Source organism: Schistocerca nitens, chromosome 11 (genome assembly GCF_023898315.1).
Source record: "Schistocerca nitens isolate TAMUIC-IGC-003100 chromosome 11, iqSchNite1.1, whole genome shotgun sequence".
Lineage (NCBI taxonomy): Eukaryota > Metazoa > Arthropoda > Insecta > Orthoptera > Acrididae > Schistocerca > Schistocerca nitens.
In genome coordinates, this window is record NC_064624.1 from 172,368,274 (window position 1) to 172,440,362 (window position 72,089).

The following is a 72,089-nucleotide window of genomic DNA, read 5'->3' on the forward strand; positions in this document are numbered from 1 at the left end:
CGCAACGCGATTCTATCACACGGGTCTTACAAATGAAACGACATAGATTATTTAACAGGATATGTTTGAAGTATACGTTGATTACTGTACCTTTACTATATAACCACACGATGATTCCATTACACATGCATCTACAATGCTTTACTTTTTACACATTATATTATTACCTCTAGTTTAACTATAATATGTTCCAGCTTTTGACAGTTTGATTGCTGTTAAGCACCATACTACAAATTTGAGCAGTAATGTTGGCTGACTGTAAGAAAATGGCGACAAACCTCTTGGCCAATAGCGAACAATCACAGCAGCTGTCATTCGTTTAATCAATAAGCGGTAATTCTTGGTCGTTTTGAGATTTGCGGAAGCATGGAATCGTTCAGAAAGCTTCAAAATGATATTGCTTTTTGGTTAAATAATCGTATCCACGAAACTTGCCGCATCTTTTGTCAAATACAGCACACTGAAAACACTGACATCAAAACTGCGTAATAATTTCTTCATCTTTAAACGGCAGGCAATGGTTTGAGACACATGTATTAGAACTGTGTGGTAGACGAACATTTCATCAGAGCAAATTTTAAACAATAATTGTCTGACTTGAGAAATTATCATTCTATGACACTGAGATTACTTTATGTAGTTGACACCACCAGAGTGAAAGTTTAAAATTGCCGCTATTTTGATCAATAAAGTCCTTAATACAAGATGATCGCCATTGCAGGTTCTGTCTCTGTGGAGTGTGGAGTAGTTGACTGTTACTAGAAAAGGGCAAGGAATGATTCGTAGAACTAGGGCATTACTAATTTGTTTTTAATATATTGTTGTACAGCATTAAACCTGGAAACTGTTGCGAAACACTTGTACGCATGTGCGCAATCGCAGATATTGATTTGTTGGTGTATGTCACTGTTATATTCAGAATCGCGAAGGAAGTCCGCTGTTGAGCGAATTTTTTCTTAGGCCAAGAGTTGTGTGCAAAATAACAAACCAAGAGCATACATAAATTACCTGGTAAGTTGGATTTGTGTATATAAATGAAATTAAGATCTGTAGACTTCGTGCGGTTAGATGAAACTGGAAATTATTTTCTTTTTTCACACACGGAACATTTCAAAAGATTTTGTATCTAAATAATCTAGTTACATACACACACACACCAGTGTATTTACTCGCTAATGATATTTGCCGTTTAAATAAAAAACTGATGTCAGCATGGACTCAGCAGTTCACAAACACTATACTAGAGGTAGGGTCAAAGCCCCAGTTTTGGCCACTGCCTCACTTATAGCCACTTTGGTGTAATTAACGAATTTTTAAACTTCTTTTGAATATCAGCCAATCTTACAATAGCTTAGTATAAACACGAAATGTGCTATTCAATTTGATACAGAAGCATTTTTTGTTCTTGTTCTGAATCATTTTTGTGAAAGGATGTGTGTTGTTGCGTTTCCTAGAGGTTTTCTTTAAGCAATGTACAATAGGTGTTTCATATTCAACATGTATAAATAAAACATCAGAAGAAACTTAATGTGTTAGAGTTAAGATCATATATTATGGTTTCATTTTTACAATTTAAATATGATCTAGTCCAAAACACGCCGTTCAACTTCTGTGGCCATTAACAGGTACATATGTAGTCGTGGTTCCCTGTTATGACCATTAGTAGAGACATGTGTGTACTGTTTTGGCCACTTTTAAAAAATTATATAAACATCTATAATACCAATTTGGTCTAAGTTCTAACTAGGCTAATTTTATTTATGTAGGTTATTTAAAAGATTTCTGGTTTTATTTTTTTATATCAAGATGGACCTAATTAAGTCTTGCTTGATCTCATTATTTTCTGTCTCCTTGTAACATTCTAAAATATGCAGTATGTATCATGAAAATAGAACATATTTTTAACTCATGGTTTTTGAATCAACCATGAAATAGAGTAGTTCAGTACTCTCCCAACAAAGCTAAAAATGCACTGGACTCTATTGTGAGAGAATGAAGGTTGCTACTGCAAGTAAGTTTTACAGTGGTGGAATAATATTAAGAAATAAAATTTCTGGCCCATCTCCACTGTGACCCACATTCAATCTTAGTGGGAAAAAAAGTTGGTCTGAATTCTGGGCTGGTCCAACATAGGGTTTCCAGTTACTAAGGAAAACCTCTATGTATCCATGCAGAAATGTATTGAAAAGGCAGATCAGTGGAGTTCTAAGGCTGCATCGCTAATAACTAACCTGTAAAAGGTGGTGGGTAGGAGTTGCTAACTCAATCTGTATATCTTGTTTTCATTTCAGGAGGGGGGAGGTGGTGGTGGTGGTGGTGGTGGTGGTGGTGGTGGTGGTGGTGGTGGTGGTTACATGGTGATGTTTAGAGTACAAATAGATGTACAAATTAATTTGCAATATGAATGTAAAATGACTAGTTACACATCATGATGATTTATCATGCAAAATGATCCATGGAACATGAAAGTAACTAACCAACTAACATGGAAAAAAGAGATATTTGTGTTTTTTAAGATGCACAAAGTTTTGTCAAGATGCCGAGTATTATTAGAGTCGGGTCGACAGAAGCGTCCGATCCCACGCGTCGGCTTTGACCCGTGACGTAAGGGTGTTGTCATGTGTGACGTCATGATGGCGTGGAGTTTGGTTTGAGTCTGGCTGTCTCCAGTTCTGTTTTATATTATTTTATTTACTTTTCTGATCTGTTCGTTCTATCTCGTGAGATTTTTTTTTTTAATTTAAAAACGCTTATTACTTATTTTAATTATCTGTTTCCTCCAATTTCTGTTTTAGTTTATTATATTTATCTTTCTGATCTGTTCTTTCTATCCCGTGAGATTTTTTTTTTAAAAAGACAAAAAACACTAATCAGCTACTGAAGCATCTTTATCTTCTATGGGTTGCAGGGGTTACGACCCCTGGGGAGGTGGTTGGGTATTCATGCATGGCTGTCTTCACTTACACGTTGTAGCTACGCAAGACGTCAAAATTTGTTTATATTTAGTTTGCCACCCCCCCCCCCCCACCCAAAACACCCCATTTGCCGCGCTTGTCCCGTTAGTGTCATTAGGCTTCTTGTGGAAAGTGTGTGTGTTTGTTTTTGTTTCCGCCATATTTGTGATGTCGTGGGTCAAAGCAGACGGGCGGGATCGGACGCGTCCGTATTTCCTTAGAGTCAACACAGTTGAATAAGTAATAGTGAGTAAAATACATTGAGTGCCGATAACTGTATTTGCACTTGTAGGTAAAAAGGTAAAATACATCAAACACAGCAACCAAGGAACATTACATTATACACATAAAACTCTAACTCAGAGTGTCCAATAGTACCAGAGAAGTTTATTGTATTCCACATGATGCACTTTGCTGATGTCTCACATGAAATATATTGTTCACACAATTCCAACACCTCCTCCCCCCCCCCTCCCCCTTAACATATATTTTGTGGCGTGCCATCACAGAATAAACCAAGTAGCCTCACAATCTTTTCAAACTTATCTTTGTGTAAGGGTTTTGTCAGAAGGTCAGCCAACATGTCTTTTGTGCGCAGGTAGTCCACAGCGATGTTCTGTCGCTCTGTGTCGTCCCGAATAAAACGGCGCCTTATATCAATATGTATCATTGTAGCACTAGTGACATCATTTTTAGCTAGGTTAATGGCTCCTTTATTGTCACAGAAGATCATTAAAGCAGCAGCCAGTAGTGGAGTGCCTATCTCCCAATTCACTCCCCCAGTCCGCATCGCTGTAACCTTCTAGTTTTGCATTATTTTCTCTGTGGTATCTTAATTCATGGTTTACTTATATCTTAGATATTGGAATATCCTTTTCACAGCTTTCCAGTGCTTTTCCTTTGGGTCTTGGCAATATCTGCTCGCTGAGTTTGTGGCAAAAGCAATGTCAAGTCGTTACATTTGAGACAAATATAACAGGCTCCCTACTACTTCTAAATATGGAACATTCTTATCACATTCCACAGCTGTCTCATTTACATTTAACTTCACTCCTACTTCCATTGGAGTATTTATGTGTTTACAGTCACTCATGCCAAATTTCTTTTAAAATTTTTTCTATGTATGATGATTGATTTAGGCTCAATTCTTGTCTCTCTTCATCCTTGGTGATCTGCATATCTAAATAATGTTTAAATTCTCTCAAATCATGCACCTTAAACTTGGTTTGCAGCTATTTCTTAAAAATTCTGATTTGCCTTTAGTTTTCAGTCAGGATAAAGCAATCATCCACCCATATTGTCATTATTTTATCATCCCTTCTCTTCCCCTTTTATAGTGTATACTGGGATCTGCCTGAGATTGCTTCATACTTTTATTTGAGTTTTATATAGACATAGATTCCAACAATGTGCACTCTGTTTGGTCCATAAATACTTTTTTGCAAACACCAAATATTTTCCCTTTCAGATCTGGTTTTCAAGGCTTCTCTTGATGGAATGACATATGTCTCCTCCTCCAATTTCCTATTTAAATATGCTGTTTTTACATCCATATGATGAAGTGTTAAATTTCGTTTTGCGGCCAAGGCTAAAAAATACCTCAAATGAGGCATACTTGACTACAGGTGGAAAAAGTTTCTTTGGAATCTACCTCTTGTTTTTGCAAATATTCTTTTATTACAAGTTGTGCTTTATATGTTGGTGATGAATTTTCAGGGCTCTTCAATTCAAAAGTTTCGTTGTGAGATAGAGATTCCAATTCCCTCTCCATCGTTTCTTTTCATTCTTGAGAGTTCGGGCCACTCATTGCTGCTTCTGCTGTCGCTGGCTCATCATTAAAAGACTGACCTGCATACATCTCAAAATACAGATATTCTTTCAGTTTTGGTATGTGAGAAGAACGTCTTACATTGTTATCTTCCTTTTGTTTGTCCTCCGAGTCATTGTCGTCATAAATAGTCCCCACTTGCCTTTGACTATCCTCTTCCTGTTCTTCACTTTCTCTTTCTTCACATAAGGTTTCACTCTTGGAACTAGTTGCAGTTAACTTAGTAGTAGTTGTCCTCTTCAGAGTCCTTTCTATATTCAAAGAATACTACATCTCTCCTAGTAACTATCCTTTCATTCAATGGATCCATTAATCGGTAGCCCCTTGAATTCCCACAATAGCCTACAAAAATATGCTTTTTAGCCTTTGGGTCCCATTTTCGCTGTTTTGGAATGTGTGCCATTGCATCACATCCAAAAACCCTTAGATTGCTAGGATCAGTTTTCCTTCCTACCCATATCTCATAGGGGTTTTTATTCCTTAATGCTTTTTTAGTTGCTCTATTGATCAAATATGCAGCTGTTGATACTGCCTCTGCCCAATAATCTTTTGATAATCCAGCATCAGTTATCATCGACAATGGTCCTATTAGCCTTCTCAGCAACCCCATTTTGAGATTGGCTGTATCTTATGGTAGTTTGATACCCAATTCCCATTTTTGCCAGAAGTGTCTTTAATTTCTGGTTAATATAATCTCTCCCATTATCAGACCTGAAGATCTTAATCTTCTTTCCTGTCAACCTTTCAACCATGTTAAGATATTCCTCAAAAATGTCACTCACTTGGTCTTTGGAACTTAGAAAATAAACATGAGTATATCGTGAATAATCATCAATAAATGTAAGAAAATAACAACTCCCACCTGTACATTCGCACTCCGTCAGGCCACATATATCTGTATGGATTAACTGTAATACCTCTGTAGATTTGCTAGTCATAAAAGGTAGCTTCACTTGTTTTCCTTTTACGCATATCTCACAAGGGTCCTTGGATACACTACAATTCTGTTTTCCCTTTACCATATCTCTTATTAAAGACAGACTCTTTCTGTTTAGGCATTGAAGTGTGCAGTGCTATAAAAAACCTTCTGCTGAGTATACTGAAGGACTAACATTTTTATGTTTACTGTCAATGGTTGTTGTTGTTGTGGTCTTCAGTCCTGAGACTGGTTTGATGCAGCTCTCCATGCTACTCTATCCGGTGCAAGCTTCTTCATCTCCCAGTACTTACTGCAACCTACATCCTTCTGAATCTGCTTAGTGTATTCATCTCTTGGTCTCCCTCTACGATTTTTACCCTCCACGCTGCCCTCCAATGCTAAATTTGTGATTCCTTGATGCCTCAAAACATGTCCTACCTCCCCATTAGTTACGTGATCTACCCACCTTATCTTCAGCATTCTTCTGTAGCACCACATTTCGAAAGCTTCTATTCTCTTCTTGTCCAAACTAGTTATCGTCCATGTTTCACTTCCATACATGGCTACACTCCATACAAATACTTTCAGAAACGACTTCCTGACACTTAAATCTATACTCGATGTTAACAAATTTCTCTTCTTCAGAAACGATTTCCTTGCGATTGCCAGTCTACATTTTATATCCTCTCTACTTCGACCATCATCAGTTATTTTACTCCCTAAATAGCAAAACTCCTTTACTACTTTAAGTGTCTCATTTCCTAATCTAATTCCCTCAGCATCACCCGATTTAATTTGACTACATTCCATTATCCTCGTTTTGCTTTTGTTGATGTTCATCTTATACCCTCCTTTCAAGACACTGTCCATTCCGTTCAACTGCTCTTCCAAGTCCTTTGCTGTCTCTGACAGAATTACAATGTCATCGGCGAACCTCAAAGTTTTTACTTCTTCTCCATGAATTTTAAAACCTACTCCGAATTTTTCTTTTGTTTCCTTTACTGCTTGCTCAATATACAGATTGAATAACATCGGAGAGAGGCTACAACCCTGTCTCACTCCCTTCCCAACCACTGCTTCACTTTCATGCCCCTCGACTCTTATAACTGCCATCTGGTTTCTGTACAAATTGTAAATAGCCTTTCGCTCCATGTATTTTACCCCCTGCCACCTTCAGAATTTGAAAGGGAGTATTCCAGTTAACATTGTCAAAAGCTTTCTCTAAGTCTACAAATGCTAGAAACGTAGGTTTGCCTTTCCTTATTCTTTCTTCTAAGATAAGTCTTAAGGTCAGTATTGCCTCACGTGTTCCAATATTTCTACGGAATCCAAACTGATCTTCCCCAAGGTTGGCTTCTACTAGTTTTTCCATTCGTCTGTAAAGAATTCGCGTTAGTGTTTTGCAGCTGTGACTTATTAAACTGATAGTTCGGTAATTTTCACATCTGTCAACCTGTCAACACCTGCTTTCTTTGGGATTGGAATTATTATATTCTTCTTGAAGTCTGAGGGTATTTCGCCTGTCTGATACATCTTGCTCACCAGATGGTAGAGTTTTGTCATGACTGGCTCTCCCAAGGCCATCAGTAGTTCTAATGGAATGTTGTCTACTCCCGGGGCCTTGTTTCGACTCAGGTCTTTCAATGCTCTGTCAAACTCTTCACGCAGTATCTTATCTCCCATTTCGTCTTCATCTAAATCCTCTTCCATTTCCATAATATTGTCCTCAAGTACATCGCCCTTGTATAAACCCTCTATATACTCCTTCCACCTTTCTGCCTTCCCTTCTTTGCGTAGAACTGGGTTGCCATCTGAGCTCTTGATATTCATACAAGTGGTTGTCTTCTCTCCAAAGGTCTCTTTAATTTTCCTGTAGGCAGTCTCCATCTTACCCCTAGTGAGACAAGCCTCTACATCCTTACATTTGTCCTCTAGCCATCCCTCCTTAGCAATTTTGCACTTCCTGTCGATCTCATTTTTGAGACGTTTGTATTCCTTTTTGCCTGCTTCATTTACTGAATTTTTATATTTTCTCCTTTCATCAATTAAATTCAATATTTCTTCTGTTACCCAAGGATTTCTATTAGCCCTCGTCTTTTTACCTACTTGATCGTCTGCTGCCTTCACTACTTCATCCCTTAGAGCTACCCATTCTTCTTCTACTGTATTTCTTTCCCCCATTCCTGTCAATTGTTCCCTTATGCTCTCCCTGAAACTGTACAACCTCTGGCTTAGTCCGTTTATCCAGGTTCCATCTCCTTAAATTCCCACCTTTTTGCAGTTTCTTCTGTTCTAATCTACAGTTCATGACCAATAGATTGTGCTCAGAGTCCACATCTGCCCCTGGAAATGTCTTACAATTTAAAACCTGGTTCCTAAATCTCTGTCTTACCATTATATAATCTATCTGATACCTTTTAGTATCTCCAGGATTCTTCCAGGTATACAACCTTATTGTATGATTCTTGAACTAAGTGTTAGCTATGATTAAGTTATGCTCTGTGCAAAATTCTACAAGGCGGCTTCCTCTTTCATTTCTTCCCCCCAATCCATATTCACCTACTATGTTTCCTTCTCTCCCTTTTCCTACTGATTAATTCCAGTCACCCATGACTATTAAATTTTTGTCTCTCTTCACTACTTGAATAATTTCTTTTATCTCGTCATACATTTCATCAATTTCTTCATCATCTGCAGAGCTAGTTGGCATATAAACTTGTACTACTGTAGTAGGTGTGGGCTTCGTATCTATCTTGGCCACAATAATGCGTTCACTATGCTGTTTGTAGTAGCTAACCCGCATTCCTATTTTTTTATTCATTATTAAACCTACTCTTGCATTACCCCTATTTGATTTTGTATTTATAACCCTGTAATCACCTGACCAAAAGTCTTGTTCCTCCTGCCACCGAACTTCACTAATTCCCACTATATCTAACTTTAACCTATCCATTTCCCTTTTTAAATTTTCTAACCTACCTGCCCGATTAAGGGATCTGACATTCCACGCTCCGATCCGTAGAATACCAGTTTTCTTTCTCCTGATAACGACGTCCTCTTGAGTAGTCCCCGCCCGGAGATCTGAATGGGGGACTATTTTACCTCCGGAATGTTTTACCCAAGAGGACGCCATCATCATTTAATCATACAGTAAAGCTGCATGTCCTCTGGAAAAATTATGGCTGTAGTTTCCCCTTGCTTTCAGCCATTCGCAGTACCAGCACAGCAAGGCCGTTTTGGTTAATGTTACAAGGCCAGATCAGTCAATCATCCAGACTGTTGCCCCTGCAACTACTGAAAAGGCTGCTGCCCCTCTTCAGGAACCACACATTTGTCTGGCCTCTCAACAGATACCCCTCCGTTGTGGTTGCACCTACGGTACGGCCATCTGTATCGCTGAGGCACGCAAGCCTCCCCACCAACGGCAAGGTCCATGGTTCATGGGGGGGGTTCACTATTATATTATGTATATACTTATTCTAAATGCATCCCTGGGTCCGTAACCTATTAGAGTCAACACAGCTGAATAAGTAATAGTGAGTAAAATACATTTAGTGCCAGTAACGATATTTGCACTTCCAGGTAAAATACATCGAACACTACAACCGAGGAACATTACATTATATACATAAAACTCGGAGCATACAGTAGCACCAGAGAAGTTTATTATATTCCACATGATGCACTTTGCTGCTGTCTCACATGAAATATATTGTTCACACAATTCCAACAAGTATTAATGGGGCTACAGCTTGTATTGCTGAAGAGAAATAAGAAATTGGTTCCAGGAAGTATCTAAAACTCTGAAAGATAAGGATATATTAAATGACCCTAACAGAGTTTTTAATATGGATGAAACCTCTTTTTTTTCTGGCTCCAAAAGGAGAATTGGATCGTTTTTAGGCAAATTATCACAATATATTGTGTTAATTGTCTTTCTACCCATGGGTACATTGCGTAACTAACAAGGAGGTACTGAATAGAATTGGGGAGAAGAGAAATTTGTGGTACAACGTGACTATAATAAGGGACTGGTTAGCAGAACACATTCTGAGGCATCAAGGCATCACCGGTTTAATTCTGGGGGGAAGCATGGGGGGCGGGGGGGGGGGGTGTAAAAATCATAGAGGGGAGCAAGAGATGAATACATTAGCAGATTCAGAAGGGTGTTGGTTGTAGTAGTTACCCAGAGGTGGAGAGGCTTGCACATGATGGAGTAGTATGAAGAGCTGCATCAAACTAGAACTTGGACTGAAGATACAACAACAACAATTGTTCCACTAGTTGCTGCAAATTTTTAACTAATTTATGCATGTTTCTCTTATGTGCTTGTATAAAGAACAAAATAACTTACTGGGAAATTGATTCTAAATTATTTAGAACACCAGTTTTGTTATGATACTCAGTAGCCTAAACTGGGGAAATAACTGACAATAGCTAGAGTTAGTGTGGCCAAAACTGAGGAAATATGCTATCTTGTATTCAGTATTTCCTTGTTTCTGTTGCTATAAAACTTAGAACCCTTGTTCCTATATAGCTGTTATGTATAGATGTTGAAAAAGTGTTTATGATATTCTGAATTAGTTTGTAAACTTTTTTCCCATAGTAAACAGATAGCCTATCTCGAATTTCGATAAAAAGGCCATAAGTGGTGCCTCAACCCTGCAGATAATTTCTGTACGGACAATGCATTCCTGTCTCGGGTTGTGAGTGGAGTTTCTTATGCGCAAAGGTGTTTAGGCTGCCAGTGAACATAAGACATGAAAAGGAGAAGCTCCAAACGTTTGAAAACAAAGCCAAAGAATACTTCAGTAGCCACTCCTACAGTTTATCGGAATAACAGGAAACCAAAAGGTAAATTCTACTTAAGTCTAATATCTGTATTAGATAGAACCTTACTTTGCCAGTATGTTGAAAGCTGATAGTAGTCTCTGTGGAGTTACGTAAATGCTTTGTCTGAAGGATTTGTATGCTGCTAAGTTAGTTGCATATTCTATAGATCGTTTGAACAGTTGTTTTATCAAAATGATATGGAATAATATGGTTTACAGGATATGTATACATGGTTAATGTTAACATTAATGAACATTTTATTTTTTTAGTCCTACTTCTATAGCTGCATTGAAATCTGGGGACATTTTTTAGAGGCTACCAGTTTTTAAATATAAATTATTCCCTGGAATAGGAGTTGTCCAGGAGAGATGATTTTAGATTAGATTTACAACTTGCTTTGCTACCTGTCAGTCACGTTAGGCTGTTGGGTAAGTGCTAAATTTTTTTTATTTCTGCGTATTGAACTCCTTTCTGAGCTACTACCAGCTTCAACAACGAGCAATAAAGTCTTTTTCTTCTCTAGTGTTGTGTGTGTGTGCATGCTGTAAATCTTATCAGATGGTGATGGCTTATTTATTAGTAGTATCATTAGTGACTGTATGTATTGTGATGGTGCAGTTAAAATGCACAACTCTTTGAAGAGGTGCCTATGTGATGATTGTGGGTGAAGACTACATATTGTTCTTATGGTTCACTTTTTTGTGGTTAATACATTCTTTCTAATTCATGAGTTACTGCAGAAAATTATTCCACAAGAGTGGGTTTAATTTGATTTTTTTTAATTTGGTCCTGTTGATTACATATTGTACAAAGGGTGTACTAGTAGCATAGGGCAAGCCAAGTGAACTAATACAAAATTATGTGAACATTTTATATACCATACAAATACTTTTCTATTAATGATTGGTTGTGGACAATGTTACAACCTGCATTTTTAATGGTATCTGTTCAAGTGAATGCTTAAATAGTAAAACAAATGAAGTTCCCATTTTTATTCCAGTGCTACAAATAAATTAAGTTTACATTTTGTCATTATGATTTAAATTAAAATACAAAATTTTTATCTTCATTACATAAATAAGGTAGAGTGAAATACTTAATAGTGTAGAATAAGTGGTGGTGTACATTTTATTGTTATAATTTATGTTAGGAATACACATTTGTCTTCATGACATAATAAAAAAAATTCTTGTACGAAGTTTTTTCTTTTTTAATGTAAGTAGTTTCATCTATTTTTACTCAAAATGATGCCTTATTACTCTAGAAATTCATTCATTTTATAATAAGTTACTCTGAAGAGTGCTTTTAGTTTCCTTCTGAAAACCTTTATGTTACTAATTTCCTTTTTTAAATTTCTCAGTTACTCCACCGTGGACTTTTGTGAGAGTTGCAGGTCTTGGTGGAAATTTCCCCCCGTCTTTTGTTATGCTTGTGAATGTTAGTTTTTTTGTTTTATAATAATAATTCCTTGGTGCTGGGTACAAACATCGTCATTGCGTGTATGTATATTGATTGGTAATAGGAAATATCCTGAGAATCTTAAATATCTCTGCAGGATGTTCTGTTACAACCCCACACATTAATCTCACTGCTTGTTTTTGTAGTTTGAAAGACTTTTTCAACCCCTATAGCATTTCCCCAGAAGATACCATAAGAGAATACAGAATGGAAATTTGCAAAATAGGACAAAAGCAATATTTCTATCAACAAGGTGAGAAATAGTGCTCAGGGCAAAACACGCTGTGCTAAGTTTTTGAACAGCTGACTAATTTGCTCTTTCCAGCTTAGTTGATTGTATGTGTGGTTTCATAAATTTTTTGGTTGTTGATCTCCATTTCAGGAACTTGGAGTTTTTTTTATTATTATTATTATTATTATTTACTCTCCGAAACTGTATAACGTTGATTTTTGAAAAATTTAGAATTAGGCGATTTGCTGTGTATCGTTTGCGAACTTGGTTAGAGACTGTCAGGGCTGTATCCTGCAGTGTGGAACTGGCCCTTGATCAGAATAGTCGTATCATCCGCAAACGCCGGCCGAAGTGGCCGTGCGGTTAAAGGCGCTGCAGTCTGGAACTGCAAGACCGCTACGGTCGCAGGTTCGAATCCTGCCTCGGGCATGGATGTTTGTGATGTCCTTAGGTTAATTAGGTTTAACTAGTTCTAAGTTCTAGGGGACTAATAACCTCAGCAGTTGAGTCCCATAGTGCTCAGAGCCATTTGAACCATTTTGAATCATCCGCAAACATGACTATTTTTAGTCTGTCGTGAACTGTAACTGACAGATCATAAATGTAGATTAGGAAAACCAGTGGGCCAAGGTCGAGCCCTGGGGGACTCCAAGTCTGCTTCCATTAAGATGACTCTTTGCTTCCTGTTGAGTAAATAAGATTCTGCCATGTCAACGATTTACCCTTGATACCATAGTCTGGAAGCATTTTTAGCAATATGTTACGATCGACACAGTTGAAAGCTTTGGCAAAGTCACAAAAGATCTCCTCCTGAGATTTAATTCATCTAGAGTTTCACCTGTTAGACAAAATATGGGCTGTGCAGAGTGGCCATACAGTCTGAGGCGCCATGTCACGTATTGCGAGGCCAGTCCCGCTGGTGGTTCGAGTCCTCCCTCGAGCATGGGTGCGTGTGTTGTTCTTGGCATAAGTTAGTTTAAGTAGGCGGAAGTCTAGGGACCGATGACCTCAGCAGTTTGGTTCCTTAGGAATTAACACACATTTTCTAAATATAGCTCTCTGTGGAGAATCCCTTACAAAAGACAAACTGTGTAGGTATCAGTAGGCCATTTTGTGTCATATGGCCATAAATTGTACGATAAACTAATAGTACATTTCTTGCTCCACTTTTCTGGATGGGCATGCTTCAGCCTATAGACAAATTTATTATCTGGATAGATCAAAAGTTCTACTCACAAAGTGGGGGCAGAACACACACATAAGATTGTTGTAATTGACAATCTTATGGAGCCAGTGGCTCCTTTAGGCAGAATGGTTGCACTGGATGATATAGTGCTTTTGAAGTGAAGTGCTATATTTGTTGTGTTTTGCATGTGGTAGTAGTTCTATGGCTTCTGTGAGAAACTGTTTATTATGGTTCCCTGTTCTTTCAGCGACAGTGAGGAAAAAGTTATTAAAGTCAGAGGCAGCAACTTTCTGGTTATCCTTGACTGAACCACTACCAGAGGAGTGTGGAGCCCCTACTTGTTCGCATTTTATGTTCCTGTTTGTCTCACTTTGTACAATGTTCCATATAGTTTTTACTTCATTGTTGACCTGTTAATTTCTTCTGCATAATATATTTGTTTGGTCTTCCCATTTACACGTTAGAATTTTATAGTATTCTTTGTTATGTAGTTTCACTGCTAGGTTTGTACTAGCCCTTTGTTCTATATAAAAGTTTTTTTTTTTTTTTTTTTTAAGCACATGATATTTTGATGCCAGCTGTTATCCACTCTTCCTTCCACAGCAGGTTGATTTCATTTTAATCTCCAGAATGAGATTTTCACTCTGCAGCAGTGTGTGCGCTGATATGAAACTTCCTGGCAGATTAAAACTGTGTGCCCGACCGAGACTCGAACTCGGGCACACAGTTTTAATCTGCCAGGAAGTTTCATTTTAATCTGTCTTTGGGGGAAGCAGGTTTCAAAATGTTTGAGAAATAAGGTGAGAGATGAATTGAATTTTTCATTGTAACTGCCTGGTAAACTTCCTCTTCATTGTCCATGGTGTAAACTGTTCCTGTACAAGCTAGCGGATTCCAGATTTATTATTCTGACATGGTTACCAGGTTGTGATCTTTTACTGTTTTCCTACTGGAGAGTTTGAAGGTTGTCAGTTGACCATTGTGATCAGTCAGACCATTTATTATTTCTTGTGTTTTTTATGTAATTGTAATTTGTGGCATCCAGGAACACATTACCAAGCAAGGTCTTGCAGTGCCCGTATATTCTTGATACCAATGAGACCATCAGGAGTAGGTTGAAAGTTGACAAAAATGAATCCAGTTGTTCATTAGTTTTACTATTTGAAAGAAAATTAACATAGTGATCGCCACATACTACATAGTGTACTGTGACTGTTATTCCTATTAAATTTTTAAGAACTAACTCTAGCTGCGAGAGAAACTTTCTAATATTTCCCATAGGTGCCCTGTAAACTGCAATTATTTTGAGAAACTGAGTTTCCAGTCCTAATTTGACACCACAGTATTCAAAATGTTGTTCAGTAAAGTACTGAGCTACATGTATGGTTTGTGATGTACAAGTATTGTGTATATAAATTGCCACCACATCTTGGCTTAAGTTGATCCTACAGTGTATTGTGTGTATTTAACTGGGGACCTAGAAACGACGGAGAGGCTTTGTCCCGCCGTAGCCCTCAGTGGTTCACAACCCCACAACTGGCCACAGCAGTCCACCCACCCCACCGCCGCCCCACACCAAACCCGGGGTTATTGTGTGCGGTTCGGCCCCCAGTGGGCACCCCCACCCCCTGGAACGTCTCATACCAGATGAGTGTAGCCCCAAATGTTTGCGTAGTAGAGTAACTATGGTGTATGCGTACGTAGAGATAGTGTTGGTGCAGCAATCGACGACACAGTGTAACTGAAGTGGAATAAAGGGAACCGGCCCACATTCACCGAGGCAGATGGAAAACCACCTTAAAAATCATCCACAGGCTGGCTGCCACACCGGGCCTCGACACTAATCTTAGAAGCTAGATTAAGAAAAGGCAAACCTATGTTTCTAGCATTTGTAGACTTAGAGAAAGCTTTTGACAATGTTGACTGGAATACTCTTTCAAATTCTGAAGGTGGCAGGGGTAAAATACAGGGAGCGAAAGGCTATTTACAGTTTGTACAGAAACCGTATGGCAGTTATAAGAGTTGAGGGGCATGAAAGGGAAGCAGTGGTTGGGAGTGGAGTGAGACAGGGTTGTAGCCTCTCCCCGATGTTCTTCAATCTGTATATTGAGCAAGCAGTAAAAGGAAACAAAAGAAAAATTTGGAGTAGGTATTAAAATCTATGGAGAAGAAATAAAAACATTAAGGTTCACTGATGACATTGTAATTCTGTCGGAGACAGCAAAGGACTTGGAAGACCAGTTGAACAGAATGGACTGTCTTGAAAGGAGGATATAAGATGAACATCAACAAAAGCAAAACGAGGATAATGGAATGTAGTCGAATTAAGTCGGGTGATGCTGAGGGAATTAGATGCTTAAAGTAGTAAATGAGTTTTGCTATTTGGGGAGCAAAATAACTGACGATGGTCAAAGTAGAGAGGATATAAAATGTAGACTGGCAATGGCAAGGAAAGCGTTTCTGAAGAAGAGAAATTTGTTAACATTGAGTATAGATTTAAGTGTCAGGAGGTCGTTTCTGACAGTAGCCATGTCTGGAAGTGAAACATGGACAATAAATAGTTTGGACAAGAAGAGAATAGAAGCTTTCGAAATGTGGTGCTACAGAAGAATGCTGAAGATTAGATGGGTACATCACATAGCTAATGAGGAGGTATTGAATAGAATTGGGGAGAAGAGGAGTTTGTGGCACAACATAACTAGAAGAAGGGATCGATTGGTAGGACATGTTCTGAGGCATCGAGGGATCACCAATTTAGTATAGGAGGGCAGCGTGGAGGGTAAAAATCGTAGAGGGAGACCAAGAGATAAATACACTAAGCAGATTCAGAAGGATGTAGGCCGCAGTACGTACTGCGAGATGAAGAAGCTTGCACAGAATAGAGTAGCATCAAACCAAGTCTCAGGACTGAAGACCACAACAACAACAACAACAACAACAACAGGTAATATTCAGTTAGAGAGAACACATCAGCTAAAGTTTAATCTGTGTCAGCAGTTCCTTGAACAGAAAGCGGTAGTTCTTCTTTATTTAAAATGCTTCTTATATTTTGGTTAAATATTTTTAAGCTATACAGGTAATCTGTTGTCCATGTGACAGGTTTCGTAACTTTAGATTTCACCTGAGCTAAATTGTTATTAAAGGGTGCAAAATTTACTCTGTAACTTTCATCCTCTAGTCTAAAAAAAGGCTTTCTTGGAGGGTGTTAACTACCACAGGAATCTGTCGTAAAAGTATGGTGAAGGACATTTAATCCGTAGTTCGCAACCCCCATTTCTCTATGGTGTATTTTGTGGACCTCTTTTTCCAAGAGGAAGTTCTTGTTCTTGTTTTCCCCTATCGATTTGGCTGAACGTGTAGTAGTTTTTAACTGCTTTTTCATATTAGTGTTCCAAGGTTCTGATGTGGGCATGTATGTCCTAGTTGCTTTTGCACCCTAAAATAAAACAAAATAATAGTACAGGAATATGCTGCAGCAGCAAATAATCACTATATCCTTTTTTTTTCCCCAGTTGGGGATATAACATTTTTTATAACTTTTCTTGTATCTGACATGAGAGAATTAAATGTGATGGTTTAGACTATTTTTTGAGTTTTGAACTTTCCCAAAGCCATTCAAATGAAGACCATGTGTGGTGTGGAATCATAGGCCAATGCTATGGATTCCCAGAACATTCCCATTTGTAAACTGATTGCGTATGTTCGAGAGCTGTTCATTTTGCAGCTCTGATGTCTGGGTTCACACATGACCAGGGAGGTAAATCATACCAGTGCGGAATGTTTACATATACGAATATGCATACATTTAATAGAGGGAAACATTCCACGTGGGAAAAATATATCTAAAAACAAAGATGATGTAACTTACCAAACGAAAGCGTTGGCATGTTGATAGACACACAAACAAACACAATCTCACACACACAATCACACACACACACACACACACACACACACACACACACACACACACACACACAAAATTCAAGCTTTCGCAACCAATGGTTACTTCATCAGGAAAGAGGGAAGGAGAGGGAAAGACGAAAGGATGTGGGTTTTAAGGGAGACTGTAAGGAATCATTCCAATCCCGGAGCGGAAAGACTTACCTTAGGGAGAGAAAAGGACAGGTATACACTCGCGCGTGCACACACACACACATATCCATCCGCACATATACAGACACAAGCAGACATTTGTAAAGGCAAAGAGTTTGGGCAGAGATGTCAGTTGAGGCGGAAGAACAGAGGCAAAGATGATGTTGAATGACAGGTGAGGTATGAGCGGCGGCAACTTGAAATTAGCGGAGGTTGAGGCCTGGTGGGTAACGGGAAGAGAGGATATATTGAAGGGCAAGTTCCCATCTCTGGAGTTCTGAAAGGTTGGTGTTGGTGGGAAGTATCCAGATAACCCGGACGGTGTCACACTGTGCCAAGGTGTGCTGGCCGTCCACCAAGGATAAACCCTGTGGCTAAAAATGCCTTGGTGCATGGCTAGCACATCTTAGCACAGTGTTACACCGTCTGGGTTATCTGGATACCATATTTACTCGAATTTAAGCCACACTCGAATCTAAGCCGCACTCGAAAAATGAGACTTCAAATCAAGGAAAACAAATTTTCCCGAGTCTAAGCCGCACCTGAAACTTGAGACTCGAAATTCAAGGGGAGAGAGAAATTTTAGGCCGCACCTCCAAAGTGAAACAAAGTTGGTCCATTGTAATATGAGACACAAGTTAGGATGAATGAATGACGATACAGGTACAGTAGTTTGGTTCGAGTCTTAAGCTTACCAGTTAAGCTTTACCAGGTAGCCATTGCTACGCGTCAGGCATGCCTGTGTAGTGCTACATATATTCGACGAAAGAAGTTAGTTGTGGCGGCACCTACCAACAATTTTCAGAACTTCTGCTTACTTTGCACTCGATTCTAAGCCGCAGGCGGTTTTTTCACGTGCTTCGTCTGGTTTGAATTGATTGCTTATTTTTCTTTGATCTGATAGGTGTCGTCCTCTTTGTTATAAGTGTTTACGTCACTAAGCTGATAATGCGTTATTGTACTGTGTCGTGCATTGTTTGTCGCATTCTGATAATGAGTGTTTACGGCCTCTCGCCGCTCCCGGCATGGCTTGCTTTTCTGCACGCTACCGCCGCTTACAATTAAAAAAGAGAGAGAGAGAGAGGAATTGTCTCATAAGTGAAACAATGGCAAGAGAATGCTATTTGTTGTTACTTACACTGCTGCTTTCTTTGATAATGATCAACAAGAATCAAATAATAGACTGCTTATCATAGATGATGTTCTGAACGAGAGTTTAGCGAAAATTTTTCTCCATTTGAAAATCTTTGTAGACGCCTCTTTAGTACATTACATTCTGCACAGAAATTAGAGTCATCTTAGATTTAAAAATCTAGTCAGTTGCCATGCTTCATTTCTGACTATCACTATTAGGCATAAGAATAATACGAATATAAACATGACATGATATGTATATTCTTCCACGTTTGCTGTTGTCTCACTCTAGTTTTGTAGTTTATTAGGCAGACAGGATTTAAATGAGACAGCAGCAAACACGAAAGAATACATGGCAAAATGTTTATATTCGTATTATTTTTATGGTGAAGAGAATACTGCATGTGATTCACAATTCATAAAAGTTCCTATTAGCAACCATCTCTTCTCACAGGTAGGAAAAAAATCAGAACGTAGAGTTGACCATATTGACAAACATACAAACAGTCTTGGCAGTCAGATTTTCACAGTACATTGAAATGCTGCTACATTCGAAGATGAACAATACGGAATTTGTATTTACGTCGTTGGATAATTTATGAAAATGCAGTGGTCGAAACTCGGGGCGGCGAAAAAAAAAAGCTCGTCTTCCAACTTTTTTTAAATTTATTTACTGACGCATTGATTTTGGCGCCAGTATTTATCTTTGTGCCTGCAAAGCATGCCTGTGTAGGATGCAAGAAGTTAGTTGTGGCGGTACCTACCAACAATTTTCAGAACTTCTGCTTACTCTGCACTCGATTCTAAGCCACAGGCAGTTTTTTGGATTACAAAAACTGGAAAAAACTGCAGCTTAGATTTGAGTAAATATGGTACTTCCCACTAACACCAACCTGTCAGAACTCCGGAGATGGGAACTTGCCCTGCAGTATATACTCTCTTCCCGTTACCCACCAGGCCTCAACCTCCGTTAATTTCAAGTTGCCGCTGCTCATACCTCACCTGTCATTCAACAACGTCTTTGCCTCTGTACTTCCGTCTCGACTGACATCTCTGCCCAAACTCTTTGCCTTTACAAATGTCTGCTTGTGTCTATATATGTGCGGATGGATATGTGTGTGTGTGTGTGTGCGCAAGTGTGTACCTGTCCTTTTCTCCCCCTAAGGTAAGTCTTTCCGCTCCCAGGATTGGAATGACTCCTTACCCTCTCCCTTAAAACCCACATCCTTTCATCTTTCCCTCTCCTTCCCTCTTTCCTGGTGAAGCAACTGTTGGTTGTGAAAGCTTGAATTTTGTGTGTGTGTTTGTGTTTATTTGTGTGTCTATCAACATACCAACGCTTTCGTTTGGTAAGTCACATCATCTTTGTTTTTAGATATATGCATGTATTTATTTATTTATTTGTCCATATAAATCTCTTTTTCGGTACATATATTGTACAGAAAACCTTTTTAGGTATTGGTTTTTCAAATTCAGACATACATTTTATAACTTTTTATGACAAATTGAATCTATACAGTTAATAATTACAAATTTTTGAAATACTGTATATTTATAACTTATTTCTACAATTAAAGATACAAACTAAATTTTTTTCTTGCGTAAGATACTGTGAGATTGAATAGTAGCAGTTTTTCAGAAGGTAGGATGTCGCAGACTTTTTAAAGATTTTTAGTTCAGGAACAGATTTTATATGTCTTGGTAATCTGTTGTAAAGTTTTGTTCCAGCATGATATACACCTTTTTGGCATAATGTGGTGTTACAATGATTAACATGTATGTCACTGACCTGGTACTGTGATCATGGACACTTTTGTTTTGAGGAAAAACGTTTTCTTTTCTTAATGTTTTTTTTTTTTGACATGCGTGACTACTACCAGTATATAAATGCAGCGAAGGGGTAGGATCTTTAGATCTTTAAAGAAAGGTTTGCATGATTTTCTGCTGCTCACTTGTTTCATTATTCTTATAATTGCCTTTTGTTTCTTGAAAACTGTTATGGCCTGATGTACATTTCCCCAGAAAATGATACCGTACTTCAGTATTGAATGTACACGAGCAAAGTATACAGCCCTAACTGTTTCTGCACTAGTAATGTTGCAGAGAATTCTTACTGCATAGCTCATTTTTGCTAGTTTCGAATTTAGGGCTGTGATATGAGTGCTCCATTTAAGATTTTCCTGGATATGAATCCCAAGAAATTTAGTTTCATTGACAGCACTAATGTTTTGGTTATCTATACATATTACAGGTTGTGCCGGATTTTTATTTTGATCAGTGTGGTGGGGATTAACTATTAGCCTGTTTCTGGTAAACCATTCAGACACTGCTTTTGTAATATCTTTTGCAGATGCAGTAAAATTTTCTTCTTTATTCCCTTCAATCAATAGACTGGTATCATCTGCAAACAGTACAGGTTCAGAATCCCTAACGTGTGATGGGAAAATCATTAATGTAGACCAAAAAAAGAAAGGGACCTAAAATATAGCCCTGTGGAACACCATGACTTAGTCCACATGGTTCTGAAAGGTGTACCTGGAGTTCATTTCCTTCCATGTACTTAATTTCAGTTACCTGAGAGTGATATTCCAAATATGATTTGGCACACCTCTTACACCATACCATTCAAGTTTCCTCAGGAGTAAAGCTTTTGTTAGGTCCAAGAATAAACCTGAGATATTTCTGTGGTTGTCCACTGCATTTAAGACATGGTTTATCAGATAGAAAGTGGCAGTTTAAATTGATCTCTGTGGTCTGAAGCCATGTTGACATCCAGAAATAATATTATTCTTGTCGAAGAATGTAATTAGTTTTGAAAGGAACACTTTTTCAGTAATTTTCAAAAACCCTGACAATAGAGACACAGGCCTATAGTTACCCATACATTGATGATCTCCTTTTTCATCTAGGGGTATTACTTTTGCCATATTCAGTTGCTGAAGAAAGACACCACATGATAAGGATGAATTGCATATGTCCAATAAAGGTGAAAGTATTTATTTTTATAATATAACCTGGAATATCATCAGTACCAGTTGAATACTTACTCTTCAGTGAATGAATGGTATTTAGGACCTCTGTTGGGCTTACTGGACTGAGGAACATGGATATATTATTTATTTCAATAGCTGAAAGTTCTTTCCATGTTGTATTAGGTGGATTTCCAAATTTTTCCTTCACTAATTTTCCAGCAACAGTTGCATAGTAAGAATTGAAACTGTTTGCAACTGCCCTAGGTTTAGTGACATTCTTGCCATCATATGATATCACAATATTTTTGTGAGCTGTCTTCTTCCCCGTAAGATCCTGCACAGCTTTCCACATGGACTTAGTTTTATTGGATGACTTCATAATATATTTGTCATTTTCCTTAATTTTTGCCTCTTTTATGACATGTTCAAGACTAGCTTGTATTTTTTGAAATAATTAATAAATTCCTGACTGCTGTGAGTTTTTGACTGCAGAAAAAGTTCCCACTTCCTTTTACAAGATACTCTTATGCCTGGTGTAATCCAGTAATGGTCAATAACAACTGGACTGTAGCCATTGGCTGTGGCAATAAATTTTATTGTATCTAACTCTGTTTTAAAATCATCTCTGGACATTGGGATAGATACGAGACAGTGTACCATTGAGTGGAAAGCTGCACATTTGTGAGCTACGGGGTGTTGTGAGCAAGAAGGTATTACTGTGTCTGTAGTTATTGTTTTTCTACAGTTATTAAGAACAACGTTTTACATTCTGTTTGTGATGTATAATTCAAACGAGCTGTGTGAAGTCATCAGTTACATAAAACTAAAGTTTTTCTAAGGAGTAACACGATTTATGCAGTTGAACATCTGAGAAAGATCACAAAAATTCCAACTCGTGATATTTTATTGTTTAATACGGCATTATTTGATAAGTGAATGTATGAATAGCATTCGTAGTCGAGCAACCCTTCTGGAACCCAAACTGTGATGTGTCAATTAATTGTTTCCCCTGAAATGTGAGACCAACCTTGAGTGCATTACTTACAATAATATTTTGGAAAAAGACGTCAGTAATGAAACTAAATGATCGTTATTTAAGTCTTTTTTTGTCGCGTTTCTCACAAAGAGGTTTAAAAATTGTATATTTTAATGTGTCGAGGGAACATTCCCTTCAGCATTGATGCATTTCATGCAGGGTGATCAGAAACAGTCTGAGAAGATTGTAAAGTTGTTACGGAAGCATTGTGCTGAAGAATAATCGTTAAGAAAAAAATTTGATGAGTTGTGCCATTTTAGAGTTACTTAGCACTGACATTAGCCAGAGACAGTGTCTCCAAATGTGTTCTTCGTTCAGTTTCCTGAAACTGAACAAGAGAGTGATAAACAAAAATTGGACATGGGATTGTAGTAGTTAGCATCGAACCCGAGCCAAAGTCTGAGCGTGTGCTATTATCTACAATATAAGGACAACTGACACTAATTGTATATGGTGGACCACTTGAATTTGCGTGTGAAATGTCCTGTTTGGCTAACTTCAGTGCTAATTAACTCAGAACCAGTGCAGTGTAACAAATTTTTTTCTTAACAGATACTTTCCAGCACAGCCTCCTCTGAAACACCTTTGCTAGCTTTCCAGACTGTTTCTGATCACCCCACCTATAACTGAAGACATTATGTAGTAAGTAATTTTCCCACATTTTGTTTGAAATTCCAACATACGGAGTTTTGGTTTTTAGAGTTTTTTTTTATTCTGTTAATTTTAGTGAAGGCTGTTTGTGCCATTTGTAGCTAGTTAAAGTTTCCTGGAATGACACTTTTAATGTATTACAGAGGTCCAGGACTGCAGTCGTTACAGTCATCATGATGATGATGATGATGATGATGTGTGGAGTGTGGTCTGACGAACCCTAAAAGACACTAGTAAGATACAGTTATCAGAATAGACATTTACTGATTAGAGGTACACAGTTGTCCACACGCAACGATCTGTCTGCGCAGACATCAGAGCAGATGTCTGTACATGCAAAAGATCGCTGCAAATGTGGTGTGTTCACACGACACAAACCCCAATCTACTACTCGCCCGCCATCTGTCGGTGTAGAAAAGAAATATCAGTGGCAAGCGGCTACGCTCCCCGTAAACGTCAAAAATTTAATTAATATAATAGAGGGAAACATTCCACGTGGGACAAATATATCTCAAAACAAAGATGCTGTATATGTGTGGATGGATATGTGTGTGTGTGCGAGTGTATACCCGTCCTTTTTTCCCCCTAAGATAAGTCTTTCCGCTCCCGGGATTGGAATGACTCCTTACCCTCTCCCTTAAAACCCACATCCTTTCATCTTTCCCTCTCCTTCCCTCCTTCCTGATGAGGCAACAGTTTGTTGTGAAAGCTTGAATTTTGTGTGTATGTTTGTGTTTGTTTGTGTGTCTATCGACCTGCCAGCGCTTTCGTTTGGTAAGTCGCATCATCTTTGTTTTTAGATATAAAAATTTAATTCAGTTATTTTGAAATATAGAAATGGAGGAAGTTCTGTTGTGGTCTTTGTTCACAACTTGTGTTGCAAAAAACATTCAGACCAACCACAGGAAACAGAGAAAGCAGTCAAAATGTTGTAGACAGTGGCTGCTAAAGCGAAAGCAGTTTTCTCACGTAAATTTACTGCGAGAGTTGCAGGGCGAACCTAGCGACTGGCGAAATTATTTGCGGACGGATGTCGAAACTTATAATTATCTCTTAAAGCTTGTAACCCCTCATATTGTGAGAAAAAATACTTGTATGAGAAGGGTAATTTCTCCTCGTGAACAGCTGGCGGTAACATTACGATTCCTAGCAACAGGAAGGAGCTACAAGGACTTGGAATTTTCAACTGCAATATCGAAACAAGCATTGAGTGAAATAATACCCAACACATGTGAAGCTATTAACGATGTCCTGAAGGATGAGTTCTTTTTATAACAGCAGTTAATTGTCTATTATGTTTGCACACAAATATATTCTTTTGAATGAACTTTTGATAAATGTATTTGAAATATATTGTTTTACATTACCTCGTGTTCCATTTCCTCGCACATTGACACTCCAATTTCATTTTCAATTGTGCTCCTGCTCGGTCTTGGCGTTTCTTAATCACTAAGATAGCCAAGCAGATACCATAACGTTGGCTGGTATTCTTGATCTACTCCTACACCAGATCTTCTAGATTTCTGAACTTTGGATAACTCTTTTCGGTAAACAGTTCGCAACGAATTTATTTTTTTATTACTGTTTCTCTGTTTGCCGAGGCGTCAACTGCCCGCAGTTTTTTAATTAGAGCATTGTATGCTGCTGTCTTTTTGTCTCTGTCATTATATTCTTTACTTTCAATTTTCCACAAACATGGGTGGTTTCTATATATTTCAATGAATTGACTTACAAACTCTCGAGAACACTGACGAGTATCGGCCATTTTAATGCCCTGTGTGCACAAATACAAACACTAGACAGAGCAAATAGCTGTTTCGCGCCAGTTTTGCGACGATCTCCTGTCCACACGCTCCAACTCGTCTGCGCAGATGTGGTTTGAACCCACAGATTTGAGAGGTTTCGCTCAAACCTCCAACTCCAACTTCCAGGTTTGCACACACCTCAGGTCGGTGCAAATCTTCTGTCCACACGCAACGATCTGTCTGCGCAGACATTTGCGCAGACAGAGCATTGCGTGTGGACGGGCCTTTACTAAGTGACTGCCAGCAGTTTCGGTTAGTAGAAGGGTGCTGGCCTCACCGGTGTGCACCAATACAGACGCCTCTCAGTCTCATGAAAGAAGGCGCACATCTCGTGATGTTATGGCAAGCTACACGGGTAGTGTAGCCCGTGCTGCACAACAGCTAGTGGATTATGAGGGTGCTCTCATTGATGCTGTAGACTGCAGCCCCGAAAAGCAACCGACAGCTCTGCGTGATAGGGCTGTAGTCGTGAAGAGTTATGTGGCAGCCTCTCTGGGAGATATCTGCTTGTGTTGCTGTAGACTGCTCATAGTTAAGAGTTGAGTTGGGAGGGGGGGGGGGGGGGTCTGCAATTACTGAGTTAGTGCTCTGTCCCGGAATAATGATGGTAGAACAACTCACTGTGAGCCATTAATGAAGTCTGCAAAGGCCCGGTGTTGTGAGGCACTGCAGTGTTCCGATCAGTGAAAGCGAGGATAGGCAACGGCAGCAGCTCTCGGCAGCAGAGACTGCCGGATATACTTGGCGGTGGCATCTCAGATAGTTGTCATCACAGTAGACAGCGGATGGAATGTCACAGCTTTTGCCTCTGTACTGTTTAGCTGTCAAAACTGCTAAAACAGAGCTACAATTGAGAATTAAGCTGTGGAAGTTGGGTAATATGTACAGGGTGAGTAAAAAGGACTTCGGAATTATATAGAAATTTATTGAGAATTTATTTAGAGTCATCAGATGTCAAACAGTGGAAATCCGGCACAGAATGTGACAACATCACGAACAGAATAGGCGCTACTCACCACAAAGTGGAGATGCTGAGTCTCAGATAGGCATAACAAAAAGACTTTCAGAAAGGAAGCTTTCAGCAAACGTGACCTTCATTGGAAATGGGCAAAACACACACACACACACACACACACACACACACACACACACACACACAAGTGCAAAGCACACATCAAGACCACAGTCTCTGAGAGCTAAGGCCAGATTGCGCGAAGCGGCACGTGACAGGGCGAACAGCCAGGTGGTGGGGGTAAGGAGGAGGCTGGGCAGGGCCAGGGAGGGAAAGCGTGGTGGGGGGTGGGATAGTGACGTGCTGCTTCTGGGAGCATACAGGGATTGGGGCGGGGGGGGGGGGGGTTAGTGGTGAAGGAGATAAGTAAAAAGACTGTGAGCGCATTGGTGGAATAGAGGGCTGTGTAATGCCGGAATGGTAACATGGGAGGGTGGCATTGATGATACAGAGGGTTATGTGGCAGCTACACGGTGGTGCTCCAGCCCACTTTGCTGTCAACATCCGAACGCATCTCAGTCGTGTCTTCCCTGCTGAATTGATTGGACGACGGGGTCCAGTTACACGGCCTGCTTGTTCACCGGATCTCGACCCGTTGCAATTTCTGCTTATGGGGCCATCTCAAAAGTGTTATGTATGCAGAACCCATTCCCGATCTGGAGACTCTGAAGCAGCGTATTCGTACTGCCTTTGACACCGTTCGGATGCATCCTGGCCGATGCTAACATGTGCGACAGAACGTGCGTTGAGGCGTGTGGAAACCATTTTCAGCACATATTGTAACTGTGGCTGCATGGTACAGTGCGTATTAGACTGCAGTCTCTGTAAAAATGTATGATTGAATAAATGGTCTAGCATTGAAACCGTGCATTTCCGGACATAAGTTTGTTAGACCTTTTTTGCTCCGTATCCTCTCGTTGATCGGTCCCTAGAGTTTGTACGTGTACAGAAATGCTTGTTTTTGCCATTGTCCGCCTACATTTCATATCCCTCAATAACTTTTAAATGTCTCGACCGCACTTTTTTATTATTTCCAAAATAGCCTTGTGTGTCTTCACATTGCTTCATTTTCAAAGGCTATAAAATACAGTACTGATATCCAGAGATATGAAAATGTGTTTCTTTCCTCCACTGATTAGAGACATAGTGTAAAGAGTGGAATATGATTTTCTAGCTTGCCAATGTTATTGCAATAATATAAAAGTGTATCTTGTCAACATTCTGAATCATGAGGGAAGTGCAAACTGCTGTGAAGGAACAAATTGTAAACAAAGTGGACTAAATCACTAGGCAGTGAAGGGTACGTGGTATATGCTGCATTTGTCTGTTAACAACTATAACTTCTTCATTAAATCATATAAAAGAGTTTCACCAGCAAACAAATTGTGGAAATCACATCAGTTTTTTTCTGTTACAAAACAATGCATAACAGATCTTTTCAATCATCAAAAAATAATATATTGGACGAGGCCGTTGAGTGGTGCTAGGCTACCCGGGCAAATTGTCTGTTAAAAACAATTTTTGACAACTTACAGCATCTCAATTAATACCATCAGTAACAGTTCATACATACCATTTTATAATTATATATAAAGCATAGAAATACCAGTTCAGGCACATAGTGCTTACTTATGAAGAGTAGGAGGCACCCATACATTGCCATTTCCGCCAATGGGAGCAAATGCATAAGTGCCGTACAGGAAATTCAGGCAATTTGTGAGTGCTACCATGATAGGTTTATTGATGTAACAATGAAACTGTAGTTGTAACAAACAAATGCAGCATATATTGCGTGTCCAGCACCGCCTAGCAGTTTAGTCCATTTGGTTTCCAATTTGTTCCTTGGTAGCAGTTTGCACTAGTCTCATAATTGGGAATGTCAACGAGATACAATGTTTAATGAACAATTTTATTCGACTGACGTAACACTGGAGGCTAGAAAGCCATGTTCTACTCATTATACTATGTCTCTAATCAGTGGTGAAACGTAACATATTTTCATATCTTCCGATACCAGTTTTTTGTTGCCTATGAAAGTGATGGAATGTTCAAACGTGTAAGGCAATTCTGGGAATAAAGTGGTCAAGACATTTGAAAGTGCATCCAAATGGTCGCTTCGCCTCATTGCATTTTTGTGCGAATTGCAGCATTTCACATCCTCTCTACTCTAGCCATCAAATAACAAAACTTAGTTGGTACCATTAGTATATTGTTTCTTAATCTAATTCCTTCAGCATCATCTGATTTAATTAGACTACATTTCATTACCCTTGTTTTGTTTTAGTTGCTGTCCATCTTACATCCTCCCTTCAAGATGCTGTCTGATCTATTCAGCTGCTCTTTCAAGCCTTTTGCTATCTGTGACAGTTAAAATGTCATTGGAAAATCTCAAAGCTTTTATTTCTCCTCCCTGAACTTTAATTCCTTCACAAATTTTTTCTTTGGTTTCCTTCACTGCTTGCTCAGAGTACAGATTGAGTAACATCGGGGTAGGCTACCACCTGGCCTCGCCCCCTTCCCTTTTGTGCCCCTCAACTCTTACAAGTAAGTGTCGTCTGGTTCCTGCACAACTTGTAAATAGCCTTTTGCTTCCCCGTGTTTCAACATTTTTCTGGAACCCAAACTGATAGTTTCCAAGGTCAGCCTGCGCCAGTTTCTCCATTCTTCTTCTCTAAAGAATTTGTGTTAGTTTTTTGCAAGCATGACATATTAGTAATATTCACACCTCTCGGCACCCGATTTCTTTTCGATTGAAATTATAACGTTCTTCTTGAAATCGGAGAGTATTTTGCCTGCAAACAGCCCGCCCCCCCTTGATCTTGCACGCATTATTAGTGTACTATAAAGTGAATGCCTCTGCCCATGACGTGACGTATTCCACACCTCCAAAGGATTTTCTTACTGATCATATGTGCAGAACAGAATGTGTGTTTGAATGAACAAATGAGTCACTAAGAGGTAGTTCCAGATGTTGAAACTAGATGATTTATGGAAGGAGTAGCTAATGAGGTATGTTTTTAACTTTATTTCAGATTCTCAATTAGTTTGTTAGTTCCATGTTTCTTCGTGGGCCCCAGGTTCGATTCCCGGCCGGGAACGAGGACTTTCTCTGCCCTAGGACTGGGTGTTTGTGTTGTCCTCATAATAATTTGAGATGTGGCGAGACTGGAAATGGAAAGATTATGAACTTGTATGGACACTGATGACCACGATGTTGAGCATCGCATAAACCGTTGTCATCGTGATCCGTGTTTCGTGAATCATTTGCATGACAAATCATAATGATGTGGAAATTCATTTTGTATTCACATCACAAATTAATTAGTTAATATAACTACATGCTGAACATTCATAAGAATATAAGCAAGTTTGTAATTCCTACATTTTTCGCCTTACAACAATACAAAATTCATTGTCGGAATAGGAGTAGTTGTCTAGGAGAAACCTTTTCAGTTTGTTTTCAAATTTTACTTTGCTGTCTGTCATACATTTTATATCACTAGCCAAGTAATCAAAAATTTTTGCTGTAGCACTGTGCCCCCATTTTTCTGCTTAAAACAACATTAATTTGCCAGTATGACTCACTTCACCAGTTTTGGAGAAATCTGTTCTGTCCAGTGTCAAGAGGTGGCAAACGTAAAATGGTAGGGGCGTGTTAATCGTTGGCAGTTCAAATGCGCACTTAATGATGGTACCTCTTAGGGAAATGGCAGCAAGGGACAGGAGAAAACACCAGGTGCACTTGGCGTGTGCCGGGGCCTCGTTCGACACGTTGCAGCGGCTATTCCAGCAGCTGTTGGGGGAACGAGCTGCAACCTGCTGCAGATTGTGGCACACATTGGAACAAATTAATGCTTCTCGTCTGAGCTCAGAGATCGTACCAGAGACTGGCAGAGGACGTGGAGTTTCAATAAAGCTCACAATTTGCAGCATTGTCCCCAGAACTGTCAGTGGCCCTTCGGTTTAGAGTCGAGTGGAAGGACGAACCAGAGACTTCAAAGGTTCTGTGACAAGCTATAGTGCGATTAAAACTACTTTGTACTTGACAGTTCGCTGAGCGGCCGTGCAATGTTGCCAGCTGCCGCTGTAAAGAATGGAAGTCATGTTTTTTTATAATTTGGCAACTGTACATGGTAGAGTGATACGAGGACTACCTTCTGACACTTTTTTTAACTCAGTGAAAATTTTGTGCTACTGAAATAGAGAAATATTTAACTTTTTCCGAAAAGTTGAATTTTCACGCTACTCAATATTAATCATTCCCCATCTCCTAAACCGTGTGTCGTACAACATCAAAATTTTAATGTTGTCTTCAGTGGCATGTTTCGATAATGTTTGCAAACTTTCTGAGCAATACAGCCAGTAATAGTGAAAAAATTAATTAAAATCTCACGTCTGACGCGGAACTTTTTCCAAATCAACACCAGAAATGTAGTAAGCGACAAACTTTTTCCCTTTACATGTTTTGTGGGGGGGTCAAAGTGAGAAAAAGTTCCGGAAAGGTTTGAATTTATTTTTAGAGCTTGTTGGAAGTGGGTGGGTGCTACAGTTTCGCAAAGACGAGAAGCAGCACATATACCACCGTTAGTTACATTTTCGTCTTGTGCCATGAATTTCAGAACAAATCACAAAAACTCAAAATACCAAGACAACGAGACCAACACCACCAAAAGGTACAAATTTATTTATTTATTTATTTATTTTTTTTTTTTTTTTTGGCAACTTACCATCACTCGACGTGTGCTGTGTCCGACAGCTGGAAAACGCCGTTTATCTCTGTGTCGCTAGCACTTTCAGGTGACTCCCCGACAGCAATAATTAATTCAGAAACACTATCTTCCAATAAGGATTTGTTCTTCCATGCCTCCTGAATGACAGCTTTTGTATCTACTACAACATTACTCCCGTTTTCCACAGTTACTTTAGAAACAGCTTCATGTAAAAATATTTCCACTTCTGAAAGCCTGAATGTCTTGTTTTCACGTACTATGTACCCCTTGATGTGGGCCCATATTAGCTCTATATCATTAAAGTGACAATGATAGGGTGGTAATCTAATTACAGAATGTCCATGTTTGTTGGAAACTTCATCTATAACGTATGTCGGGTATCGTGGCTGATGTTGTGGTACAAGTTCCAATAGTTCCACTTTCTTCATTTCGTCATCGAATTGTATATTATTTGGTCATAACCACTGTATAATTTCGTCTTTTCTAGAAGATAGCGTTGGGGCTTTGTCCTTTACAACAGTGTGGTATGGCGCATTGTCAATAATGATGTACGACGGTTTCTCCAAATTCAGTAACAGTGAATTTTCAAACCATCATAAAAAGGTGGCGTGGTTCATTTCCTCGTGAAAATCTGAGGTTTTCTTTGACCTGAAAACATGTAAACAGCCAGGAACAAACCCACGTGTGGTACCTGCATGAACAACAATTATTCTGCTTCCTTTGCTAACAGGTATTGCCATTCCTTCTTGTGATCCGTCAGACCAACGTGTCTTCAGTGTATGACCAGAATTCACCCATGTTTCATCTAGCCACACTAAATCATGGAGTTCAATGTCGTTTACCTACCGCAAAAATCGGCATCGCCAAGCAGCAATATCTTGCCATTCCAAGAAAACTGTACTCTCGCTTAATTTTTCGTAATTAAATCCCAGGTTTAATAAAACCAGCCGAGGAGATGACTTACTGCCCACGGAAAGACCAGCTTCTTTAAGCGTTACATACAATTTTTGTAACGTTGGATGCTCTCTACGGTGATAATATGCATACAAATGTCTGCGAATCGCATCCTGTTTGAAAGAACCAACATTCGTCACACATTTCTTGACGTGTTGTTTTTTCCCCGGTGTTTCCAGACTTGGCGGTTCGGAGTTAAGAGTTGATGACCCGAAATGTGTATTCAGTTTTTCATTTTGCTCTTTGCCTATGTTTATAACGGTTGTTCTGCTTATTCTTAATGATGCCGCAGTCCTCTCGACTACCTTATTAACGGAAAGAAGAGGCCCTCCCTTCTCTCTTTCCATCTCAAAATATTGTCGTACGTTGCAGACGTATTCGCGCGATTGTCCTCTCAATGCTATTCCTTCCCCAACTTTCTTCAAAGATGATTTCGGACTACGAACTCTAGGATGACCACGCTTTTTATTTTCGGACATTTTGTACACAGAAGCCACTACAGTAATTCATCACATACTTGTAGTGGAATCAAAGGAGAAGCAGACACTGAGATAATGCAGTTCACACAACACAACGCGCACAAGACCAGGTGTTAGCAGGTACTGAACCGTGACGCATAAGCAGTGGCAACTATGCAGGGGAGGGGTGCTGAACGTCAGCTTGCTATTGGCCCACACTGTCTCACAGTCACGTGCTCGGCTAGCTGTCAAGTACAAAATAGTTTTAATCACACTATAGGCTGCGACTTTGTGGACGTGCGTCTTAGGTTTGAGAACTGTAGGGTCCTCCTAAATTGGTCAGGGATGCACTACTTGTCAGAGGCTGCTACTCGGGTAGCCGACTGTGTGTGGGGTGCACACGAGAGTTTTACAGATTGAGCGAGTCTCCGTCCAGTCCAGATAACGATAGTTGTATGAAACCCAGAAGTATCGGTGTAAGATAAAAAGAAATGCCTCCCACAGGTGATAGTCTTAAAATCCAAATAATTAACTGCCAAAGAATTTGCAACAAAGTGGCAGAGTTTAGAGTGCTCATGAAAAGCAATGAAGCTCACATAGTAGTAGGTACAGGAAGCTGGTTGAAACCTGAATTTGATAGCAGTGAGAGCTGTGGAGAGTTTAAGTGTAAATCGATAGGATAGGTCAGTGGTGAAATAAGGTGGTGTAGTTTTTTAATTAGAGGTCTGACAGTTACGCAAAACACCGTTTTTCTCAGTACCCAAACATGTTTCGGCATCACTGTGCCATCAGTGGGTTTTCGTTTTTATTTATTCTGCAATGTGAACATTTTTGTTACATGATTATAAAATTATATGCATTTTTAGTTCAAACAACAGATCGTTTCTTTTTGTAAACACCTTCACATTTGGTGAGCATGAATACGTTTACATTTTGTATTGTATTTACAAAAAGAAACAATCTGTTGTTTGAACTCAAAATGCACATAATTTTATAATCATGTAACGAAAATGTTCACATTGCAGAATAAATAAAAATGAAAATGGATAAGATGGTGTATGTGTTGCAGTAGACAAGAATCTCGGATCCAGAGAGATAGAAAGTGAAGCTGCATGTGAAATAGTTTGGGCGAGTCTCAGTATCAGAATGGGGAGTGTGCTAGTTCAGCGTTACGATCCTATCGCCATAGCAAGGGGATTCGAACGGGTAATGATGGCACAGTGGTGCCGAAACATGTTTGGGTACTGAGAAAAACGGTGTTTTGCATAACTGGCGGACCCCTAATCCCAAAAAATGTTAACTGCAAACACAGCCAATATGAGGAGCAGCAAATCAAAAGATGGATAAGATGGTGTATGTGTTGCAGTAGACAAGAATCTCGGATCCAGAGAGATAGAAATTGAAGCTGCATGTGAAATAGTTTGGGCGAGTCTCAGTATCAGAGGTGGGCATAAAATGATAAATGGATCCTTCTATTGCCCACTAGACTCCTCTCCTAATGTAACCAAAAACTTTAGAGAAGACCTTACTTTGCTGGAACACAAGTTCGCCATTTATAATGTAATCGTGAGTGAAGATTTTAATCATCCGACAATCAATTGGGAAAATTAGTTTCGTTAATGGTGGTCGTGATAAGACATCCCGTGAAACATTTCTAAATGCCTTCTCTGAAAACTATGTGGAACAGGTAGTTAGGGAACCCACTCATGATTGAAGTAATTGTCTCTAGTGGCAACAAATGGACCTGATGTCTTTGAGGATGTCCGCATCGAAACTAGTATCAGTGACCATGTCACGGTTGCAGAAACAACGGTCACAAAAGTAAAAAGGGCAATTAAAACAAGCGGATAGATATATACCTGGTGATCAAAAAGTCATTATAAATTTGAAAACTTAATAAACCACGGAATATTGTAGATAGAGAGGTAAAAATTGCCACACATGCTTGGAATGACATGGGGTTTTATTAGAAACAAAAAAAAAACAAAGTTCACAAAATGTCCGACAGATGGCGCTGGACAGCAAAACGTCAGTGACTGCGCATGATAATCGTGTACAAAAGGAGCTGTAATGAGAGAGAGAATAAGATGTGCCAGCAGTCGCAGCATGTTGACGTTACCTGAAAAGGCACTTTTAGTGAAGCTGTATTATCAGAATGGGGAATGTGCTAGTTCAGCGTTACGATCCTATCGCCATAGGAAGGGGATTAGAATGGGTAAAGGTCCGTTGACAAATGCAACTGTGGCGAGAATGATTTCGAAGTTCGAAGCCACTAGTGGCCAACCGAGCACAAGGCGTAATGCTGCTGAGACAGTTCAGAAAGAAATGGAGACTGTAGCGGGTTCGTCTGTGCATGGGGAAGTCAGCGATCGTGCAGTCGCACGTCGCACCGGCATTCCATACACTACTGTTTGGTTGGCAGAGAGGCATACCCTCTGATGCTATCCGTACAAAATCCATCGGCATTGTGAACTGTTACCTGGCAATTTAGTGAAGCGGAGGGCATTTGCGGTGTGGGCGTTTCAAAAGATGGCGGAAGATGACAATTGGTTGAGTAACGTGTTGTCGACCAACGAAGCTCATTTCACGCACCGAGGGTCTGTCAACGCCCACACCTGCACAATTTGGGTTACCGAAAATCCTAGAACTGCCGTGGAAACTCCATTGCACGATGAGAAAGTCACAGTATGGGTTGGATTTACCACATCTACCATTATCGGGCCTTTTTTCTTCGAGGAAATGTGTGATTCTGGTTTTGTAACTGCTACCGTGATGGGTGAGAGGTGCGCCGATATGTTACAGAATCGCATCATCCCCAGCCTGGCTGATAAACACCTGCTGGAACGTACGATGTTTATGCAGAATGGCGCTCCACCCCATCTTGTTAGACGCATGAAAGATCTCTGGCGCGCGTAATTTGGTGGTGATCGTGTGCTCAGCCGCCACTTTCGTCACGCTTGACCTTCCAGGTCCCCAGACCTCAGTCCGTGCGATTATTGGCTTTGGGGTTACCGGAAGTTGCAAGTTTATCGTGATCGACCAACATCTCTAGGGATGCTGAAAGACAACATCCGACGCCAATGCCTCACCGTAACTCCGGACATGCTTTACAGTGCTGTTCACAACATTATTCCTCGACTACAGCTATTGTTGAGGAATGATGGTGCACATATTGAGCATTTCCTGTAAAGAACATCATCTTTGCTTTGTCTTACTTTGTTATGCTAATTATTGCTATTCTGATCAGATGAAGTGCCATCTGTCAGACATTTTTTGAACCTGCATGTGTGTCAATTTGTACCTCTCTATCTGCATTATTCTGTGATTTATTCAGTTTTCAAATTTATACTGACTTTTTTATCACCCGGTATATGTTTGTTCAGTAAACAAGATAAAAATCAGTAGCGTCGTACCTCAGTGAGGAACTTGACACTTTCAGCAGAGGGCAGGAGCATGTAGAAGAACTATGACTCAAGTTTAAAAGAATAGTTGAGCATGCATTGGATAGATATGTGCACAGTAGAAAAGTTCGTAAGGGAAGGGACCCTTGAAGTTGTACAGCTACTGTAAAGTAACTTCTAAGAAACGGTGATTACTGCATAGGGCTATTGTGTTGTGCGTACTGTAAGACCTTTGGTACGCACACCATCAGATAATTTGACTTGTCGCTCTAACGAAGTAGGCGAGTGTCAGCAATATGTCTCGTGGTCTTATCGTGGCGTGTTTATCTTCTGCCACTTTTTTAAGGGTGAGGGTGAGGAGTCATTACAATCCCGGGAGCGGACAGACTTACCTTGGGGGTAAGAAGGGACAGGTATACACTCGCGTGCGCACACGCACACATATCCATCCACACATACGTCTGCTTGTATCTGTATATGTGCAGATGGATATATATCTGTGTGTGTGTGTGTGTGTGTGTGTGTGTGTGTGTGTGTGCGCGCGCGAGTGTATACCTGTCCCTTTTTCCCCCCGAGGTAAGTCTTTCTGCTCCCAGGATTGGAATGACTCCTTACCCTCTCCCTTAAAACCCACATCCTTTCGTCTTTCCCTCTCCTTCCCTCTTTCCTGATGAAGCCACCGTGGGTTGCGAAAGCTTGAAATTTGTGTGTGTGTTTGTGTTTGTTATTGTCTCTATCAATGTACCAACGCTTTCGTTTGGTAAGTTACAGAATCTTTGTTTTTAGATGTATTTATAAATTAGTCGTATATAAGTAACCTGTAATTGTGGAATGGATAAATAATTTAGAGAAATGTTTGATACAGCACTGAAAGCAGTATATCTTCAAGTTATATAATATAGAATTATAGAAATGGAAGAGAATGTAGATGAAGCTGAAGTAGGAGGTATGATACTGCGTGAAGAGTTTGACAGAGCACTGAAAGACCTAAGTCGAAGCAAGGCCCCAGGAGTAGACAACATCCCATTAGAACTACTGGTAGCCTTGGGAGAGCCAGGCCTAACAAAACTCTACCATCTACTGAGCAAGATGTATGAAACAGGCAAAATACCCTCAGACGTCAAGAAGAATATAATAATTCCAATCCCAAAGAAAGCAGGTGTTGCCAGATGTGAAAATTGCCGAACTATCAGTTTAATAAGCCACGGCTGCAAAATACTAACACGAATTCTTTACAGACGAATGGAAAAACTGGTAGAAGCCGACCTCGGGGAAGATCAGTTTGGATTCCGTAGAAATGTTGGAACACGTGAGGCAATACTGACCCTACGACTTATCGTAGAAAATAGATTAAGGAAAGACAAACCTACGTTTCTAGCATTTGTAGACTTAGAGAAAGCTTCTGACAATGTTGACTGGAATATTCTCTTTCAAATTCTGAGGGTGGCAGGGGTAAAATGTAGGGAGCGAAAGGCTACTTACAATTTGTACAGAAACCAGATGGCAGTTATAAGAGTAGAGGAACATGAAAGGGAAGCAGTGGTTGGGAAGGGAGTGAGACAGGGTTGTAGCCTGTTCCCGATGCTATTCAATCTTTATATTGAGCAAGCAGTAAAGGAAACAAAAGAAAAATTCGAAGTAGGTATTAAAATCCATGGAGAAGAAATAAAACTTTGAGGTTTGCTGACGACATTGTAATTCTGTCAGACACGGCAAAGGACTTGGAAGAGCAGTTGAACGGAATGGACAGTGTCTTGAGAGGGGGATATAACATGAACATCAACAAAAGCGGAAAGCATTTCTGAAGAAGAGAAATTTGTTAACATAGAGTATAGATGTGTCAGGAAGTCGTTTCTGAAAGCATTTGTATGGAGTGTGGCCATGTATGGAAGTAAAACATGGACGATAAATTGTTTGGACAAGAAGAGAATAGAAGCTTTCGAAATGTGGTGGTACAGAAGAATGCTGAAGCTTAGATGGGTAGATCACATAACTAATGAGGAGGTATTGAATAGGATTGGAGAGAAGAGAAATTTGTGGCACAACTTGACTAGAAGAAGTGATCGGTTGGTAGGACATGTTCTGAGACATCAAGGGCTCACAAATTTGGAGGGTAAAAATCGTAGAGGGAGACCAAGAGGTGAATACACTAAACAGATTCAGAAGGATGTAGGTTGCAGTAGGTACTGGGAGTTGAAGCAGCTTGCACAGGATAGAGTAGCATGGAGAGCTGCATCAAACCAGTCTCAGGACTGAAGACCGCAACAACATATTTCCACCTAACACTGCTAGTTCTTGACATTCCCAATGTCCCACTGGGTGACATGTGCGAATGAGTTATTCTGACAGCCATCACAGAGTCATATAAAGGTGTAGAGTGTGTGTGTGTGTGTGTGTGTGTGTGTGTGTGTGTGCGCGCGCTCGTGTGTGCGCATGTGGGAGGAGGGGGGGGGGGGTGTTGCACACGCGCGCAGCCTTTATGATTTCACGAATCCAGATCTTCTACAGGTGAGACAATTCAGAACAAAATATCACAATCCATGAACTCAAATACAAACTGTTATTCATTGCCACAATCTTTTCACCAAAACTGGCTGTTTATCACATTGGATGCCATGTCAGAGTCGACCAGCAGTCTGATGCAGCAATTGAACAAGTTTGGCAAGTCTTACATCCACACTGTAACAGAAGGCGTTTAAATTCCAATGCTGGCACTTGTCGTTCATTTACCCTGACTATGAAAGTGAGAGTGCCAAACTTGTTAAATTGCTGTGTTAGGCTGCTCGCCGACCCTGACCCGGCATCCTATGTGATGCACAGCCAGTTTCAGTGAAAGAATGGTACCGAGTAACAACAGTTTGTCTTTAAGGTGGCAGCTTGTGATATTTAATCCTAAATTGTCTCTAAACTATAGTAGTACATTTGGATTCACGAAACCAGTTGGAATAACTCATTCGCAGGTCCCGCTTAGGGGGACGTTGGGAACTATACAGTGTTGGCTGGGAGTAAAACTTGAAGGTATTCTGTATTCAGTGCCATATCAAACATTTCAACATTTTCACAATTAAAGTGTACTTTTGTAAATTTATGAACATCTTGTGTTCTGATTAAGGACATCACAGTTTAATTGAATGTGCTTTTTTAATGTTGTCATAAAAAACCATTAAACAAAAGATGTATTAGGAAGTTAGTGTGGGAATTCTAATAACCTAAAAAAGGTGACTGCAAGATATATGGTTAATTATGTTTAACAATACTGTTTATGCTCACTGCTGCTGAATTGACACTTCATTTACTTTAGGTGCACTGTCCCAGAAAAACAACAGTGAGTGAAAACTATGAAAATAAACCTACACTCATGTCTTTATGTAAACACAATAACATGTAAAAAGAGAGTTGTGTCTGTTGTTTAGTTCATATGTCTGTTGACTCCATTTTAACTTGTTATCCGACACACAATTTTAGACAGTTTTATTCACTCAGTGTATGACTGTTACTTTCCACTTCTGCCACTAACAGGGTCAGATTTGCTTGTTTTAACTCATGTAATGAGTCTGTTCCACTACAGACTCTGAATTAGTTGTAGTCTTGTTCATCTGAGCTGTGTCTGGTAAGGTTTTGTTTGAATCATAGATTAGTATAATTCTGTCATCAGCAGTCATTGCAATTTTGGAACCGAACTTTAAAATCGTCGAGATGGGGTAAGAACGAGAATAGGTCCAGTACCGAAGGCTCCGACACACTTCCGTGGGGCACACCTGAAGTGACTTACACATCCGTCGATACACTGTCTGAGATAAAATGCTGCATCCTCCCTACTGAGCAATCCTCTGTTAAGTCTCATATTTTTCAAACTTTTGAACATAAGAGATTTTTGTGCTCTATAAAAAGGCATTCCTAATGTGTGTACTGCAGTATATGACTAGTTTGTCATACAATAATACTTGTGAGAGAGACACTGCATTTGGAAATTGTGTCAACAAAACGTGACAGGCTGTGATTCACTGCTGCATGATGATGTCAGGTGACCCATTCACTAACATTGGTTTAAATTAAATAGTCCAGTTTCTTGATTTTCGTGTGAGTGAGTGAATGAATGAGTGAGTGAGAGAGAGAGAGAGAGAGAGAGAGAGAGAGAGAGAGAGAGAGAGAGAGTTATTTGTTGTCCGACTGTGGTGTTTTGTTATGTGCCCTTTTTCAAATGGTTTTCACTGGAGACGTATAACTCAAATGAGCAGCAGCAGCAGTATGTTCCCTTGTGGTTCCTCACATCCACAATGCAGCACATGTGTGTCACTGCCTGAAACAAAAGCAGGGTAGTTTTGGTCGGTGGGGCCTTGCCAAGGTAATTTCTAAATGAATTTCTTATCTCGGCCACTGTCTGCCGTTCTTGTGGACGTACCAGCACCCACCACGCACACACGACTGATCGCTTCTCAGCTCACATCGGCTGTGGCTTCACAACTAAAATAATGAGACAAAACAGTAAAAAACTGGCACAAGTGCTTTTTGTCAGCTTCGAAGCTGGGGTGCAGATCGAGGAACTATTTATTTCCTCAGTTGTACAAAGTGAAGTGGGTTTCAGGGTCATCTCAGGCACGCAGTAGAGATTCTAGGACTTGCACAGAATAGACTAGCACAGAGAGCTGCAGCAAACTATTCGTCTGATCGAAGACCACAAAATTGTCTTAATGCATTATTTATATTTGTATATATTATACGTGCAAGTAACGTAAGTGAAAAACCATCCTTATATTCTGTAGGGAAGCTTACTCTGATGAATAACTAATAAATTTATGTCTGTTCACAGAAATGGCGTCGACTCCTTCTGCCGGTATCCACAATCTGCCGTACGACGTAATGTTTTCCATCTTTTGCTACTTGCCGATCCCCGACTTGGCACACTGTGCTGCCGTGAGCAAGCAGTGGCACGAAATCGTGTCGGGCTTTACTCACCTGTGGAAGGGCAAGAGGTACGTCAGCAACAGAAGTCCAAAGGAATCCTTCGAGACATCCGCCATCTTGCGCGCCCTGCCGCTATTGCAGGAAGTCATCGTCAAGGCGGCAGCCGAGTTTGTTATCGACATTTTCTACCCCCGCCTGGTCCTGTTAGTGACGGACATTTCTGACATAGCATCTGCAGAGGACGGTCATAGACTGAGGTGCACGTATTTGTCGACTAAACTCGACATAGCAGAAAGCATCTTCTCTTCTCGTTCGATTATAGATTTTGCAGCTCTCCAGAAATTGCGGATCTTCAAAGCGATACCGACACTAGACGCTTTTGCCCGAAAACGTGACCGGGAAGTGTGTTGCTGCGCCTCGTCCAGCTCTAGTGCGGATTACGCAGTCGGCACGGCCCTCGAGCTGTGCCCGAATCTCACAGACCTGTGCGTCTATGCAGAGTTCTTGTCGGCAGACTATCTGGACGCGTCGGAGGGGATCGGCCGGTTGCGGACGCTGGAAATAGAGTGCCCCGGCCTAGAAGAACTGGCGTTTTTGAGGCACTGCTCGGATACGCTGGAGGAACTGGAATTGAAAGGTTGTGCCGACCTGCCGTCGGCCGCGTACGCGAATCTCCGGCACCTGGGGAACCTGCAGAGGCTGCGGTTGCGAGACTGTTGCGTGGCGGGAGGCGACGTGGAGGTGGCCGCGACGGGTCTGAAGTCCCTCGTGTCGTTGCAGCTGGAGTGCTGCGACCTCATCTCGGACGTGTCCTTCCTGCGGCACTGCGGCCGGTTGCGGGAGCTCCGCGTCGAGGCCTCGCCGCCGGACACGCTGCTGACGGGCCTGCGGCACCTGCCCGCCGGCGTCCGCTCGCTCTACCTGGCCGGCAGTGCCGCGAACGCGTACGAGCTGGCCGTAGTTCTGCCGCGTCTGCCGCTGCTCGAGGAGCTGGACCTCGTAGGTAGCGATCTGCCGCACCTGGGCTTCCTGCGCCACTGCCCGCAACTGCGTCGTCTCTGCCTGGAGTTCTCGCACTGGCCCGGCACGTCGGAGCTGTCGAATCTACGTCACCTGACGAGACTCGAGGCCCTGGACCTGACGAGGTGCCAGGTCGACGCGGACGTCCTCTCCGGTGTGATGCCGTCACTGTCGCGACTGGAGACGCTGTCGCTGTCCCACACGGAGGACGTCGCCCACTTGGCGTTCCTCCGGCACTGCACCCAGCTTCGCACTTTGTCACTGTTCTACACGTTCGGAATGGACTTGGATGCCTATTGTGAACTGTCCCATCTGGCTAACTTGCAGACTGTGCACATCAGTGAACACGTGGTTGACTTTGTCCGTGAGTTCGTCCAACCGCGTATGCCGCAAGTAAAAATTTATAGCGTACAACAGTTTAAATGAACTACTGTTCCACCAACTTTCCTGCCCTGTGATGCCAACGCGTGTGTGTATTAACATATATATGTGTATGGATTAATGTACATTCATTTGTGAAATGAATTTTTCAGCGTGTGTGTGTGTGTGTGTGTGTGTGTGTGTGTGTGTGTGTGTTGTTTGTTGTTTGTTTGTTTGTTATTTCCAGTCTTACTGGACAGTGATTGTAGCGACTTGGGTTATCTAGTCGTGACCCACAACTTTGTGTCAGAGCTTTACTTCAACCAGTACCTCCCCCTGTCATCTAAACTTCACACAAGATCTCCTGCATACCTTGCTGGTGTGGCACTCCTGAGTAAAAGTACGTCATGGAGAAGCCATTCTCTAAACGAATCTCGACTGCAGAGTGAAAGTTTAAGTCTGGAAACTACCCAGAGGCTGTGGCTAAAATTTTTCTCAGAAATATTCTTTCTTCTAGTAGTCCTAGGTATGCATGAGAGCTTTCTGTAAAAGAGACCTAATATTGCAATATAAATTCAAAAATTTGTAGATAATCATGTATTTTCTGTTTAATCAATAATTATATGGATTGGCAGCAGATAGAAAATAGTCATTGTTACCATAGGTAAAATCAAAATGGCAACTGAAAACAGTTTAAAGAGCTTAGAACATTATTACACTAAAGACGACTTACTGTGACTGCGTAAACAAATCTCCACAAGTATTCTAGAAAAAATGACTATTTAAACCTAGCAAAAAATGTTTTTCAGAGTCTAATATTCGTGCACTTAATTTGTCTACTGCCTTTAGGTTTATGGAGCCTTAGGTTACTATTAAGCTGAATGCTCGTTGTAAAGAAGTTTCCTTTACCGTGTGTCTGTGTTTCAACTTATTATATATACAAGTCCTTTGAAGAAGTATCCACCGTTGGAAAAGAATTTTTGTATTAAACCTTTCTTAAAATTCTCGTTAAGTTTCAGCCATCATTAGTGATATTTATTTTGTATCTCAGCAAGATGTCTTTCACTATTCTGCATGTAGTTTGTTGAAGTGCCATAAAGATGTAAATAATTGTAATAATGCATTTTTGTCTCCGAGGAAAAAAATTATTAAAGTTCCTTTATGGCACTCATTCTTATGGCATAATTATATAATAATTTCCTTTATTTTCCAAAAGATAGTAAGATTTGTTCAAAGAAGTAATGAACATGAAATTGTATGATGTAAATAGGTGCAGATAATAAAACTGTGTGCTGGACAGAGGTTGAAACCAGCAACCTTACCCTTCGCATGCAATGCTCTTGCCAGGTAAGCCGTGCATCTTTCTTTACCTTACTGAAGGTCTTTTGCTGTGCTCAAATACAATGACTTAAAACGTGAAGTAAATGTTGACGCAAAGCTTAACCATAATCAACACATCATTCAAATTACATATATTTGGCAAGGAATAAAAGTTATAAAACATGAACATATTATATCCACTAGAGTATTTTGTAAGGGGCAGTCAAATGAAAACGAGTTAGCTGGCTGGTCACCATAAATATTAATATGTTTATCCCACTGTGAAAATGTTTGTCGTTGCCTACAGAACGACGATTGTACCCCAGTGTGCATCTCTTCGACAAAGCAAATCGACAGCTAGGGATGTCTTTCCTCGAGGCTCCAAAAATAGTGACATCACATGGGAAGAGATCGGCACTGTACTGAGGGCATGTGAGGACTTCCCAGTGTAACTTTTGCAGCATAGTCAAAATGGGCATGCCAGCGCCAGGAAAGTCGTGATAATCTATTTCTGGAACTGCAAGGGCCTGTTGCCCATTAACTGTCTGGAACACAGTGCCACAACTAAAGCACAGCCTTTATGTGGACACGTTGCAAAAACTCGAGCACACCATAAGTCCAAACACACACGAATGTTGACAGACAGCATCATTCTGTTGCAGGATAACACCCGCCTACATGTTGCCGAGGTCATTTTGATGACATTGTATTGTTATGGTGATTACTTTTGAAATAATAAACAATTTACTTACCTTTTGTTTCCATCTCTCGTTTTCATTTGACTGCCCCTTGTATTCTTAAACATGGTTTTATTGCAAGTTGTTCTTGTGGAGTAATTATTTTGCTCTGTTTTGGTGTATTGTTTGAACTGGTTTTAGACGTAAATTAGAGAAATTAAACAGCACGATTGCAAGAAGTTCTACCGAATATAGCTTATCCTAAAACATGAATTTCAAATGTATTACCAGAAAATGGATATGGTATTTATGTTAATGGTATCATGTATCCATTTTTGTTTCAGATCAGAGTGATATGTCCACAGTTTTGTGAAATTAAAAAAGTCCAATTTCACACCAGACAGTAATATCCATTGCATTCTCATTTCAGAGCATGAACACATTTCATATTTATACCATTTCCCCTACAGCTCCCCCCCCCCCTCCAATGTTACTTGTGTGATGCAATCAGGACATTAATGACAGTATGGGTTAACTTGTCTGTTAGCATTCATAGTCTAAATGAGAGGGAGGATGTCTCCGAGGTTTTGGTGGGGGTCTGTTCGTTAGATATTGTGGAGTTGGCAGGACTGATCTGCTGCAGTAACGAGTAATTACTTTTAGTCAGTTCGTTTCTTTGTCTAACTGACACAGTTTTTTTATGGAGGAGTCAGCCCAAAACTCTGAGATGCTTTCAGTAATCACTAGGAAGAACCTTCATCAGACTAATGCTTTCACTGCCATTTGTTCTACTAGTTACTGGCCACTTGGCGTAAAATCGTAAACACTTTGAAAGAATTCACTATGTCGAGGACCACATGCCGTATAATACGAGAGATGAGTACCAATCAGTAACTTATTCCTGGTGTTCACTGGAATTTCTCTAACTTAATTCTTTAAGATATAGGCAGGCAGACTCTCTTCAGTGAATACTGAAAACAGTAACTTAGCTTGCAGTTGTTGTGTGTCCACTAGAGTCTGTCGCTATCTTCTCATAATTGAAATGTCTATTGCTCCTTTGTGTGCTGCGGAGGAGCATTATTGGATATGGAGTTTGTGTGACAATAAAGTACCACACTTCACCTTGATATGTATGAATTTCTTAAATATCAGTATTAATACTGGGATGAAATACATGAGCTCTTACTTTTCCTCTAGCAACAAAACACCTTGGACAAAAATGTTGATCAGTAGCTTGATTTCTGTGCACAAGTCTTGTATTGTAAACTACAGTACTCTGATTCTTATCATCACATTCAAAGACTATATCGGGCTTCTCTTGCCGTGACTGAAAACCTAATCCTTCTAATTTATATTACACTAGCATCAGAATATGTCAATTTAATAGTCTTATTATTCCATTTTGAAATGTTTATTGTAAAAGTTGTATGGCAGGCAAGGGCAATCTTTGGTGACCTATGGGTCTGATTCACATGCTTACTTAAGCTCATGAGCCAGGTTGTCACGTGATGTGACAGCTATGCTCTTAGCTCATAAACTCAAAAATATAGCGCCCATGATGTCAATCTTTACGGGGTAACGCACCAATATGAATGGCATATCTTTCCCAATATGCCAAGCAACAAATTATGACTCAAAACCCATGGTTTTTGAGAATACGTTCATTTCGTGTTCACTACATCGTCAGGTGTTTACATTTATTTACGTGTTGTGAACATTGTTTCTTTACTTACAATGTGTTACAATAGCTCTCTTAAAAAGTTCCATTGCAGAATTCTGCAACACCCGTGTGGCCGAGCAGTTCTAGGCGTTTCAGTCTGGAACAGCGCGACCGCCACGGTCACAGGTTCGAATCCTGCCTCAGGTGTGAATGTGTGTGCTGTTCTTAGGTTAGTTAGTTCTAAGTTCTAGGGGCTGATGACCTCAGATGTTAAGTCCCATAGTGCTCAGAGCCATTTTTGATCAGTTGTAGTGTTCTAAGACATCCTTAATGGACAAGAATTACTTATTAATGTTAACACAAGAAAGAATAGAAAAGCAAAATACAGCAGTGAGACAGGCATTCCCAGTCGACAAGCAGTTAGGAGTAACTTTGCAATTTTTGGCCACAGGAAGGTCATTAGAGTGTTTGAAATTTAGTGCGTTAATATCAACAAACACAATTAGCAAGCACTGTTTAAATATTTATCCAAAAATACTTTTTGTGAATGCTGGCGTAGGCATTAGTTGTTCCTGTAACACTAAATAAATTAAGCCATCATTTCTTTGTTCATTTTAAAACATTTAAACTCTAAATCACTTGAACCTAACATATATCAGCTATATTATATTGCAGTCCACCCAGAAGAAGCGAACAGAAGATTGTCGAATATCTAAGAATGTGTCATGGATGGAGCACAATGCAAATGCCTCACTCTCTCCCCCACAAATTTATTTGACGGACATACACGTCTTATCGCTTAGACACTAATTTTTCAATCAATGTACTTTTCCCTTTATTAGTGTACCTGAATGCTGTTTCCTTACCTTCTCCGCTCAAAAGGACACATTGTACCAATTGATAGCCTTCCACGCCCAGTCACTATATAACAGATTATACCTACTAGAGTCTACAACTTTCTTTTCAGTAGTCTGGAATATCCAAAATACTTCTCAGAAAACTTGACATGCTTCCAGCTAGCTACCAAGAAAGGATCCGTGTAATCACTCTTTTCTCCTCGTTGCCCACCTTCCCAACTTAACATTAAATGATAAGGCAATCTTGTGGCAAGTTGGACATGTTCACAATCATTTTTTTTAATAAATCAAAGCTGTTTTCCAACTCTTTACATGTTTGAGCATCAAACATACCCACTACATTAACAAACCACCACAATGTCTTATTCCTAACTTTCTTCTTCTGTAGTGGTCAATCAAAGGATTGGTTTGCAACAGCTACAATGGCAACTTGTCTCCATTCTGTGCGTCTTTCAGCTTTTCTCTTCATTTCTTTATAGGTGTTACATCCCACATCTTTCACGATTTGATCCATGTACCTTAGTCGTGGTCTTCCTCTTGGTCTTTTTCTCTCGACATATCCCTCTATGATTGTGTTCAGGAGTCCTTTATGTCTTAATAGGTGGCCTTGCACTCTTATTTTAACAATGAAACTCCAGAAGCTTCTCTTCTCACCTGCTCTTTCCAGAACCACTTCGTTTGTGTCCCGAGAGTCCATGTTTCACACCCATAGCATGCCACACTCCACACATATGATTTCAAAAATCTTTTCCTGATTTCAAGGCTGATGCTCTTAGATGTTTTTCTTCTTGTTAAAAGCAGCCTTTGCTTGAGCAATTCTACTTCTCACTTCTGCCTTGCTCCTTCCATCCCTGGTAATATTACTGCCCAGATAAGTAAATTTATCAATTGTTCAAGCAGTTCATTGCCTGCATGAACTTGGACTTTCACTTGATCTTTTTTGTCGCATGCCATTACTTTTGTTTTTGCTTTATTAATTCTCATATTATATTCTTCCCCCATAACTTTACCCATTCTATTCAGTAGGACTACAAGATCTTCTTCACTTTCAGCCAGGACAGCTATATCATCGGCATATCTTATCGTATCTATTCGTTGGCCATGAATTACTACACCTGTCTGTGAATTTTCCCTTACTTTTTTCAGCGCCTCTTCAATGTATACGTTAAAGATAACAGGGGATAGTGCGCAACCTTGTCGGACACCTTTCCGTATCTGCACCTCTTCTTGTTTTGTCCGTCCACGGATAACTGCTGTCTCGTTTTTGTACGGGTTCCATATCATTTTTCTATCTTTATGGTCTATTCCTACTTTTTTGAGTACCTCAAACATCTCATCCCATTTAACATTATCAAAGGCTTTCTCTACATCTACGAAAGCTATGTATGTTGTCAGGTTCTTATCTAGTCGTTTCTCTATTATTAGTTTTAGAGCAAATATTGCTTCTCTGGTTCCTCTATCTTTCCGGAATCCAAACTGTCTTCGGAGAGTGTAGCTTCGACTTTTTGTTCAATGCGTTTTAGGATAATTTTAGAGGCGTGAGTAACTAGGCTGAGCGTCCTATAATTTTCACATCTTGCAGCATTTGCCTTCTTTGGAATAGGGATAATAATGTTTTTCTTAAAGTCTGTAGGAATTTTACCCTGCTCGTACATGTTGAAAACAAGATAATACAACTCCTGATTCAGTTTTGCTCCTCCAGATTTCAGAAGTTTGGCTGGGATATTGTCTATATTCCTAACATCTTCAGTAAATATCGTGCATTCGTTTTAAAATATGCAAAATAATGTGAACACCTGTACTTACTTTGGAATGGTTTATTAATATGGGGTTGGACCCCCTTTGCCCATAATACAGCTGCAATTCTTCTCGGAATACTGGCATATAATCATTGTATACTCTCCAGTGGAACAATATGCCACTCTTCGATCAGAGCCTCTTCCTAACTCCTTTCGTGACGAGGGAGGCGGAAATCTGCTCCAGAGTCTGCGCCCTGCTACTGCCCACATCGGTTCGATAATGTTAAAATTTGGCGATGGTGACGGTCAGGAAAGACGATGCTGTTCAGCTGCGTGCTCCTCATACCACGATTGGACCATCCTGACTGTGTGAATGGGTGCCTTATTTTCCTGAAATATGGCATCATTGTTGGAACAACATTTGAATCGTGGGGTGCCCCTGATTACCTAAAATGTTTACATAATCATTGGCTGTAACAAGGCCTTTGAGAGTAATGATGAGACCAGCAGGATACCGTGATATTGCTGCCCATACCATCACACTTCCACTTCCGTGCTTATCTGTCGGAATCGAGCAATCGGGATTGTAGGTTTCTTTTAGCGTTCTTCAGATGTAAACCCGGCCCGATGTTGGAAATAACAAAAACGTTGACTCGTCAGACCATATTACTTGTTTCCACTGATCAGCCGTTCAGGATTTATGCTCCTCACACTGTTTTACGCTTCTTTGCATTGGTTGTTGTCACTAATGGTTTCGGCATGGAGCGTGTCCGTGAATATTTGCTTTACGGAGTTCTCAGCAGACAGTGTCGATAGATATGGGGTCTCGAAAATGGCTGTTGAGCTCTGCAGTCATTTTAGCCACCGTAGTTTTGTGTTGTTTTGACATAATTCGTGTTAGCGTATGACAATCTGTAATTTAGTTTTGATTTGCACCCACTATTACGTTTACACGATGTCTTTCCGTGTGTAGGCTGTCGTGACTGTTGAAACAGTTGCTTTTGAAACATTCAGTAAGTTGGCTGTCTCGGTTACTGATGCTTCAGCTAATCGGGCCCCCACAATCTGCCCTCCTTGTAACTCTGTTAGGTCTTGTGTAGCTCGTCAACCTTGTCCTCTGAATGCAGATACGAAGCGTCCACTACCTATAAACAGCCTGCTGTGATACCTAATCCGTACTGAACGTGAACAGTCCAGCATACCACATGTCTTACCTATGTTATTGACCATCAAACACAACCATCCCATTACTACCACTGTTTGCATTATTTTGCCTATCCTGTTTATATGAGAACGGTTACACGCAGCAGTTTTTCTTTACCCATACAATACTCAGATATGTCGAAATCTGTTGCATACTTCTTTATGAATAGTATTGAAGTGAACCAAGCAATGCTGATAAAATCTGCTCTAGAGAGACTCTACCATTGTGATGTTAAGGTTTGGTGTGTTACTTGTGATGGCTGTAAGGTAAATTAAAGCACTTTACATTCACTATGTTGCATGTTAAATTTTTCTAAAGGTGCACTTAAAAGCCATCTTCCTCATCGCCTGGAAAAATATTTTCATTGGATGTTAGATATGCATATGTGTCATATGATGAAGTTGGCTTGAAATTCACTCTAGCAGAAGAATCAGTTATTGAGCCTCCGAGTGGTGTTATTAAGAGTAGCATTTCATTGGGAGACTAAATAAATTGCATACTGCAGAATGCAAAACATTTTCCAATAAATTGTCTAGAAATCAAATATATAAACAGGAAAATGAATCAGAGATCAGCAGTCCAAACACGAGTTCTAGTGTGGCTGACAGCACAGATTTTTTGAGGAGAATAAATGATGTGCGCACTTTGATGGTAGTGAAACAGTTGTTGAATACTTTTATTATATCGATAGGATTTTTGATACAGTTAATTCAAGGAATCTATTTGCTAATGGGCATAAGAGCCCCTCCTCCCAAATCTTAACAATCAAATTTATTGGTTTGGTATTTTAAGAGAAGGTAAAAATTATATTCAAAACTTAAAAATAAATAGTGTTCCTTAGCTGCTGCGTGCAAGAAATACTTAACTGCTTTTGGTCTAATTTTAAATATGCAGTCAATCAGGCATTTAGCACTGGGAAGTAAACTTTTGTGTTCAGTCACCTCTGATATATTTATTAACTTAAGATGACTTGAAACACTCTTTTTCTTGCATTTGGGCCAGATGTGGCTGTAATAACAATCTCGGTGCACATCAGTCCAAATATGCCATTCAGAAATTTTGAATGAGAATTGGTTGACTTTTAATGTGTGTTGTCTGTTATCTGTTTACAATTTTCACTCAAGAAAACATATGCAAAATGTTGAAGCAGCTATAGAAAATGTAGAGATGTAGTGCTCACTTCTTGATGATATCATTAAGTTTTCTGTTTACAGGCAGAACATACTCTACTATATTGCAGGATGTGCCTCCTCATTTTCAAAACCGATCTGTCTCGACATACAGAAGCCGTCGAGTAGTTAAATCCGTATCAGAACACGATACCCTCTGTGTATTTCCAGATTGAAATTAATTTATTTGACTGTGGACAACTGTGATGTATATGGCTCATCAGTAATACATAATTATACAAAGCTTAACATGTATAAATAATATTACACAGACGCTACTTAACAGATAATTTGACTATACCATGTTCTGTCACATAGGGTATATAGTCTACATACAATCTGCAAACAATACCTTTAAATGGAGGACAATCGCACCCACTGAGATTATAAAGGTAGTGGCGAAGTTCTCAAACTCCAAGAGCATGGACTATTCTTGGTTGTCCAATTACATTATTAAAAAAACAGTGCATATAATTAGTGAACCATTGGCCTTTCTGTTTAATAGGTGTCTAGAGTTAGGAGTCTATCCTACAACTCTAAAAATATCGAAAATTATCCCAGTGTATAAAAAAGGGGACAAACATGATCTCAAAAATTACTGACCAGTTTCAATAGTTCCCATTTTCTCGAAAATATTTTAATCTCTTATTTATAACCAACTGAACTACTACTTTGAGTCACATAACTTACTCTCTAATAGTCGATTTGGCTTCCGCAAGGGAAGAAATACCACTACTGCTGTCCTTTCAATTGTGAATGAAGTAATAACAGTTTTCGAGAATAAAAATAGAGCCTCACTTCTATTATATGATTTAAGTAAGGCATTTGACTGCATTTCTCTTGATATCTTTCTTGGTAAACTCAAATTCTATGTTGTACAAGACTGTGCATTGGCAGTAATTGAATCATACCTAAACAATAGGAAGCAGTTTGCCTCTGTCAGAAACCAAGACTCACAATTGCTAGAAGTTAAGACAGGAGTCGCACAAGGTTCTGTCCTTGGGCCCTTCTTTTTTATAATTGCAGTCAATGATTTACCCCATTGTATCCCCAAATTGTTATTTGTTATGCTGATGACACAACTTTGCTTGCTCAGCATGAGAACATATCAGTTTTGCAAGATGGCCTGGAAGCAGCACTAAATTGGTTCTCATCAAATACACTGCTTTGCAACCCTGATAAAAACCAACAGATTATACTAGAATTGTCAAAAGAGGTAGAGGTGAAAGCAGTTAAAATTCTAGGAATTCATGTAGACTCTCAGTTAACGTGGGAAACACACATCAACCACAACTGCACAAAATTGTCTCGAGTTACGTATTTAATGTGGAAACTGGGGAGCCTGGCGACAAAAGAACATTTAAGAGTTATTTAATTTGGACTCTTTCAGTCACATATAGAGTATGGACTGCTGATATGGGGACACTCTCTTCACATCACTTAAGTTCTAAAAATTCAGAAGAAAGTGATACGGGCAATGAGCAATTCTGGTAGATCAGAGCCCTGCCGGCCACTGTTCATTCACCTGAAAATACTAACAGTTATTAATCTTTATATACACGCCTCAGCATTGTATGCAAAAAAACAATATAGCAGATTTTGAAATGCGGGAAAACATACGCCACCATAATACCAGAGGCAAAACAAAAATTAGACATACCTAGGCACAGGCTGACAAGAACAGTGAAATTCCCATCTAATCAATAGTCGAAAAATATGTAATAAACTTCCATTTTCTTCTCGGTCGGCTCACATAGGTAGCTTCGGGAGCAAGCTACTAAACTGGTTACTAATCAATCCTTTTTACAATATAACAGAATTTATTAATATAAAATGAATTGACATTAATTTTTAAGGATTTCATTATGTGATGTCACTGAATGTATTTATCTTATGTTATGATGTTTGTTATCATCTATGGGCACTATTTGCAATGCTCATTTAGCTTTAAGGTACTATTCAAGGAAAATGTTATATGATATTCATGTAAATTGCCTACTCCACCTCAGGTGGTCAATGGTGGATAAATAATCTGAATCTGATCTGACTGTCTACCTGGTATAGCCACCTTTGGCACGGTAACAGGGGCAATGCGTCATGGCACGGAAGGCCACAGTAGGTCGCATATGGAGTTGGCATCGTGTGTACACACACGAGTCACCTGATTGCTGTAATAAAAATAATTTAAAAGCCAAGATCGCTTAAATACTGTTTACTGGGCAACCGGTTTCAACACACTAGAGTTCCCCAGACAGTAATGGAGCTGCCGCCAGCTAATCTCCGACCCGCAGTACGAGTGTCGAGCAGCTGTTTGCCCTCTAGCATCGGCACAGTGAAGAAGGTATCGTGATTCGTCAGACCACGTAGTGCTCTGCCACTGTGCCAAAACATCCAGTGCCCGACGGTTACGTGCCCATTTCACTCGCAGTTGCCAACGTTGCGGTGTTAACGTTGGCACGTACACAGACTGTTTACTGTGGGGGCCCACCGTTACGAGTGTTCGGTGCACTGTGTGTTGAGACGCACTTGCTCTCTGGCCAGCATTAAAGTTTGAAGTTAGTTCCACCACAGTTCTCTGCCTGCCCCGTTTTACCAGGCTGCCCAGCCTACATCAGACATCCGTAATGAGAAGTGGCCATCCGACCCCACAACGTCTGGAATGTGGTTTCACCACGTGTCGAAGACACTTGCCACTGCACTCCTCGAATTACCAACGAGTCGTGCAGTGTCTGAAATAATTTTTCTGAGCCGTCCCGATATGCCCTCATTCGCACTCGGACAGATTGTGTGCCTTCCCCATTCTGCACCCAGACAGCGCGCTCACTCGTACTGTATGCACCTTGCATGTGTTTTGATAAGCAGCCATTCCTCACCAGGTTGCAACGGACGGGTTTATATCGATAGTAGGTCAGTGGTCGTAATGTTCTGGCTGATCAGTGTATAACATTTTATTCACGGCCACATTAATGAATCCATCATTTTTTTCAATACGTATAAATTCTTTTGTGTTTAAATGCTTTTTCTTTCAGCCATGTCTTTGCCACCATTTAAATTAAACAATGGAAAATCCAGGATGGAATGTAACAATACCATTGGAAAATGGTTAGCCAGTATGTAAAAAAATTATTTTTTACTTTCCTTGGACATAAGTAATGTCTAGTAAGTTCGGGTACAGTGTACGTGCACATCTGATTGCTTTCATACTCGTGAGTGTACTGTTTAGCATGCGTAATGCCCTGGAGTATGTAGAGGTGGGGGAGACTATCTTACATTCGGCGAAGTGTTGTTTACAAGAAGTTACTTCACTTAAGCCAAATTTACATCTGATGGCTTACTTCTGGCGGATAAAGACCTCTTCCCTGAGCAAAGAAGTGTGTATGGAAAAAGTTGTAGTGTGCAGTAAGTATGAGCTCTTTACTCACACAATCCTTCAGTTTCCTTAATGCAGAAGGGGGCTGTTCAAAAAGTAAGGTGACCCCGCGGGCAACGTACATTCGATTATCGATCTTTCTTTTTTGTACACATGTCCCAAACATACGTTGTGTTGTTGTTGTGGTCTTCAGTCCTGAGACTGGTTTGATGCAGCTCTCCATGCTACTCTATCCTGTGCAAGCTTCTTCATCTCCCAGTACCTACTGCAACCTACATCCTTCTGAATCTGCTTAGTGTATTCATCTCTTGGTCTCCCTCTACGATTTTTACCCTCCACGCTGCCCTCCAATGCTAAAATTGTGATCCCTTGATGCCTCAAAACATGTCCTACCAACCGATCCCTTCTTCTAGTCAAGTTGTGCCACAAACTTCTCTTCTCCCCAATCGTATTCAGTACCTCCTCATTAGTTACGTGATCTACCCACCTTATCTTCAGCATTCTTCTGTAGCACCACATTTCGAAAGCTTCTATTCTCTTCTTGTCCAAACTGGTTATCGTCCATGTTTCACTTCCATACATGGCTACACTCCATGCAAATACTTTCAGAAACGACTTCCTGACACTTAAATCTATACTCGATGTTAACAAATTTCTCTTCTTCAGAAACGATTTCCTTGCCATTGCCAGTCTACATTTTATATCCTCTGTACTTCGACCATCATCAGTTAATTTACTCCCTAAATAGCAAAACTCCTTTCCTACTTTAAGTGTCTCATTTCCTAATTTAATCCCCTCAGCATCACCCGACTTAATTTGACTACATTCCATTATCCTCGTTTTGCTTTTGTTGATGTTCATCTTATATCCTCCTTTCAAGACACTGTCCATTCCGTTCAACTGCTCTTCCAAGTCCTTTGCTGTCTCTGACAGAATTACAATGTCATCGGCGAACCTCAGAGTTTTTCTTCTTCTCCATGAATTTTAACACCTACTCCGAATTTTTCTTTTGTTTCCTTTACTGCTTGCTCAATATACAGATTGAATAACATCGGGGAGAGGCTACAACCCTGTCTCACTCCTTTCCCAACCACTGCTTCCCTTTCATGCCCCTCGACTCTTATAACTGCCATCTGGTTTCTGTACAAATTATAAATAGCCTTTCGCTCCCTGTATTTTACGCCTGACACCTTCAGAATTTGAAAGAGAGTATTCCAGTTAACGTTGTCAAAAGCTTTCTCTAAGTCTACAAATGCCAGAAACGTAGGTTTGCCTTTTCTTAATCTTTCTTCTAAGATAAGTCGTAAGGTTAGTATTGCCTCACGTGTTCCAACATTTCTACGAAATCCAAACTGATCTTCCCCGAGGTCCGCTTCTACCAGTTTTTCCATTCGTCTGTAAAGAATTCGCGTTAGTATTTTGCAGCTGTGACTTATTAAACTGATAGTTCGGTAATTTTCACATCTGTCAACACCTGCTTTCTTTGGGATTGGAATTATTATATTCTTCTTGAAGTCTGTGGGTATTTCACCTGTCTCATACATCTTGCTCACCAGATGGTACAGTTTTGTCATGACTGGCTCTCCCAAGGCCATCAGTAGTTCTAATGGAATGTTGTCTACTCCCGGGGCCTTGTTTCGACTCAGGTCTTTCAGTGCTCTGTCAAACTCTTCACGCAGTATTGTATCTCCCATTTCATCTTCATCTACATCCATTTCCATAATATTGTCCTCAAGTACATCGCCCTTGTATAAACCCTCTATATACTCCTTCCACCTTTCTGCCTTCCCTTCTTTGCTTAGAACTGGGTTGCCATCTGAGCTCTTGATACTCATACAAGTGGTTTTCTTCTCTCCAAAGGTCTCTCTAATTTTCCTGTAGGCAGTATCTATCTTACCCCTAGGGAGACAAGCCTCTACATCCTTACATTTGTCCTCTAGCCATCCCTGCTTAGCCATTTTGCACTTTCTGTCGATCTCATTTTTGAGACGTTTGTATTCCCTTTTGCCTGCTTCATTTACTGCATTTTTATATTTTCTCCTTTCATCAATTAAATTCAATACGTTGACAGTTTCAAATCTACAGCATACTTCATTTGTTTTTGACAGATAGAAAGGCTAGATGTGTTTTAGTGTGCTCGGCATTTTTCGATTGTTATAAAAAATGGAGCAAAGACTTTGCATCAAATTTTGCATGAAAAATGGAAACAAGTCATTTAAAACACTTGAAATGTTGACAGTGGCATATGGTGAGTCTGTTCTAAATAAATAAAAAAAAACGTTTACATCTTACAAGATGGCTGAGAAGATGCCAGTGACGAACTTTGCTCTGGACGCTCCAGCAAATCTACAACAGATGATAACGTCGAAGCTGTGAAGAAAATTGTTTTGGAAAATTGTGTGAATACCTTAAGAGAAGTTGCTTAGGGTGTTGGCATATTGGTCGTGTTGTGCATTTTTTTCAGATTTTTTGGGCATGAGACGTGCGTCAGCTAAATTTGTTCCAAAACTTCTCAATTTGACCAGTATAACTGCCGCGTGAGCATCGCTCAGCTCCTCTTGAATGACAGCAATGATGATCCTAACTGGTGACGAAACATGGGCATACGATTATGACATCAAAGCCCAATTGTTCCAGTGGAAGAATCCTGGAGAGCCAAGACCGAAAAATGTATGCCGAGTTCGATCAAATGTCAAAGTTGTGCTCACTGTTGTTTTTAATTACCGAGGCGTAATGCATCACAAATTTTTGCCTCCAGGTCATACGGTCAATAAGGAGTATTACCTTGACATTATGCGCCATTTCCGAGAAGCAAAACGCAAAAAAGTCCGGAAATGTGGAAAAACAACTCATGGCTTTTACATCACGACAATGCACCTCCTCATTTATTGTTGCCTGTGAGAGATTTTTAGACTAAAAACAACACGACAGTCATGCCTCGGTCACCATATTCACGGCCGGCCGCAGTGGCCGAGCTGTTCTAGGCGCTACAGTCTGGAACCGCGCGACCGCTGCGGTCGCAGATTCAAATCCTGCCTCGGGCATGGATGTGTGTGATGTCCTTAGGTTAGTTAGGTTAAGTAATTCTAAGTTCTAGGGGATTGATGACCTCAGAAGTTAAGTCCCATAGTGCTCAGAGCCATTTTTTTGAACCATATTCACCGGATTTGGCCCCCTCCGACTATTTTCCCTGTTCCCAAAATTTAAGAGACCTATCAAAGAACAAAGATTTTCAACGATTGAGGAAATAAAAACTGCTTCGTTGCCAAGTACTCAAGGCTGTACCAAAAAGTGCTTATGAGAAGCGCTTCGAGGATTGGGAAAAGTGTTGGCACAAGTGTATTGTATCTGAGGGGGATTACTTTGAAGAGGACAACGTGAATATTGATGAATAAATAGTCACCTTACTTTATGAACGCTCTTCATATAAAACTCTTGCCAGTGTACTGCAGAGCTTTTCTGTCTGGGTGTTCTAACATAATTTACTATCAAGGTAGATGCCTAACAACTTTACTGAGTGAGTTTTCCCTTTATTAAAATTTCTAAGCAACAAAAGGTTGGTTCAGTTTTACAATTATTTAATGTAAGCCTATCTTCCTGGAACCACTAAGCTGCCTTTTCCACCCTAGAGTTGTTCATTTGTTTGACAACACTCACACCACTATGTCAGTGATAAAAATTGTTTCATCAGCATAACAAATATCTATTGGGGATAATACTGCTGCAATAAAACGAATTTGTAAAACTTGTTAGCCAGTGGGGGAAACAAGTGATATGTGAACTGTGTTGTATACTATTCAGAGAATATGTTCCGAATAAATGTAAGTGATGCCATAAATTATGTACAAATATTTACTGACAAAAATCTTGCCGTATGCAGAAAAGAAATTTGTAGACTACCAGTTTCCTGCTCTAGATTACGACAAGATTGGAATGGATAAATTAAGCATAAGGCAGAAGTTAAAAAAGCTTACACGATTTAATCATGTCTGATGTGAAATTGTATAGCATTGTGTAATGTTGAAATTTAACTGGACTTTTATCGAAATACTGTTCACTGGTGGTGAATATTGTTTGCAGTTTAAAAATATAAGAGCAGTAAAGATAATTTGTGTTAACTGTTGTTTTAGTATTTGTTAGAATGAACCTAATAGTCCAGTTTTTTCCTTATATATGTATTGTCATTTCTTTGTGAACAGCAGTGTGAAAAAGAAAGCAGGCATCTGTCAGATGTACAAATAAATCATTCAGCTAGTATCACTCAGATTTACCACGTAGTTGGTACAATAATAAATGTATTATTGGTCTTGACTGAATTAGCACCTTGTATTTACCTTGTAATACCTATTTTCTTGTGTTCAATACAAATAAGAATCTGAACAACGTAGGAAAAGACAGACTGTGCCACTTACTGTAAACGTGTCATCTATACGATAAATAGCAAGAACAAAGGACAGGTGAAACAAGCAGAAAGATACATATGTTCAGTAAACTAAATAAAAAGTCAGTAGTGCCATACCTCGGTGAGAAACGTGAACTTTCAGCACAGGGCAGGAGCCTGTTGAAGAACTATGGCTCAACCTTAAAAGAAGAGTTGACCTTGCAAGTACATAGTAGAACATTTCATAATGGGAGCGACTCTCCATGGTATACAGTCACCGTAAAGAAATTTCTGAAGAAATAGAGATTACTGCATAATAGCCTACAGAGAGAGAGACAGAGAGACACACTGAATAGAACATGTTTAACTGCCAAGAGAGCAATTATAATGACTTCAATGACTACTGTAGCGGAATATTGTCAAGTGATATTTCACAAAATCAAAAGAAATTCTGTTCATATGTTGAAGCTGTTAGTGCGACTCTCGGCCTGGCGGACTGCCCACACGTCAATCCGTAAACGCTTCCTGTGAGGCAGATCTGCTGAAAAGAAGGCATTACCACGGTTCACGTTTGGTCGATCCACAAGCCTGCTCTGTCTCTTCCGGTCACTGCCCTCGCTGATCCATCGTACGGACCACAGTCTAGAGTGATGTGATGTCTGATGTATACTGATCCTGGCCCACCAGTTTGGTAGGCCATCTGGTCCGTACAAAGCTGAAGAAACGCAGCAGCTCACGCCCTGAATGTGAACGGTGTCGTGTTCCCACGGACTACCCATCAGTGGTAGTTACCGTCCTGGACTTGGCGTCAGCTAACTGTGGTTGCACAACTGCTGTCATTCTACCAGGCAGTGAAGTGTGGCTGGCAGAGTGAGACACTACTGGAACAAGCTTACACAACTTACAAGCTTTGTTGTACAATGTCATTCATAATGACCAAATCAGTCCACTTAATTATGAGTGGTCTGCGGTCTCTGGTTTTGCTTAACAGATTTGTTTCTGTAACATATCTGTGCCATAAGAACAGCAGAATGAGGAGAACGGAGACGGTTCAGTGTGCGTTCTCTCACTCTTATGCAGAAGTGTCGAAATGTCTGTGTCGTGCGACTGGCTTTTGTTGACTCGTCCCTGTGCTCCAGTGATGCCGTGCCGTGGGGATTTAGAAAAATGTCTACTCTCCCGTTTCCATGCTATCCCGGAGCGTAACAGGATAAATAAGATAGTCCATCAAAATACTGACACTCCTCAGTGTGAGTCACAGAATAATCATTGACTCTAAGACAAATGTTTTTAAGAACACTTAAGTTTGCGAGAGAAGGACTGGGATGTACCAAATGTTGTCATAAAATTTGATCTATACATATCATTATTTCAAAATATCTATAATAAATAACAAGAACAACAACATGCAACGGATTTTTACGTGCGTGCGATGCGGTGCACCAATTGCGACGGATTATACGTTGCTGCTGCAATGCAATTTCTTTTATAATTTTTGTTCACCTACCTCTTTACAGCGGTAGATCTTCGCACGTAAACTCCTGACTGCAGCTACTTACGAGATCACAGAAAAGCAGTGTCGAGGAAACTGTAACCTCATAGCTACACGCCGGAGGCCGCTATAAGTAAAATTTGCTGAAAATTTTCTATGAACTTTAAAGAAATGATTCGGAAAGGGGATGTCACTCGTACTTTAAACATGAAGTTCAAATTTAAACCTTCAATAGATCTTTATTGCCGTTAAGCAAGATCATCAGCCCACATTTACGAAAATTACTGAAGTTTCTGCTCACAGTTATCACCGTACATAAAACAGCCAGAACATTTACCTTCCCAAATTCCGAAACCAATTACTTGTAACACAGTCAATGATCAGCCAATTATTTCTGCACACGATATTCAGTGGTTGTCTTTAGTAAAAGTTTATGCTCGCCATAAAATAATCAGTACTGCCACGCTATTTAATTCAAAGTTCACTCGCGATTTTCGTCGGAACGAATTATCACAACACTCTAAAGTTTTCATAGACAGTTTCTGGTCACTACCAGATACCATTAACACTGGACCATAACGCGGAAGTCATTCCAAGACTTCATCTTACACATAATGCGAAAAGTCACATCCAGCATAACCACCTCCAATCAAAGCTGGATGGCGAGTCCCCTCTCACTCTCCCACACTCAAAACTATATCTCCTCACTAGGCGGACAACCGACTCGCTTCTCATTAGCTGTCAGCACTTACGACCAATGAGAACTCATTTCTAGGGCGCGGCTCACGCCAAAATCTAGCAAGCACCAACCACTTCTCTAGGCTCATTGACGTCATCAAATTAAGTAACACAAAACTCTCTAATTAAATAAACAAAACAAAATGAACTATAAGCTTTACTCTATATCTGGAAATTTATTATGTAGTCGCGAATGTTCTGGCTGTCTTATACGTAAGCATACATACTCGGACATCTGACATTCACGAGTAGGGGAACCACTAGTGGATTCGTTCCCACGTTACAGAGTTGGAACACTTGCCAGTTCCTGTAGAGAATTACATGAATGATTTTTAATAATGCCGAACGTCCCACATACTCTCATGCACGCATTCTCATTCATACGCACCCTAACACACAATACACATATTTACTTAGAATTCTTGAAATTATTATTATAGAAAAGTCACAGAGGTTTTCTGAAACTAAAAACTTTCCAAATTTATATATGAACACTGAAAGTGTTACCAGATCATCATACATAGGCACTGAAGGTGAACTATTACATCACTGTACTTATTTAAATTCTTGACTGTTTTGTTATGGAATTTTACTAACTTCCAAAATACAACAATTTTTGATCTCAGACTTTGACATATTGTTTGTTTTCACAACAGAAGGATGTACATGAGATATGACATTCCCCAGGTTATTCCTTTATTAGTTATTAATATTTTTAGTTTCATGTAATGTAAGTGGCCTGCCAGCGCTACTCCACTGCTTTCACACACGCAGCTGCAACAGGTGGTCGTGACGTCAGTCTGCAGGACACAACTCGTCCATTACTGACCGTATAATACTCTACCGGCTTACATTGCAGCCCACATGCATTCTGAAGTAAAGCTTTTAGTAGACAAATGGGCGATCGCGCACTATTTGCGACGCCACAAACATAATAATAATAATAATAATAATAATAATAATAATAAATCTGGAGATGAAATTATGAATTCAAGTTCAATCGCTCTCCTAAAGGGGAACAATTATAATAATAATAATAATAATAATAATAATAATAATAAATAAGGTAATCAGAAAGGACAGTAAATGGCCATGTTTAAAACCAAACACCACTAGACTGATTCGTATATTTCGTGAAAGAAAATGAAAATGTATCTGTTGACAAGAAGTAAAGACCTTGCTGCAGTTGCACACTACAATAGCTTCTCGAAATTACTAAAACAAAAATGAATTAAAAAGACAAGGAATTGCATTACTTGGCGCTACAGCCCATGTAGGGCCTTGGTCTCTCTGATGATCACAGCCAATCCTGACGATTTTCTGCTCGTTTTTTCCATCTCCTGACTCCAGTCTTTCTCAAATCATTTTCCACATCCTCCAGCCATCATTTCTGTGGTCTCCCTTTGCTCCTTTTGCCACCTGGATTCCCTGTGTTAACCTTTTTGACAGCTCAATCCTCCCGGCGTTCACTCTACATGGCCCAGCCGTCCCAGTCTGTTACACTTAATTTAAGTCACCAAGTCAGGATTTCTATACAGTTCTTCCAATTCCTTGTTTCTCCTTATCCTCCATTGCCCCACCTCATACATGGCTCCAAAAATCTTTCTTAATATTTTCCTCTACCATCTTCTCAAAAGTTCTTTTTCTGCTACAGTCATTGTCCACGTTTCTAAGCCACACATTTCCACCGGTCTTATGACTGTTCAATAAGACAGTCACCTTTGATTTTCTGCTCAGGCTGTGTGACTGATGGATCTTGATCAGGGCCGATTAAGCTCTATTTCCTGCAGAAATCCTAGATTTAATTTCTTCTCTTATTCTGCTATCCTCCATAGCCAGCAATTCCAGGTAATGGAACTTCTCACATCTCTCATAATTGGCTCTGTTCAACTTAATATATTTCTCTTTAACAACTGTTTACTCTAAGTCCCAACTGTTCTGCCTCCTTTTCCAGTCTGCCAAATCCTTGTTTCATTTCTTTCAAGCTTCTGAACAGCATACACACATCATCAGCATAAGCTAGATTTTGATGCGTACGGTTATCAATCTCTACTCTTCGCATCACTCTCTCCAACACTATGTTGAAGAGTAGCGTGGATAATATATCACCTTGCCTTAACCCATTGTTGACCTCAAATTCTTTAGAAAGTTTTCCTTCTATTTTTATCTGGCATTTTTCTTTCTACATAAATGATCTTTTGGATAGGTTGGATAGCAATGTGCGGCCGTTTGCTGATGATGCTGTGGTGTAGAGGAAGGTGTCATTGTTGAGTGACTGTAGGATGATACGAGATGACTTGGACAGGATTTGTGATTGGTGTGAAGAATGGCAGCTAACTCTAAATATAGGAAAATGTAAATTAATGCAGATGAATAGGAAAAAGAATCCTGTAATGTCTGAATACTCCATTAGTAGTGTAACACTTGACACAGTCATGTATATTAAATATTTGGGTGTAACATTGCATAGCGATATGAAGTGGGACAAGCACATAATGGCAGTTGTGGGGAAAGTGGATAGTCATCTTCGGTTCATTGGTAGAATTTTGGGAAGATGTGGTTCATCTGTAAAGGAGACCACTTATAAAACACTAATACGACCTATTCTCGAGTACTGCTCGAGCGTTTGGGATCCCTATCAGGTCGGATTGAGGGAGGACATAGAAGCAATTCAGAGGCAGGCTGCTAGATTTGTTACTGGTAGGTTTGATCATCACGCGAGCGTTATGGAAATGCTTCAGGAACTCGGGTGGGAGTCTCTGGAGGAAAGGAGGCGTTCTTTTCGTGAATCGCTACTGAGGAAATTTAGAGAACCAGCATTTGAGGCTGATTGCAGTACAATTATACTGCCACCAACTTACATTTAGCGGAAAGACCACAAAGATAAGAGAGATTAGGGCTCGTACAGAGGCATATAGGCAGTCATTTTTCCCTCGTTCTGTTTGGGAGTGGAACAGGGAGATAAGATGGTAGTTGTGGTACGAGATACCCTCCGCCACGCACCGTATGGTGGATTGTGGAGTATCTATGTAGATGTAGATTTTGTGCTGGTGAGGGTCATTTGTACTAATCTGATAAGTTTACTTGGGAGTTCCATCTCCATTAAGGTGTCATATAGCTTTTTCCTTTTAACTCTACTATAGGACGATCTGCCCTATCAAAAGCCACACTGTTAGCCTCTGAGTATTTCTTCTGTAATTGGTGCAAGTCTCATAGCAATGACTTTGGCTAATACTTTGTACACCACGCTGACTAAAGCAATACCGCAATAATTTTCACAGTTTGATTTGTCCTCCTTCATATGAATTGGGTATATAATGGCCATGTTCCACTGGTCTGGCATCTCTTCTGACAGAAATCTGTAAGATTTAGTTATATGAAATGTAGTGAAATGAGAGGTATAACAACGGGCCATGGAACAAGATAACATCACTGTCGAATTAAATGGGAGGCTATAAATTATCAATCACAGGTAGCATCCACATCTACATTTGCATACATCCTCCACATGCCACTGTAAGGTGCGTGGCAGAGCATACTTTGTGCCACTTCTAGTAATTTCCTTTTCTGTTGCACTTGCAAATATAGCAAGGGAAAAACCACTATCTGTATGCCCCTGTATGAGCCCTACTCTCTCTAATCTTATCTTCATGTTCCTTACGTTGAATACACTTTGGCAGCCATAGAATGTCTGTTCTCTAAATTTTCTTGTAGTGTTTCTGGAAAAGAACGTAGCCTTTCCTTCAGGGAAACCTATTTGAGTTTTTGAAGCATCTCCATAATGCTTGCACATTGATTGAACCTACCGGTAACAAATCTGACACGGTGCGGATCCCAAACACTCGAACAATACTCAGTAATGGGGCGCACTAGTGTCCCACACCATGTGATTGAAAATATCCGGACACCACCAAAAACCTATGTTTTTCATATTGGGTACATTGTGCTGCAACCTACTGCCAGGTACTACATATCAGCAACCTCAGTAGTCATTAGACATTGTGAGAGAGCAGAATGGGGCACTCCGCGGAACTCGCGAACTTTGAACGTGATCAGGTGATTTGGTGTCACTCGTGTCATACGTCTGTATACGATATTTCCGCACTCCTAAACATCCCTAGGTACACTGTTTCCGATGTGCTGTTGAAGTGAAAACGTGAAGTGACCGTATAGCACAAAAGTGTACAGGCTGACCTCGTCTGTTGACTGATAGAGACCACCGACAGTTGACGGGGGTTATAATCTGTAATAGACAGAAACATACCAGAGCACTCTTCGAACACACGACATATCGAGCAGTTTCCGAAATGCTCGTGCTGACCCTCGATCAAACTCTGATAGATTGCTCGCCTTCCCCATTCTACCTACGTTACTGAAAAATAATAAATTGTTTGTGGCTGGGTGTTAACAAGTACATACCTCATTCTTCCAGACCTTTATGTGTTTTATTTATTAACGGGATAAAATCTCAATCAGATTTCTGTGAAGTGCTTGCAGTCGTGAAGGGAACAACGAAAAACCATTCCGTTCATTCATTGTCCGGACGCTTGCTTTTCTCTCCCGTTTCATCAGGACGTTGCACTCCGTAGTGCAGGACTGAGACGAGTCAGCTCTGCACCACGCGCTTGCCCTCTGTCGGCCGCTGCCCTTACTACGTGGGGCTATGGTGCTCGCGACTGTTAGCAGCTGCTGCCCTCTCGCGTCCCACTCTTTCACTACGTGGAGACGGTGGAGTATCCCCACCATTACACCTCCTGCGCTGTTCTTAGCGCCTGGGTCTCCACTGCTAAACGCGACGGCCGCACTGCTATGACTGAATAATAAATAATAGTAATATAAAAATTACCTTCTTGTCATCATAGCTGGAGCGAGGGAAGACTGACTCCAAACCAGTTGGGGTGAAAATAGAAACTAATTTCATTTAACCAGCACTTGACATCATTAGCTGACAGCGAGTTTCATTCGGTGAGACGAAACAGGCGAAATAATTTTATGCCAAGCAGCTTCCTTTCCATTGTGTGTTTGCAATCTAGAGCATAAAAAAACCATGGAAATCGAGGTATGAACCTAAGGTAGGTGGTTTGAAAGTATGCTTGGAATGCAGTTTCACCGAGACCAGGCGCGGCTCGTAATTAAAGGCTCTGAGGCGGAGCTGCCCCAAAATATATGTTAAAGTAAATTTCGCAAGAACGTATTACATAATTTAAATTATCAGGACGAATTTCGCATACTTCTCATTCCGATTAAAATGACTGTCAACGTTTTTGGAACTGTTTGTATCGATAGATGTTTTCCGAACGGTTAGCAGTGTTTAGGCTGCGCCTTGGAACGTCCGTAAGCTGCATGTAGTAGCGGTTTGGGGGCGTGGCTTCTATATAGTACTGCTCTTTATGGGCAACCTGAAGGCTCAGAGCTTGCAGCCTAAGGGTGTCATACCAACCACCACACATTTTTCAGGTTCCACTATCTATGTAATAAAGGAATGTAGAGTGGCCGAAACTTCGCTATCCAATCTCTGTCTCTGCACATCTCTACTACGCTTCGATGAGTCATTAATCGACATTTAGTATTATTGTTTTGATAATGTTTTACATGTTTTGTTTCTGCCATTGGCTATTTTGTCCACATTTAGAATAAGTTTGCAAATATCCCACCAGAGTGCACTAGACTACAGTAACATACCAGTACTGCCATTTAGCAAGAGTTTCATAAGTGGTTAGAGGACAAAGCACGCGAAATTTGTCCCGTGACTTTACTTTCCTTGGTTGCTGATGCTGACTGCTTTTGTTGATACCGTGTGATATTAGCAAGTTTCTTTTTGGGAGTATATTTTGCAAGATTTTAGTGAGTTTTACTTGCTGGTGAATATCTGCGACATACCGCGAGTGTGAAACAAGCACAATATGAATGCAGTGTGCAAATTAATAGGTAAAAGCTTGGAACACGGCCATAGGATGAAAGTGAAAGAACTTGGTGCTTCCAGACCCGCATTAAAGATCTCTCCGAAATGCGTCTTTTCATATGATTTGCTGCAAAATGTCAGAAAATGTAATAATGACGTATAAAAACACTAACCAAAGATTTTAACTCGAAGTTAGCTTCTAATGATATTTAATACCTGATTATAGAAGATACAGTACGTAAAATTATGGGTAGAGAGTGATCTGCCCACCGCCTCCCCCTGAATTCTTAGTTGTTTACGTCAGACTAATCTGTAGCGTAACCCACAGGCTTCCCCCATATAGAAACCACGAGCCACACCTGACCGAGACCAAAGGCAATGTACAATGCGCAAATTGATGGAGGTCATAGAGGATAAGGCTGTATTTATTTATGCTAACTGAAGATGACTGGGCTGCTATACTGTAAACTGATGAATGTTTTTAAATCCAAACTGCAAATCTTTGCGAACGGTACGGTTAGAAGTACAGCAATTAGCAGTTTGGACTATTAGCAATGAGTCAATGCCGTGAGTTTCAAATCAAATGCGTGAGAACTATTCAAAGTCTGAGGGTTGGTTTGAGAGCTATGTGGACATAGTGTTGTGAATTACTGAAGAAGACAGGACAATAGACATGGGTCAGGGAGCAGACTGGAGTGGTACGGGTAATTATGGCTTTGCGTGAAATTAATTGGATGTGGGCGGTATATGTAAGACAATGGATACAGATAGATCGATAGAGAAACTTTATTCGTACGTTCGAAGACATGAGACAGTTAATTCGTAATTTACAGAACACGCACTTGCTAACATCATGATTAGTTATATTAATGGCACGGATCACACGATCCTCGCCCACCAAAAATTGACATGTTCTATTTGGGCACAAAAATATAATACAAATATTTTGCAGGTGCTGTTTATAACCAAAACATATACCACAAGAATTGCTGGGTATGAAACATTGTCTTCATAAATTATCAAGAAATATGGGCACTCATAGGTATTTCATTAACGAAGTAGAAATAAGTAATTTAGCTAGCTAAGAAAATGTTAACACCATTTTGCTTCTACACGTCTTGTTGTGTAATAAAATAAACGTTACACGAAGCACTAGTGTTGCTTGGCGCCACCAACAGATGTCAGCACGAATCACCGCCTGGCGAAACAGAAGCGGCTCGCGGGCCCCGAGGAACCATGACATCATATCATGACATGACGTCGTCTCTCACACTAGTCAGTATCGCTGGTAGTTTTCGAAACATCTGAAAATAAAAGCTAATTTACATCGAAAGTAGACACCCAAAAATTTAATGATGGTGAAATAGGTGAAAGCTCAATTAACTCAGAAGATATTTCAATAAATTAGAAAAATATCAAATTTATACACAAAATAGGACAGAATGAATGCAAAGTTAATTTTACAAGAGTTAAAACAACTGTGCTTCACTATGAATGACTTATGAATTAATGCCTAGCAGTTAATTGTGATCTAACAAACTATGAAGAAACTGCAATACTAAAATTTCTTAGGGCCAATAACATGCAAAGCATTTTTTGTAAAACAAATGACAATATAAAAAAATTAGTAAATGAATTATTTTTTGGGGGGAGTTAAACAGGACAAATGAAAACAGCCTAAGAAATTTATCTCCAGATATATGGGAACAAATGAACAAGCAATATCTTAGCAGTTAATTATAAATGAAAATAGCTCTCCCCCACCCCCAGTAAGGTTTCAGATTTAGGATTCCAAAGGCAGAAGCACTGATCAGTGTGAGCTGTTCTGAAGGGAAGACATGTTGATGAGAAAATACTGGAGGAAAAATAGAGCAATGAAAGAACAACTTGCCACACAGTCCCGAATTGACCGAAGTATCTATTTGGGGACAGACATTTAAAACATCAGATTTTGGTTTATTTGTAGAATACAGGGGAAATGCAATCAGTCTACAAAGAAGATTGCTTATAAATCACTTTTGCCACCAGCCCTAGACTATTGCTTAAGTGTGAGAGACTCATAACCAAACAAAGAGGTATATTGAATATACAGAGACTGAACAAATGGTCACATGGTGGATTCATGAAAGTGTCACAGATGCTTTAAATGAACTGGTAGACTAACAGTCACAAAGTGTCCCAAGAAAGCCTACTCACAAAGATTTAAGAAACAGCTTTAAATGACTGTACTAGTCCTCTACATATAACTCCTGTAGGGATCAGGACAAGATTAGACCAAATACAGCTCACACAGAGGCACTTCTACATGAACATAATGGGAAAATCTAATAAACGGTACACGCCCTCTGCCATGCATTTTATCAGCAATAGAGCAAGTGGTAAATACCTATCAAATTCCAACAGTTATCACTAACAAACCCTTATTTAAAGTTTAGGTACCTAGCAGAGAGTTCAAGATATAATTAGCAAAATTTGTGATATATAAATTATAAAAATTGAAAGGGCACAATATAAAGAAAAGATTTGAAAATGAAAATTTGGAGGATACCTCATCCGAGCCTCAAAATACTTCCTGAGGAGCATATTCTGCTCTAACGTTGCCTTCAGCAAAGAACGATTCAGTTCCATCCATTCACGTTTCAGTTCCAAGCTTTCCCGTTTCAACTCTAGCCTCTCTTTTTCCCTCTGGTCTCTGTCTTTCCCGCTCCATCTCAAGCCTCTCCTGTAAATAATTGCTCCTCTCTTCTTGGAAATCTCTTGCTGTGCGACTCTTCACTTTAAGTTTCTTGTGAGGAGGGGTGGATGTACTTGCAGAGTCCTTAAATATTAACATGCACAAAAATTGTTTACATGCTCATGCATAAGTATGGCATAGAGAAGTATTCCATCATAGTAATGTTAGCACTTACCCAGCGATGAAAACAATTTAGTACAAGAAAGAAGACACTAAAAAATACAGAGTAAAATCAGATTTGCTTGGATAGAGAGAATGAACACAGTCAAATGCAATGCTTTTAGGCAGAATTTTGTTACTGAAAACAATTTTCGTATAACTAATAAACCAGTTTATTGTGAATACCTCCAGAAGGAATAAGGGTAGATTAGAGATGTCTGCAATACTTACAGAGGGTAAAACGCATATTAAGGAATGAAAAAAACTACAGTGCCTCCAACCAATTGAATTATTGCCATTAATAGTGTACAAATCAAACTGTGGTCATATTTGCTTGGAAGATTACTACATATAAAGAAATTTGAATGGAACTAACAACGAATGCACTGAAAAACGAAATAAGTTCACACAAACATCCAGTATACTCCCACAATATTCACCGAGAGACCTGACAAACTGCATAACTTCGAACCGCGATCTTGCAAATATGAATCAAACCATTTTTTTTATATTTACAGATATTGGTAAAACAAAATTGATACCTCCAGTTACCTTGGAGGATGAATTGAAAAATTACGCACATAAACCATAAATTGAAGGATACAGAAAATAGGAAGGTCATATGCAACAAAAAGCTATGAAACTGCAATGCTCACACCCACGTGGACTCTTAGCATTTAGTAATTAACAGCTAGTACAGTACGAATGAATAGGCATGTTTCGCTCAAAGAATTAAACTTTCCAGAGTCAGAGTGAGAATTAGAAAAAACTAACCTTCGTCAAGTATCCTGATGGCCCTGGAACAGCCTGGTCGCTGCCTCCGCCACAACGTCTAAAGAAAATAAAGCACTGCGTTAATGTACATCAAAAACCGTTATAAACTAGAAGTCTCTTGAAGAAATTCACGTGATGACTGTACGAAGTATCGAATGTAACTTACTTGCACCATCAAGCAGAATCTCCGGGTAAATGTTGGTCTTGTTCTGGAAGATTTTGTCCATTTCCTTCGTATAAACGGAATCTCTCCGACCTCTCCCCGATTTCTTGTTATTGTCCACTACGCCCTTCTAAGAACGTAGCAAACATGGCCATTTGTTTTCGCATTGCGCTGGCGAGAACGTCTTTCCCAACGCTTTCGTGATATACGTGGACATCGCGTCCCATAACTGCTGCTTCCGCTTCAGATCACGGCTCTTACCGAGCCGTTCTTGATGAATTCTATAGAATACAATTAATTTCAATGTAGATTCCCTGTCCCACAACGGTTCCTCCGGTGTGGGACATGAAGGAAAAACCAAGAACTCGTCCATTACATCGTAGTCTGAAAATAACAAATATAATATTCTCACCCATAATTAACATACACAGAACACTTTTTACAACTAATTAACAAATAATCTTACTTTGCATCACCTCGTCCCCAGAAAAAAACATTGCTGTTGCTGCTGCACATGGTCGACGGTAACAACTGAAAACAGCTACGAGCTACGTCTCAAGTGAGTCCAACCAGAAATGGGCCGCCAGAAAGTGTACGAGCAGCGCAAGTAGCAAGCGGGGAAGTTCTACGTCATCGTAGCCGCGCGTGCGCAGTAGCGCCTTATTTCTCGCGCTGGAAAACTGCTTCCTGGCAACTGCTCAAACGAACTTAGTCAGTATCGCTGGTAGTTTTCGAAACGCGGATATTCTTTGAACATGACATGCAGATGCCTTGTGGGTGTGTGTATAATGGCGGGTTTTGTGTGCGTTAGAGCATAGGTGCGTTTGAGCAGTTACCAGACAGCGCCAGACAACGGGCTGTACTGCGCATGCGCAGCTACGACTACGTAGGTAGCCCGTGCTTGGTGCTTGCTCTGCTCATACGCTATTCGTCGCATTTCTGGTGGAATTTCGTGCATTGTGGGGCATCACGTGACATGTGCAGCTCTGCGGCGTGTTGTTGAGAGGACATGCAGAGTTGTACTTAGAGCATTTGTTTTATCATATCCCACCCAGATAAAGGATGCAAATAAGGAAGCAGTTCTTGGCAAAATATCATTTCAAAATTGACTCCACAGCTCGAAGTACCATAACATTTTGCTATGGGGTGAATTTGACAGATTTTTTTAAAGTTTGTACTCTGAAATGTTGTTATATAGCATTTCCAACAGGTTTACAATTACACAACACTGTAAAAAGCTAGTAAGATGGAATACAAATTTCTTGCAAAAAGAAAGAAAGAAAGAGTTTCTTGTGTAGCTTACACCGGAATAAAGGACAATAAATTTCATCACTATTTCAAAGTGTGCAAAAATTAACAAGGTTGTGTGTGAGCCAAAGAAACTGTACAACTGACAGTTAATATTCTACTCTAGGATTAAATATGAAGCCATGTGCGGAGTTAAAATGATAAAACACGGTATGCTGCCAGTCAATTTACCATAAAATGGCATTCTATAAATTTAAGACGTAAACACAAATTAAGAAATAACTTCAGGCCTAGAGGAAGTACTAGAGAAGTGCCTTGTGATCGAAAAACACTTCCACAGAAGGCAGATTTGTAAAATTCTGCTACAGCTGTCATTATATTTGAAACAAAATATTTAGTTCAAAACTACTGACCACATTTGCCTACTTAGTCAACTTCAAGTAAATGTTTACGTATGTTCGTATGTATATAGCATTAAGAGATCTTGTTGTTGTTGTTGTTGTGGTCTTCAGTCCTGAGACTGGTTTGATGCAGCTCTCCATGCTACTCTAACCTGTGC

General features: G+C 40.0%; 1 protein-coding gene across 1 annotated transcript; it reads left to right on the forward strand.

The window, feature by feature from the left end:
• The first annotated feature begins 10,419 nt into the window (after positions 1 to 10,419).
• On the forward strand, positions 10,420 to 44,313 carry LOC126212748 (uncharacterized). The gene is made up of 3 exons (XM_049940156.1): positions 10,420 to 10,555; positions 40,469 to 41,947; positions 44,285 to 44,313. Exons 1-3 carry the CDS (start codon positions 10,462 to 10,464, stop codon positions 44,311 to 44,313), a joined length of 1,602 nt encoding a protein of 533 aa, XP_049796113.1. The 5' UTR covers positions 10,420 to 10,461.
• The last annotated feature ends 27,776 nt before the right edge of the window (positions 44,314 to 72,089 follow it).

Bases quoted from the DNA above. Each gene is read 5' to 3' on its own strand.
- LOC126212748 (XM_049940156.1), top strand. From the start codon at position 10,462: ATGAAAAGGAGAAGCTCCAAACGTTTGAAAACAAAGCCAAAGAATACT. The intron at 10,556-40,468 runs GTAAATTCTACT...GTCTGTTCACAG, and splicing joins GAATAACAGGAAACCAAAAG to AAATGGCGTCGACTCCTTCT. The intron at 41,948-44,284 runs GTGAGTTCGTCC...TTTTTGTTTCAG, and splicing joins ACACGTGGTTGACTTTGTCC to ATCAGAGTGATATGTCCACA.